The 72,089-nt window shown below is 35.5% G+C and overlaps 2 protein-coding genes and 1 long non-coding RNA gene across 3 annotated transcripts; 1 reads left to right on the top strand and 2 right to left on the bottom strand.

Moving 5' to 3' along the window:
* Nucleotides 1–37,628: 37,628 nt before the first annotated feature.
* LOC144997691 (uncharacterized) lies at nucleotides 37,629–43,878 on the top strand. Its single transcript, XR_013659904.1, has 3 exons — nucleotides 37,629–37,802; nucleotides 38,383–38,801; nucleotides 43,628–43,878. It is a non-coding gene; the product is annotated as an uncharacterized LOC144997691 (long non-coding RNA).
* Nucleotides 43,879–66,039: 22,161 nt separating this feature from the next.
* On the bottom strand, nucleotides 66,040–66,438 carry LOC145046039 (uncharacterized). Its single transcript, XM_078994312.1, has one exon. The coding sequence runs from the start codon at nucleotides 66,436–66,438 to the stop codon at nucleotides 66,040–66,042; it is 399 nt and encodes a 132-aa protein (XP_078850438.1).
* Nucleotides 66,439–69,347: 2,909 nt separating this feature from the next.
* On the bottom strand, nucleotides 69,348–70,071 carry LOC144997592 (uncharacterized). Its single transcript, XM_078957487.1, has one exon. The coding sequence runs from the start codon at nucleotides 69,995–69,997 to the stop codon at nucleotides 69,488–69,490; it is 510 nt and encodes a 169-aa protein (XP_078813613.1). The 5' UTR covers nucleotides 69,998–70,071; the 3' UTR covers nucleotides 69,348–69,487.
* Nucleotides 70,072–72,089: the final 2,018 nt, after the last annotated feature.

Here is a 72,089-nt window from a genome sequence, read left to right as displayed (position 1 = left end):
GTCCCGAACCAGGTCCTTATCCCCCTGCTCCATGACGTGTGACCACCATTCTGAAAATAACAATGCAATTGTCAGGATCACATATACCCCCGAAGGGTCTCACACCCTCTCCAAGTTTCCAGGTTCCATCTCAGCCCTCCTTGAATCAAGTACGGATCCTCTGCTTTCAGTAGTACGGGCCCATACTACCTTCCACATCTATCCATACTTTCCCCAAGGATTTCCTCGACTTCACTAGGTCCCTTTCACCGATGCTCTTTCCACTAATCACATCCTAGACTTCCCTAGGGCACTCCCAGACCTAATCCTCGCCTTCAGTTGCACTAGGAGTCCTTACCGCATCCCCCTAACTAGCTTGCGGACACCGTTACATATCCGTTCACTAATTAGTCGAAGTTGGCCAGAACCCCTTATAGCGCAAAGCAAGCATCATTCATGTGTTGAGTAACCAAACCAGGCATAACCTACACAGGCCATCCTACTGACTAAACAATCCTAGCATACAGCTCATACAACAGGCACACAAGGCATCCTCCTAGATCCTTAGTCTTATTCTAGCATGCAATTTCTGAATCAAAACCATACAACATAACATAAGAAGTATGAGTATCTTGGGGAAAACTTACTTGAGCCCGGCTGGTCGCACACATCACACACTTTGTCTTTCTTAAAACTTCCCATTTTAGATTTTATAAAACCATTTTCCTTAAAAATCTTTTAGTCCCTCGGTTTGAGTCCAGACACCCCTGAGGGTGTAACCGAATCCCTCAAACCAGGGCTCTGATACCAACTTGTAACATCCCAAATTTCGAGGCCAAAAATTTCTTTTTTAGAACTTAACGTGTAATAAAGCGTATTACCAAAACATTGTCAAAGTTACATTAATTATAAAACATAAGGTCATATCTCAAAACGATATCATCGGAAACAACAAAAATCAGAGTACAATCCTGAAAATCCAGTGCGGAAATCATGTGTGTGATGCGCTGCTACGCCGCCGGCTCTTTCCCCTTGGATAAAGAGGTACCTGAAACCATAATTTAAACTGTAAGCACGAAGCTTAGTGAGTTCCCCCAACATACCACATATCATACAATACCATCGGTATCTTTCAACCGGTAATCATCATCGGTATCTTACAACCGATATTCATCATCGATATCTTTCAACCGGTAACTGGGGTCTATTCCACCCCCTACTACAAGCATACAACGACAAGGTATAAGCATACAATCAGGCATATCCGAGTACTGACCTACCCTTCAGTCCTAAAGACCAATGTCAGGGGAAAACTATCCCTATCATACACGTAACATATCATACAGATATATCTGATAACTAAACACGTATTCATACCAAGATAATTATCACAAAGACAATCATCTTCTAAATACTCCTACTTGGTGGGTCGGCATTGTGGCCTTAGACCCACCCTTACTGGAAGGTAACTCACCTCAAAAGGCTGACTGCTGAAAAGCTGATCTGCAAATGTATGACAGCTGCTCCGGTGATCCCCCGACTATATTCCCATAGAACACTTAATCAAACATTGATAATAATCCTAGGGTAAAATGACTATTTTACCCCTGACCGATTCCAAACCAAAGTCAAGTCAAAGTCAACTTCCAGTTGACCCGAGCCGCCGAGTTGGCTTGCCAACTCGTCGAGTCCATATCCAGTCGATTGTCCTTATTCCCGACTCTACTCGTCGAGTTAGGCATTAAATCGACGAGTTCACTTCCTAACTCAATACTCAATGGTCCTTCATCTGACTCGCCGAGTTGTATGAACAACTCGTCGAGTGAAGCGTCATCCGATGAACACGTTCTGTCCTCAACTCGCCGAGTTGATGAACAACTCGTCGAGTTCTATAAAGATTACATAGGACCCTCCGAGTCGGGGCATTGACTCGCCGAGTCCCTCCATTAACGAGTCCGGCTTCCGACTCACTGAGTCCACCTATGGCTCACTGCTCTACTTGCATACTCGAAAAGGGGAAAAACCGGGGACTCGCGACTATACTCGCCGAGTCCAAAGAACAACTCGCCGAGTCGCATACATGCAATCTCTCTACACTCGATTCTGCTTGAATCCAATGCATTCCATTCATAGATTTGGGTTCCTAGGGCTCGATTAACACGTAAAGTTTCCAACTTTACTTGTATATAATCATCAATGGGGATTCTATGGCTCAAAACACACTAAAATGGGTACATCTAGGACTTTCATGCAATATGGCCCCATAAAGGTATTAGATCTTGGCTTTTGGAACTCGAACATAGCCAGATCTAGCAGCTATTCAACCCATTATGATCCATATACTACTAACAAGCTTGGAAATGGTCCAAAGATAGCTTTATGGTGTTCTAATGGGGATTTGAGCATAAAAATAGAATAGATCCAAATTGTACCTCAATGAACTCTGAATTAGGTCCTAGATTCTTGCTCTTCACCTTCTCTTTTGGTCTTTCCTTCCTTTTCTTCTTCAATCTTCAAGGAACAAGCACAAGAACACTTCAAATCACAAGGAAAGGGGTTAGGGTTCGGTATATGATGCTCTGAGGGTGAAGGAGGCTAACTTGGGGCGCATAAGGGGGGTTTAAATAGGGTGCAAACCCCTGAGATTAGGGTTTCTTTCAGACTAATGGACTTGCCGAGTCGCCAACTTAAACGTGCTCAAAATCCCATCCCTACTCGGCGAGTCTAGCCTACAACTTGCCAAGTCCAAGGTTAAAAATGTAAAACACTCAGATAAATCTTACATATCAGGTTGCCAGGTGCTACACATTTCCAAATTGTTCAAATATACCTAGATGGTAATTCCCAAGAGTGATATATCTCCATAGATCCTTATCGATCCCATTAAGGTAATCCTCCATATGATATGTCCATTGCTCACAGTACTCTGGAATAAGCATTGTAATCTTAGTAGAAGATCCAAGCTAATGAGACAAGCCATACATTGTGTTCATGTTGAAATACGACATTTTTGTACGGACTGAAATGACGAAAAGATTTAGAAAAGGAGATCTAACGGAAGAATCTTTCAGAAATTGTTCAGAAAACACTCGATCAATCAAACGATTGCAGAATCATAAAAAATCGATCAAATAAAACTAGTTTTCTTAATCAAAAGTGCGGAAATCTCTTGAATCGGAAAGAATGATTCAGAACTTTTGAAAAATATGAGAAAACCATAAATGAATTATTGTATCCTGCTATGATACCAAATGAAGTTTGTTTGAATCGAGTATTAAGAACGAAATCGAGAATAAAATGCTTTCTGTTTGGCACAATTATCACGTCTAAACAAGTACTAGAACACCAGAGAGTAAAAGCACAAAAGCTCAAAAGCTTACTCTCGACTCTTATACTTGCCCTATTTATAAGGTGATACAGACGTGTGCAAAAAATACATAAGGAATATACGTTTGAGCTTTGCCCTCTAAAAATTCCTTACGTAATACATACATTCGAAATACAAGACTTCGACATCAACATTACCTAGGGCTAAATGTACTTCGACACCTCACTACATATTTTGAACCTTACAAAAAGGTAGAGGAAAGCAATTGAGTTTTAGCCGAAACAAAATATAGGAGAGTCATAGTACTCCTCGATACAAAATCGATGAGATAAAGAACGTCGGAAACGGAGTTCATATGATACAATTATGATTTTTGAAAAATCATTTAGGGTACACCTCTTATAAAAATAAGAGCTAAAAATAGAATTCGAATTAGCTAACACAATCTAAAGGAAAGTTGTAGTACTCGTCGATACGAATGTGTGGATATAAAGAACGTCGAAAAAAAAACTTGTATGCAAAATATATGATTTTTTAAAAATATGAGATTTTACCCGGTGGAGGTGATGCAACACGTTCGGAACGCACAACGTGGCCTCCTGACGAACGAGATTCGAGCAGATTCAAAGATGTGGACAAGCAAGAGAGAGAGAGAGAGAGAGAGAGAGAGAGAGAGAGAGAGAGAGAGATGTGGCAACACCTGGATGGATCCAACATGATTAAGTATCCTTCATTTCTCACACCAAACCTAATTCTCTCTCTCTCTCTCTCTCTCTCTCTCTCTCGAATTTTCTGAAGGTTCCCTCACCTCGAACTCGAGTCATCCCGAGCTTCTGACAACTTTTTGAAAGGAACTAGTCTCGATAAACCACGCTACAAGGGTGAGTTTCACGGTCCATTTTTCCAACTTTTACCAATTTTAGAGGGGGGGGGGGGGGGGAGGGGAGGGAATGCATATTAATTTATCATTATGTCAGTTTTTGTTATATTTACAAAAACATATTTATGTAGTTACTCTGTCCGCATAAATAGATAATTAGTTTACTATGTTGTTTCTCTGCCTGTTTAAAATGTTTTTTTTTTTTTTTTTTTTTTTTTTGTATATTATGTCATTACGCTGCCCGTTTAAAATGAATTATTTTTATACTAGGCCATTACTCTGCCCGTTTAAAATGGGTTATTTTTATACTACACCATTACTCTGCCCATTTAAAATGGATCATTATACTATGTCGTCACTGTGCTCGTTTAATTTTTTCAAAGATAATTAAATTCTATAATTATATATCAATATAATTATGCAATGCAACATTCGTCTAATAACTTAAAACTATAAGTTAAGACTACAAATATTATGTCTATTCATGTAGTGGTTAAATGAGACATATTCGTCTTCAAGTTTAATACTTAGCCTAGACCCCTACCTATAATCGTTAATCCTAAATGAATGAGAGATTTATGTATAGATCTATATGGGTTGACACCCCCACTTGTGGTTGCTAGTTACAACCTTGATGGAAGAGTCACTTCGGGTAATAACTGTTCTAAACACTACGACGTCCGAGGGAACGTCACAAGGGGAAATTAAACTCATCAACATCTCGATTATGAGGAATTTATTGTAACCTTAATATTCACGCCTTAAGCAAAAAAATAGATAAGTTGAAACAAGCTTATATGTAATAAAACAACCTATTGGATAAATTACACTCTCAGTAAACATACTCTTGGATGAAAGTACACTTTCAGTAAACATACTTTTGGTATAAAAGTACACTCTTAGTGAACATACTTTTGGTATAAATGTACACTCTCGGTAAACATACTCTTGGATAAAAGTACACTCTTAGTAAACATACTTTTGGTATAAAGGTTTACTCTTAGTAAACATACTCTTTCATACAAGTACACTCTCAGTGAACTTACTCCTGGTATAAAAGTACACTCTCAATAAGCATACTTTTGGTATAAAAGTAAATTCTCAGTAAACATACTCTTGACATAAAAGTACATATTCAGTAAACATACTTTCGATACAACCTCTATAAACCTATGAACTCACCAACATTATGTTGAAGTTTTCAAAATCACATGTATTCCTAGGAAATCAAGAGATGGAAGCTACACACATGGAAGTCAAGATGTGAAGTCAACACTACCTATAGAATAATGATGTAGTTTTTAGCCTATTGTTTAAGACATCGAATTATTGTAAACTTTAAATATCATTGTAATATATTTTTTAGTAGTAATACATTCACTATTTATGCTATATTTTTGTATTATTCAGTGTATTTTCAATAAATGTGTTCCACGACCATATCGCATAACCCGACATTTCCGCCGCCGGTAGAGGGTGTGACAAGGGGTCACGTGTTTTTGCATGCTTGGTTCACCATCTTATTTGGGAGACCTCGACATCCCAGGAAAAAAATAGAGGATGTTCATATATGAGATTAACATTCCATTATATAGTTTTAATGAATCTCAAAAGATTTAGGAGTTTCATGGAGATTGAAACTGACAAAGTGCATTGCCTACCTAAATAACTTCATGGTAAGTTGATGATGTCCCTCTACACATTGAAAAGCCAAAGATGGATCCTATCCATAGTAAGTAATATATTAGGGTTGAAAAACATATTTAAAGGATTAATAAAATAAACAATAATGGAATTAATATTGAATGATGTCAGCAAGATAATCCACTAAAATGTATTGTTATAAGACCTCTCAAAAGGATTAGCTGGAAAGGTGATCTATCTAATCCAACTTTATAATTTGAGAATAGTTCTCATTTACGCATAAAAAGATCATTCCTTAGATAAAGCTCTTATTGAGATTCTTCTAAACCACTGCATTCCAAAAAACCTGTTAAGAACAACTATCACATAAACATATTGAAGTGAAATAGAATTTCATTTAGTTAAGAATTGACAATGATTATCAGCTAGATAACATGTACATATAATCAATTTGTTCTGATTTTGATATGATCAAATTGGAAATGTCCATAGAGGAGTTGCATGACATGTAGAGATCCTTTAAGACCAACATGGCCGATCATAGAAACTCCAACTTGAAATGCTCCCATATTCATTATCATGAATATAAGTGTCAAAAAGAAGAAAGCCAATTTACCATGCGATTAGAGGTGATATACCTAATTTGCCCCCCTCCCCCCCAAGGGCAAGGGACAATAGCATGGCTTATTCTGATACTTGTTGTGATAAACTATCGTTTCCAAAATAAGAAAAGCACTTATAAAGTATTCATGCTTAAATATATCCGATGGATAAGAATGAAACATATAGAATATAACTTGATCATGTATTACAAACCCACGCTACTATCCATATGATCAAATGATAACTCGTTCTTGTGAATGTTTAGTCTACAATCAAATATGAAAATTCATAATGCCATTGGAACGTTACATCTAATCCTTGAGTATTGTACTAAGGATAAGGTACTGACATTCGTAGGAATATGGAGTGACTGTAAAGGAGTAAAAGGACTAAAACAAGAAGAAGCAGATTTGATCATGAATATCGGGCTCATGCTATTATTCATAGGACCAAAAGACATCTAGTTCTGTCAAATGTTTAATCTATGGTCTTATGATTCAAAAACTGTTTATACACATGTCATGAAATTGTTCTAACACATTTAAATGTAGAACTTTTCATATGTTTTGTATTTAAGATAAAAGTCATGAAATCTATGAAACTGGTATGTTAACAATAGTTCAAAAGGTTGATTCAAATTTTGAATGAGATGTAATATTTATGGAATCATATTCTTGAAAACTGGAATTGCAATGCCAAATTGCCAGTTGGATAGGATTTTGGAATTCATTAACTACGATTCTTATGATGAATGCAAGTCCTATTTGTTAAGACATATGATAAAAGCAGTATATGATAATGTGAATATTTATTGGAATTAGTTTTGACTAATGGTCCATGTAGATTATCCACAATACATAATAATTCAAATACATCCAAAAGTTTGGATAAAATGTATTTTTGGAATCATTGTATTGAACATGTAAACATGAAATTCATTCCTAAGTATCCAGTTGGATTGGATATTGGATATCATTAAATAACGAGTCCTATGGTAAATGCAAATCATGTTTATCAAGATTGATGATTAATACATTACTTGGTAATGTAAATATATGTTAGAATTAGTTCACACTAATGGAGCGTTAAAGTAAACCATGATACATAGTAAGACTGACTTCATGAGAAGATTTATCTGAATAAATATGGAGACTGGAACCTTCTAGGTGTTCAAACCTTTCATAAAACGAAATTGAGAATCAACTGGGCAAAAGGATAAGATACTCAGATCTAATAAGAATGATGAGTATCTTAGTTAAAACCATATTAACCATATAAGTAATTATGAAAAGGTTTCATAATTTGTCTCTGCCTAGAACACTATCACAAGGAGTGTTGTTGGAAAAGAGAAATAAAGCATGGTTTGATTTGGTACTTGGTTAGTTGAATTATACTTAATAGAACAGTTCATGGATTGTACCATGAATAGTGTTTAAAGAGTCCTTGGTCTTATACCAACTAAGAAGGTTTCTGAGACACTCTCTGAAAATGTGGAGTAAAGGTTCATTCCCCACTAGCACATACAAAAGTCTTCGATTTTGAGGCTTACATTATTTATGAAGCGCTCGACAATCTAGGACTTAGCTTAGAGATGTGTTGTATCGTTAGACATCACAACAAGTGTTTTGGATAATTGTTTTACAAACCTTATAAGAACAAAATGTTTGTTGGTTGAAGGGCATTTTTCCAAGAGATGGAGCTTATATCTAAAAGATTTAGTGGAAGTCACATTAATCTTGATAGGATTCAAGAGTTAACCAACAAAGAATTTAAAGTTGGTCCTAGCATTCAATTTGATATTAAAAGAGATATTGAGGAAAATGACATACCTCCAACTCTTCCTATTAGAATTGATAGAGGACGTCATATACTTAGAAGTAAAGATTTTATATTAAAAAGGTAATATAAGTCACTGGAAGGAAATAATTAGAGTATGCCAACTATTAGACGCTATGGATGTTTATGGACGTTTGAAAACTTGTTTGATCAAACACTTCACCTTAAAAATGTAAGTATTAGTGAATCTTCAAAATGATGATAAACATGGATGGGAACTAACATAGTCAAGCCAATATAGGCTGTCAAGAATGTGTAAGCTTATGAAGTTCATTTATGAAATAAACGAGCATCTTGCAAGATGAAATATTTACTTCAATAAAAAAATTCAAGGAGTTTAAATTACAAGAAACGAAGATGGACCATAAGGTATGTTGAAGACAGTGGGAGTAATTGAGATCTTTGTTTCAATGAGAAATTTCAACGAGTTTGAATGTTGAGAAACAAAGAAAGCCATATATATATATATATATATATATATATATATATATATATATATATATATATATATATATATATATATTGTAAGACCTCATTCACTAAAATTACCATAAAGCCAAACATGCTACATGCATATTCATAATTATAATTCACACTAGTGGTCTAAATACAAAAGCATGGATACAAACCAACTAAAAGGGTTTTTACAAAGTTTCATAACTAGTTGTATAAATACATAACTACCCAGGAATTTATAATCCATATACATATATGTATACCAAGTAAAAACGTAGTAGTGTCAACTACTCTAAGTCCTCCAACAAAGCCTGTTTACTCTGGATGCTTATCACCTGAAATAGTTAAACACTAAAAGGGATAAGTGGGCGTCACTTAGTGAGTTCAAAAATAGATACAATATAACACTATGCCATATACATAACAATATGACAGGAACAAAAAGAAACAAAGGACAACAAAGGCTTATATGTGTATCAAATGAAGGGCTTTCCAAATCAATAAACGGTTAGATTCAAGGGATTACAATAATTAAGACACAATAATTTAGGATCATAAGCATCATAAATTCCAGCCCAAGAGGCACATAAAACACAATCCCTTTTAATCATGTTGCTATAATATACAGGCTTTCAGCCCTACCTAGCCCGAAGCCAATACCAAAGTGATACGAATCATGCTCTACATGGTCAAAGGCACAAAGCCAATACCAAAGTGATACGAGTCATGCTCTACATGGCCAAAGGCATCAAAATCAATATCAAGTAATAACCACTTAGATCAATAACACAAGAAAGCACATTGCACATATAACACATAACATTAAATTGTCCCTATATTGAACTCACTGTGCTGTAACCGAATGTTGCGATAAAATTCCTCTTTTTCTGATGAAACTACACCACCCTCAGGCCTCTAAAACCTTCAATTATACCCCTAGAGTTCATATTTCAAATTTCATAAGCAATTACTCAACTACTCTCTAGTTATGTTGTTTTCAATTTAGAAATTTTAGTTTTTGTTCTTCGTATAGCTGTCACTTGCAGATCTGTTTTACCATTATTAAATGTCAAAATAACTAATAAATTATACATATTAACAAAATAGACTCTTATATCTTTCTAATGCCACTGACCTCACATTTTTATGATTTTTCTATAATTTACTATGAATTTTACAAAACAGCATCCTAAAGCTGTCAAAATGTTCCAAAGCTGTCAAAATTCAGCCTTACTGCACTGAACATATAGCTGTTTTCACCCATTTTAAGTCCGGAATTAGATTTTGGTTTTAAAACAAAAATCAAAGTAGACATTCTCATCTTTACAGGGATATATAGCACATCTCCATACAATTTTTCTATAATTTTTGGTGATTTTTACAAAAACAGGACAATTATACCCTTTATAATTTCATTTTACCCTTTACATGATCAAACCTCATGATCAATATCACCAAGTTCTTCTTTTACAATGATAACACTGAATATTTTAGTAATCCATTCTAATTCAAGTATAAACCATGGGTTTCATTATTAATTTTCACTAATTACTCTTAAACCATATGATTAATTCTCAAGTTTACATGTAGTTACTTGATTTCCATTTAAGATTCTAGGTTAATAACATAAACTCATGCCTAATTTCATTAAATCAGTGGTAAACCCACTTTGATCAAACCCTAATCTTGATCAAGATTGATCATGTATGTGAAAATCTCCCATAGGGATGGTGACGAACTGAAAATGTCAGGAAAATGACTCAAAATTGTGTTTCAATGGGTAAAAACCCGATTTGGGTCGGGTTTGACCCGGTTTGGGTACCCGTTTTACCCCTAAACACTAAAAATTGCATAACTTTTCGCTCGAAACTCCGTTTTCGATGAGGTTTTCGCCTGTACGTTTCTAACGAGATAATTTACAACTTCCAATAAAAATATCCCAGAAAATATCTTCCAATAAAATCAGATTTAATTATTTTCAACTTAGACGTTATACTTTCGTTAATTACGATAGTTGACTTTTTGATCGGAATCACATAAGACTTCCCTATCACCTCTAATACATTCCAAATGATTCTAAACTTAGTTTAACTTCAAATATTATAAACCTATTTCGTTATAAATCAACGCTTAAAACCATACCGAAAATAATATATATATTTTTTAAACGCTTACAATTCTATTTTACTATAACTACCTACTTTAAATGTTTAAAACAACATAATATATAATAATATTCATTTTTAAACTAACAATCATATGAAACATGATAATTAAACAAGGTTACTAAAGTGTATGTTACACACACACACATACACACACACACACACACACACATATATATATATATATATATATATATATATATATATATATATATATATATATATATATATATATATATATATATATGGGATGGTTCTATGAAAATGCATGTTTAGGGCAAAACATGCTGGAACCAATAAAAGCATGATAACACATTACTTTAGAGTAAACTACATAAATAACTTCTACAATAAATTACTTATGAATAAAGAAATTGACATGTGTCACTTGATCATTGTTTCCAACGTATGGTGCCCTGGTTATACATTTTCTATTAAACCTATTTCTCTCTCTCTCTCTCTCTCTATATATATATATATATATGTGTGTGTGTGTGTGTGTGTGTATGTATGTGTGTGTTAATGCTTGTGGGAGTATTGTTGTCGCCATTGTAATATATTTGCAGAATATACAATTCATAGGACATAATGTTACAATATAGCAAGTGTAAAAGCTTGACTTTGTTTGAGAATATTACTTCTCCTTAAGACACATGGGAGAAAAAACACATGTTAGGGTGCAAAGTCACTCTTGGATGTAGTGTTTTAGTCTTACCCTCTTGTATGTGTAAATGGGTTAAGTCTTTCCTATAAATAGGAAGTGAGTGACTTCCATTATGTAAGAATGATAATTTTGGAGTGTTAGAATAGAGAGAGTAATTTGTACAAACCCATTTGTATATCCTTTCTAGATCTAATATAAGCTTACACATATTTATTTACTCCTTGTGTTCTTTAGTTTACATGATGATTCACTAGATCTTTTCTAATTCCGCACATGCCATCATAATCAACACCACTACAATTGGTACCAGAGCGGGTGTTCTTGATTTGATCAAGAATTGATCCTTGATGGCAATCTTTATTTAGTGATTCTTCATGTTATTGATCTTCGTGTTTTAACAGTGTTTTGTGTTCTAGAAATTGAATTTTCCTTGATTTGATCCATAATTTGATTTTTTCTCTCTAGAATACTTGTTTGTACCACTTTCTCTCACTAGAATTTGGTTCATATTCACTTTCTCGCTCTAGAGATCTCCTTGATTTTCACTTTCTCTCTCTAGAAAACTCATTCAAAATCACTTTCTCTCTCTAGAAATCTTCAAGTTTTTGTGATCATGGTGCATTTGGAGTATGATTATTGGGTTGTGATTGTTAAAGATTTGAAATACAAAGTCAACCAATATAAATTTTATAGATTGGTGTTAAGTGGGTTGATTTCGCAAGAAACTTTGATTTCTTATGGATGTTTGAAGGATGATCATGGAATATTGATATTTCAACCACTTTTGAAGATTGAATGTTTGTATGATCTTTTCATTATGAAGTTAGTTGCAAGCGATAACTGAAAAGAAGGAGAAGAAAGAGATTTTTATAACTAAAGATACATTTCTCTTGTTGAAAACCCAAGTGATCTTCAAGCTCTTATGTTTGTTGAAGATGTTCTTGATGATCATCATAATATTGATGTTCTTAATGTTCAAGAAAAAGGAGTTCAAGTTGATTCTCATGATGAAAAAGTTTTTTGCTTGATTGGAGTTCAAACCGATGATATTTTGTGTTCTTGTGATTCGTTTGAAGGAATGATTCCTTATCGGAAGCTGGTGTCCAAGAAAATCACAAGTATCAAACTCCAAAAGATTTGATTCAAACTCACAAATTTGAAGTTGTGGAAAGTGGGTTTGTTCATGGAGTCAAGTCTTCGAGATGAAAAAAGATGAGAAAGAAAAAGAAGAAGATCAATCGCAAAAACAAGCGGGTTTACTCAAAAAAATCGTCAAATGTTGTAAAGCCAAAATCCGTGAAACAGATTTGGGTTCCAGAGCAACAATCTCCAAAGGTTGCATTGAATTTGAAGTCAAAACCCAAAAGTATTGGTGTTTCTTTTGAATATGTTCTTAGATCGTTGAAGAACACAAAGAACACGAAGAACGAGTTGTACATATCGCATAATGGGTAGTACAATGTTCAAATTGGAGATTTCTCGTTCCAACAAAAGAACCAAGATCTTCTAAATTTGATTCGTTCGTTGAAAACGTAAATCGATTCATCAAAAAGGTATCTCAAATTCTCAAATGGATTCCCAAACGTCTATGATTTCGATTCGTATTTTTCATTTTTCATTTTTGATCAATTTGCCTCATTGGATCTAATCCGTTTCAACACAATTGTTGATCCAATTATTTTTTATTAGATCAAGCCCAATACAAACATGCTTTTTGTATTGATTAAATTGTGAGCCCCAAATCCAACTTGTTACTGTTCATATGATCTATTTTTTTCAATCGATATAGATCTCGTTACTGTTCACTGGATACAATTTGAATCCAGTGTTATTATTCACTATTCATGTTTTGTATCACTTAGCCCAAGTCACTCTAGTTGAATATTCCAATTCATGATTTTTGATTTCACCATCTCAATTTTCTTTCATTGATTCCGATTGTTGATTTTCACTATCAATATCATTATAATCGATTGATATTTGGATAAAATGAACATCTAAGTGGAGACCATGTAGAATCGATTTGATATTTACCGTGCTCAACGAAAAGAAAAGTCAAAATTAAACGTTCTACACTGAGATGCGAACTGGAATCTAAATTGATTTGAAAATTGCTTTGTTCAATTATTGGATACTGAATTGAGATCGAATGGTGGATTTTTGTTGTGTTGGTTGATGTCAATGTTGATTTTAATCTATGGTACTCAGATCGATAGCGAAAGCTTGTTGTGTGATGTTCTAAGGATATTCGATTTGGGCTGACTGTAATTCTTTTGATTTCGTTTGGTTTAATAGTCGAATTTGTTTTGGATTGATGATGTGGAATCGAGAGTCGATGATTATTGTAAGATCGTTCCTGAACATCGAAACTTGGGAGTAAAAATTGTGTTTTAATGTTCAATGGCTGGTTTGATTTGGAAGTAAGAAGTTGGTTTGTATGTCGATTATATTTGGAATCGATGGCTGAAAACGAAATGTGGAATCAGTCGATGTTCGTTATCATGATTTCGAAGGCTTGGTGTTATCACTGTAATGAATTGTTGGGTTAATTTGATTTGGAATCGATAGTCTAATGTCTATGGGTCTAAGTTGATAACAAGAATGAACGATAGATGAAGGGTGAGTCTTGGAGGTTAATTGACAACGAAAGGGAAGATGTTAGCAGTTGAATTTCAAAGGATTTCTTATTGATTTGGGATTCGATGTTGGAGTTAATAATTGTGATGGTGTTGTGATTTTGGGGTTCCTGTTGCTTAAAAGCGAAGCCTCGCTTTTGGCATAAGATTTTTCAACTTGGGAATGGCTGATTGGTCGAATGGGATTACCTCAATTTTGATTTTGTTGTCCTGTTCGAAGGATTCAAATTGATGTCGATGATTATTCACTGATACTCTGATAGCGAAGGTTTGCCGTTGATGTGTTTGGAGTGAATGAAAATGGAAGGGCGAACCTTTTTTGGTCAATGGTCGAGTTACGATGGTTTGATGGATGAATGGTTGGACTGGGAAGTCAACTATGCTAGAAATGGTGATTGACTATTGTTGAATGAAACATCGAATGTATGGTTGTTTGTTAATTAGTGAAGATTTAATTTGGGAATTCGCTTAGAAGGATAAAAACGAATACTTGGTTTTGTTGATCAAAGATTTCAGTGATTAATAACAAAGACTTTGCTTTGGAATGAAAACCAAATAGCGAAATGTGTTATGTATCGAAGATTTCGATGGTTGAAAATTTGGATTTTGTGAATCAAGTAGATTTTGGAGTCTAAGATGAAGATTGTGATGTTCGATGTTATTAGTTCCTAGTTGCTGTGTTCTGTCGATAGATTGATAACGAAGTACTGTAGGTTGATAGTTAACGAATGGATGGATTCAATAGTTGATTTTGGTTGAGTGACTGTGTAACATCTCAAGTACAAAAGCAAGAAGTTGAAGGGTGCAATATGAAAATAAAGGAAGGGACTTGGCGAGTAGGTATCTTGACTCGCCGAGTCGAAGCGAGTACTGGGCACGTGATTTGGTGACCTGACTCGACGAGTCAGTGTTGTATGAGGAAAATCCCTAATCTTCGGGTTTGCACCATATTTAAAGGACTTAATGTCCTCCCATCAGCCCCCTTAACCCCCTTTGAGATCCAGAAACCCTAACTCGTTTGTGAGAAGCCTTTGAAGCAAATTGGAGTGAGTTGTGAAGAGATCCTGAAGATCAAGAAGCTTGGATCAAGGAGACTTGAGGATATCCAGATTATTCTTCAGTTGGAGCATATATTGGAGGTAATAATCTGTTGCTTGGGCTCTTTTGTATCTAGATCTTTTATCATTTAAGATTTGGGGCATTTTTGGTATGATTGAGAACTATTTCGAGTTAGAGGCTTAGATCTGAGGTTGCTACTTCAGATCTAGGCTTGTGATGGTCCAAAATGTCATAATGCTTCTATCTAAGAGTTATTGGTGAAGCACATTTGTCTTAAACCCAAGCCCTAGTATGTTTTGGGACTATATCTCCTTGGTTTCACGTAAAGTTTGCAACTTTATGTGAGGGTTAGACTATAGAAGAAAGGATCTACGGATTGGAGCCCCTGCATGGCTCGAAAATCCACTATATGGGTTAAGAACTGGAGAGACCTGGCGAGTAACATGGGTATAATTGACGAGTTGTATGAACATAACATGGACTCGGCGAGTTGGAAGAACAACTCGACGAGTCAGTTGAAGATTGCCTTGGACTCGGCGATTCTATTCTTGGACTCGGCGAGTCTGGTCGTAGAACCCAACCTCTTTTGGTTAAAGCTTTGGATTGGTGAGTCGGTTGGCGACTCAGTGAGTTAGACAAAATGGAATTACGAGATCGTTGGACTCGACGAGTCTTGGAGAGAATCGGCGAGTTGAGTCGTGTTATGGGAGTTTCTGAGTATAGGGACTCGACGAGTCGGCGGGTTGACTCCGCGAGTAGAATCAACCAGGAAGGTTGACTTTGACTGAGGACCTTGACTTTGACCAATAGTTGACCAGTTTGACTTCCAAGGGTATTTTGGTAATTTTGGTATTTATGGAATTGGTTCTTTGGTAGTGTTCTGTGGTGAAGTTCGTGTCGGTGGTCGGAGCAACTCGGTCTTATCTCTTCAGTTGACAATTGCAGGTGAGTTATCCTCACTATATCAATAGGGTATAAGGCACCAACGCTGGCCCTTTTAGTTGTCATCATGGTTACAGTATGCTACATGTGGTTATGATATGTTAGATCGGTATCCTGATAAACAGTATGTTGTCATGCTTTTATGATCCATTAGGATTGGTAAGTTAGTGACATGGTTAGGTCGGTGTTTTGGTTATGAGAGATTACCATGATCGATGATTCGTGAGATAGTTATATATGATATATGTACATGTACTATTTGATATGCTTATTGATATGTTTAGATCGGTGTCCTGGTAATTAGGACAATATTATGTTAGTGACCTGGTTTAGGTCGGTATCCCGGTATATAGGATGATGCTATGTTAGTGGCCGGTTAGGTCGGTATCCTGGTTAGGATGTTGCTATGTTTTATGATCTGCTAGATCGATTTGTTTGTCTATGGATTGTTATGTGATTGCCTGTTATATTTGTACATGGTTATTTGCTTGATGTTTGGGTTGAGGCGGTCCTGCTTTGTGCTGAAGGCCAACATACCCTACGAGCGGTCTGGATAGATTGTAGGCCCGTATGGCGGTCCAGTCATACCGAAGGCTCGGGATAGATCCAGGTGGATTGAAGGCTCGGTGTGGACGGACTAATCACACTGTAGAATCGATGTACATGGCTAGACTCGGAGGGTGGACCAAGTGGACTGAAGGCCCAGTGCGGGCAGACCGGTCACACAGTAGACCCGACGTGCATGGTTATTCTATTTGCGATATGTTATGAGTATGTTTGTGTGTGGTTGGTATTTTGGGGGTAACTCACTAAGCTTTCAGGCTTACAGTTCGGTGTTTTGTTTTAGGTACTTCAGGAGATCGTGGCAAGGCGAAGGCGTGATCGTACTGCTCCTCCTGTTTTATGATTTATGTGATATGGTCCTGGGGAAATACTCTGATGTTTAAACTATTTTAAAAACAAATGTATGAGCTTAATGGTTTTTGAATGAATTAAAATGTTTTAATTTGGCTTGAATTTTATGGGTGTTATAAGTTGGTATCAGAGCCCTGGTTTGAGTGAATTGGCGGAACATTTGTGTGACTCCAGTTTCAAATCAAGGGAAGGTTTTCAAAATGAATTCTAAAATGGTTTTCAAAATAAGAAAAAGAGGATGTGAAGTGTACGATCAGCCGGAGCCAGTAAGTAGACCCTAAAATACCATACTGCTATTTGATATTGTGATATGTTAGAACAACATGCTAGTACTAGGCTAGGGATCTTCAGGAATTTCATGATAGAATTACCTGATTTCATGATGCCTATTAGCCTAGGGTTTTCCTTATATGAGATTAACATCCTTACTGTAGTTGTTTAGTATAGGCATGGCGGCTCTGCATAATCAAGATCTTATAGCCTGAGCATGTTTGATTCGACCTTAGGGTAGAATTGGATATTCGAAAGTCTATCGGGTCCAACGTTATGTGCGGCTAGTATACACTAATGTTGCAGGGTTGGTGGAAGTTTCATGGATTGGGTGGGTAGTGAGAGGCTGGGAGGCCAGTTATGAGATGTTTAGGATTCCTCTAAGAGTGAGGATTTAAGCACTCGCTATATTTATGTATTTAGTTAAGGCGTTGTGATGATACTTGAGAAAAATATGGGTAGGTGTGGAAGGTAGTATGGGCCCGTACTACTGAAAGTACAGTACCCATACGCGTAGCAAGGAAGTTACAACCCATATGGTTGGGTTTTGGAGTTGTTTCCCTGTCATTATAAAGGTTATTAGAGATCTTTTGGTGTATTGCAAGAATGGTGGTCATGAGACATCTTGTAACCGAATCCAGGTTAGGATCAGGAGTTGGCAGCCAGGATAGGCCGGCATTATCAGAGGATAGTGTCAGGGAGATCCTCTGGGAGGAGACGATCGAGATTGTTCGGGGATAAATTCCAAAGATGATTGGGTCTTTCAAGACCGCTATGGTTGAGTATCTTGTCGAGCATCATGCAGACATTGCTGAAACGATTGCCGTGGCAGCTTTGGCAGCTGTAACAACGACAGGGAGAGGATATGGATGAACTTTCCAGGACCAGGACTTGTTATTGGTGCATAATCTGATAAGCTGAAGGATACAGTTATCTGGGAGCAGGAAGATGACCTCTACTCGTTATATTTCCGCGGGTTGAGCGGGAGATTCTAGCTTGTGGGTTTATAGATTTGAGGCTTGGGGGTTTGCTCGAGGCCGGGTTATGGGTCGTGGGAACTCTGGAAAGGAATGATGATTATGCTCAGCTGGGGTTTTGTAGTTGGAAGTGAAATGGTTGATTGATGAATTGGACCGTCGTTTTGTAGGGCAAGGATTGCACCCTCTTAGTTTCCGAGCTCGAAGGAGTGAGCAGGCTTGTGACCCCAGGATCAGGTGTATTCCAGCTCGGGGTCAGTTGGTTACAGGAATATGCAACATTATTTCAACGTCGATGAGCTCAGGACGGTCGGCGTGGCATAGGTGTTTGTGAGGTCCGATTTTCCTTGGATCTTTTGTATCGGATGGAAAGGATTGATTGTGCGATCTATTGCATTTTTGGGACTGTAGACTGTGTCTTGGGAGTGGTTTGTAGCCCGGTTAAGGGCAGAGGTTGTTTCAGCTGCTGTCGTTCAGCTGTGGGCGTTTGAGCTGGTGAGTGAGTCAGGGTGTGTGTGACAACCCGATACTTATGCACTGAGCAACCGATCCATATATCTATAATTCACTTGAATTTAGCATCTTTTAGTAGTATATTGAGTCCGTGCTAGTGTCATAGGCTTACTATATCATAGATATAGACCTTAGGAAGGATTAGGAAGGGTGTTGCATCACAAAATCCAACCAAACACATCAAGAGAGGTGTGTGCGGTCAAGCCAACCGCACACCCCTCCAGACTCACACTCAACCCTATATAAAGTGGAGAACCCCCCTTCCATTCACTTTTGGCGGCATCCTTTCTCTCTCTATACTTTCTCTCTCAAGAAAACCACCCAAGAACATCTAGAAGGCCTCCAAAACGTGAAGAACACCATCATTTAGCTTGTCATAGAGGTAAAACACTTGAATCCAAGCCTCAAACTCATAATTTTCTTCATGTTCTTCATCCTATGAAGGAGTGCGGCCGCACACCTTCATCAGGTGGCCGCACACACTCATAATACCCTCCAAAGTGAGAGTAAGGCCACAAAATCGACACATGGGACTCAAGCAAGGAGTGTACGGCCGCACACCCCTGATTACGGCTGCACACACATCATGTACGGCCGCACACTCTAGTGTGCAGCCTCACACACAAGTCTGGCCGCATACCCCTGTCACACACTCACCTTTATGGCTATACACATACCCTAATACTCATTTCTGGCCTTAAACTTGCATAGATCATTGGGTATAGAACATGGGACACTTAGTCTTAGTAATTTCAATCCCTTAGGGTGATTTCTCATCATGTTTAGTCATGAAACACCCTAGCTCTAACTTATACATGTGTCACCATATGATTAATTGGGGCTACTTGCATACAGAGCATCCGTTGACACTCGACACTCATACGAATTGCACACTCGAACCCTACATTAAACTGTGAGTTCATACCCCTTAATGAACCTTTTAGATGTTTTAGGGGGGGGGGGGGGGGGAATACAAGTACAATGCTACAAGTTTTCGTTATCAAATCATATGTGATTTACAATTTACCGTCACAAGGAGATTTCTCTACACTTTTAGATGCTTATCAATAAAACTGTTTTAACTGATTATCTAATGCGTTTTAAGGTTAAACTGTTGTTAAACTATTTTCATAACCATGTTTAAACTTCTTTTCTTTTAAAATATATCTACATTAATATATTTATATAAGTAAGACTTGAAGGACTTAGGACCGATAGCCCGCCTTATTTCCTGTTCTTGTTTAATGTGGTCTTAGGGTATTGGTTGTCCGTCCGACTGTCGTTGATTTCTTAGTTATATGTCATATATATTTGTGTTAGATACGAAAGTTTTCATCTTATTCAATACATTTGCTGATCAAAGGACGAAGATCCGCACACTCTAGTTAACTATAATAGGTATAGTTAAGGCTACTGCTCGTTACCTCTACTACTACTACACTCGCTCTAAATGTTAATATTCCAAGCTAATACCAGTATAAGAGAACACTCTTACTACTAAACTCAAGGTCAACCATACTAAAGCATAAGAGAACACACTAATACAAAGTAAAATACCCTATCCCTCTATAAGGAACTCTATCGCGCTTACACCATGTGACAAGGGCTTTCCGGAAGGAAAGCAACACTACATGTATAGATCTATACGGGGCTGACGCTATTACATCCTGACTGTTAACAACAGTCCGAGCCTATTAGGCTCAGGGATGGCACTACTACACTATGGATGACCGGGAAGGTCATTGGGCACTCTACTACTATATAGTTAGTCACATGAGGGGTGGCATTTATACCCAAATAAATATATTAAGACTTAAAGTCTAAGCCAATATCCTGAAGTAATTAAATACCTATCACTAACTAAAGTTACATCACTACTACTGTTAACAGGCATAATATTCTTCAATTATGTCACTCATATGAGATTTATCACTATACTCTTACAACTGAGGTTTCAAAGAAAATACTTTTACACACTCAAAGGATTTGACTTACAATTGTACATTTCTGGAAAATATAGGATTTTCTAGGGATTTCTACTACTCATTAACATAAGTTTCAGTTTCTACATCATGTTCATAAAACTCTTTTACATAAACAACGACACTAAAATCTTATGAACTCACCAGCTTTACGCTGATACTCGTTTTCAAAATACATTGTATCCTCAGGTCCAAGATAGATAGGTACTGGTGCAGTTCTTGGAGAAGATGAGCCATACAAGACCCATTCTCTTATTTTGTTATACTTTTGGTGTCTATTAAACTATACAGAACAAATTTGTAATTATTATCACTATATCAATGAAATGGTTGTTGTTTCTTGTGTTTACTATTATGAAATTGGAATGATACTGTACATGACGTCCTCCACCCCAAAACGTATTCCGCCGTTCTCGGTTTTGGGGTGTGACAGTGTGAATCCTGAAGAGAATGATTTATAAAGACCGAAAGCGGGAAGCTTGTTTGGAACACCTTTGGAAAAGGGGTTTTATGTGGGAGGCCTGCGGATGGGGTCCCACAAAAAGGGTTATTCATCATTTTCAGGATTCAGTGGTTAGCAACCATTAGTAATTGACAGACTAAAAGCACCAAGAGAAGTAACTCATTGCCGAGGTATTAGTTAGAGCATCTATATGGTGGTCTTTCGGAAGTTAGTGTCGAGTCATTCACGTATTATTGGCTGTCGGTTTCACCGGGATTCAAGAGGTGATCATCTGGTTCTTATAAGTGTCTGATGATCCGGGTCTAGCTAGCAATGAAACAATAGTGGGAGAGAATTGGTTGTCATTGGATAAATCATTGGGAAGTGAGGAGGATTGAGAATCCTCCAATTTTCATGTATTATGAAGGCTTAGTTGAATCTAAGTGGGGGAGTGTTACCCCGAGATGCTGAAGTGGGAAAGGTTTTGAAACAGGGATAAGTTTCACAACCCGATAGGGAGAACAGAGGCCTCATTGGATGCTTAGTTCAAGGGTTGTGTTGTTTGGGGGTTCGACAAAACTTTCCAACATAAGAACAAGTCTTGTGGATGCTTGATAGCAGAAGTTAGGGAACCAGGTTGGGGTCCTAGTCAAGAATCAAGTTCAGTTCGAGTTTCGGTCGAGGATGTGCTCGACTCTTAGGGTTTTGGATTGATAGATTGAGGGTTTTGTTAGATACCAAGGCTCAACAGTGCATTCAGCACGGGAGTGCGGTTTTTTTAGCATGTATGGTAGACACGCGGGCCATGGAACAGACCTCGGATTTCCGGGAAGGTGGACGATCGACTGAAGGCCTGGTAGGGCGGTCCAGTTATGCTAAAGACTCTTTTATGCTTGTAGATCTATGTTCGGGTATTGAGTAGGCTGCTACACTTTAGCACTCAATAGGCCTGTTGCACGTATTGAGCATGCTGCTAGAGTAGGCCGAGGACTTCGGTGTATCTTGGTTGATCAGAAGATTTTTATTAGTGGTCAGACAGAGTTCAAAGGATCTTGGTGGTCTCATCAACTTGGAGTGTCTCTGAGGTTTCATCTTCGTGGATCGGGTAATACCCCAATTAGGGACAGAGAGTGGATCCGAATGGGTGTTTTAATTAAAATGTTGGAACCAACAGTGTTTTAGCCGAGAATATGGTAATAGACATGTGGGGCAGGGAACATACCATGATTTTGAGAGAAAGTGATTGATTGTTGTGAGGCCTAGGGTTAGGCCAGAATCTGAGTATACGGAATGGAGCTGGAGTTCGGAGCCCCAAGAGGGCGAGAACAGCATGCATGGGAGAGATTCCTAGAAAGGAATTGTTCAGGGTGATGTACGAAAATTTTGAGCGGTCCGGATAGACTGAAGGACGATGGGCGTACCAGTCAGGCTGAAGGCTCAAAGAACGGTCCAGACAGGCTGAAGGCCCAAAAAGGGCGGTCCACACATGCTGAAGGTTATGAGGATGGTCCAGATAGGCTAAAGGCCTGGTAAGGCGGTCCATTAATGCTGAAGACCCTGTGTGTGTTAGTCAATCGGTATGTGGAGAATGAGTGAGTATGTCGCCATGCGATAGAAATCGATAAGGTCTGGCCCCAAGTATTGATTCGGATGATGAAGTTAGCTAAAGGCCGTGTGTGGGCCTTGTTAGTTGTGATCATATTCAGAGCATATGGGAGTTAGAGAGTAGCAGTTTCTCTAGAAGGGTTTTGTAGAGGGGAATTTTAGCTCTATGGCACTTGTTGGTGTGGTAAGGGTTGTCGAGTAGACTTCCTTGAAGAATGGAGGAGAAAGGTATGTAGCTTCGCGAAGGAGTGTTGGTCATCTGAAAGGAAAGCAGTAGTGTAAATGGATGAGCGAAAGTATTTCAGTTATTGATAGTGAGATTGTACCAGTTATGTGGAAGCACATCCGGGTGGGATGTCCGTGGTGGTTGTGGAATGGTTAGCGCTGATGCTGAATCAGAAGAGCTCGGAAGTGATGCAAGGGTAAATCCTTGGCTTCCAATTTATGGTTGTGGTCATGTGTTATGTATGTGGTGGTTCTCCATCCTAGGGATGGCTAGATATGTCATTGGCGTGTCTGGTTTCTAGCATGAGGTTGATTGGGACAGGTACGATGTGTATACGCGTTATAGATGGGTATTCATGAGAGTTGCTTAGAAGTTGTGGAATGTCTATCATGTCAGCGTGGTAAGTGATTTGATCTAGGGAGGAAACCAGATGAGTTTCCATCAGTATATTTTGATAGAAGTAGCGCTAGTCGGGCAAGGGATAACAAGTTAACACTGGGTTAGGACCCGACGGTTCATAATTGTATCTAGTTTTCGGAAGCGAGGAATGAATGCATAAGACGAGAATATGGTAGTGTCATCAGGTGGCACTTAGTTAATAAATGTTATCATCAGAGAAAAGAAGCTGATGGCCGGCTCGAAGCAGTTATCAAGACCTTGAAGGGGAAGGGATGGATTATATAGGGATTCGATAGTAGAGTTTGAAGGAATCTGGACCGATGTGAGATCAGTAGATGCATTGTGGGAGTGTCATCCGGAAATGTGTGCTGCAGCAAGCTTTGAGGACGAAGCCTAATTTAAGTGGGGGAGAATTGTAACATCCCAAGTACAGAAGCAAGAAGTTGAAGGGTGCTATATGAAAATAAAGGAAGGGACTCGGCGAGTAGGTCTCTTGACTCGCCGAGTCGATGCGGGTACTGGGCACGTGATTAAGTGGCCTGACTCGCCGAGTTGGCGGCTGGACTCGACAAGTCAGTGCTGGATGAGGAAAAACCCTAATCTTCGGGTTTGCACCCTATTTATAGGATTTAATGTCCTCTCCTCAGCCCCCTTAGCCCCCTTTGAGATCCAGAAACCCTAACTCATTTTGAGAAGCCTTGGAAGCAAATTGGAGTGAGTTGTGAAGAGATCTTGAAGATCAAGAAGCTTGGATCAAGGAGACTTGAGGATATCCAGATTATTCTTCAGTGGGAACATATATTGGAGGTAATAATATGTTGCTTGGGCTCTTTTGTATCTAGATCTTTTATCATTTAAGATTTGGGGCATTTTTGGTATGATTGAGAACTATTTCGAGTTAGAGGCTTAGATCTGAGGTTGCTACTTCAGATCTAGGCTTGTGATGATCCAAAATGTCATAATGCTTCTATCTAAGAGTTATTTGTGAAGCCCATTTGTCTTAAACCCAAGCCCTAGTATGTTTTGGGCCTATATCTCCTTGGTTTCACATAAAGTTTGCAACTTTATTTGAGGGTTAGACTATAGAAGAAAGGATCTACGGATTGGAGCCCCTGCATGGCCCGAAAATCCACTATATGGGTTAAGAACTGGAGAGACTTGGCATGTCACATGGATATACTCGACGAGTTGTATGAACATAACATGGACTCGACGAGTTGGAAGAACAACTCGACGATTCAGTTGAAGATTGCCTTGGACTCGGCGAGTTTGGTCGTAGAACCCAACCTCTTTTGGTTAAAGCTTTGGATTGGTGAGTCGGTTGGCGACTCAGTGAGTTAGACAAGATGGAATTCCGAGATCGTTGGACTCGACGAGTCTTGGAGAGACTCAACGAGTTGAGTCGTGTTATGGGAGTTTCTGAGTATAGGGTCTCGACGAGTCGGCGGGTTGACTCGGCGAGTAGAATCAACCAGGAAGGTTGACTTTGACTGAGGACCTTGAATTTGACCAAGAGTTGACTAGTTTGACTTCCAAGGGTATTTTGGTAATTTTGGTATTTATGGAATTGGTTCTTTGGTAGTGTTCTGTGGTGAAGTTCGTGTCGGTGGTCGGAGCAGCTTGGTCTTATCTCTTCAGTCGACAATTGCAGGTGAGTTATCCTCACTATATCAATAGGGTCTAAGGCACCAAGGCCGACCCTTTTAGTTGTCATCATGGTTATAGTATGCTACATGTGGTTATGATATGTTAGATCGGTATCCTGATAGACAGTATGTTGTCATGCTCTTATGATCCATTAGGATTGGTAAGTTAGTGACATGGTTAGGTCGGTGGTTTGGTTATGAGAGATTACCATGATTGATGATCCGTGAGGTAGTTATGTCTGATATATGTACATGTACTGTTTGATATGCTTATTGATATGTTTAGATCGGTGTCCTGGTAATTAGGACAATATTATGTTAGTGACCTGGTTTAGGTCGGTATCCTGGTATATAGGATGATGCTATGTTAGTGGCCGGTTAGGTCGGTGTCCTGGTTAGGATGTTGCTATGTTTTATGATCTGCTAGATCGATTTGTTTGTCTATGGACTGTTATGTGATTACCTGTTATATGTGTACATTGTTATTTGCTTGATGTTTGGGTTGAGGCAGTCCTGCTTTGTGCTGAAGGCAAACATACCCTACGAGCGGTCCGGATAGATTGTAGGCCCATATGGCAGTCCAGTCATACCGAAGGCTCGTGATAGATCCAGGTGGATTGAAGGCTCGATGTGGGCAGACCAATCACACTGTTGACTCGATGTACATGGCTAGACTCCGAGGGTGGACTAGGTGGACTGAAGGCCCAGTGCAATATGTTATGAGTATGTTTGTTTGTGGTTGGTATTTTGTGGGTAACTCACTAAGCTTTTGGGTTTACAGTTCGGTGTTTTGTTTCAGGTACTTCAGGAGATCGTGGCAAGGCGAAGGTGTGATCGTACCGCTCCTCATGTTTTATGATTTATGTGATATGGTCCTGGGGAAATATTCTGATGTTTAAACTATTTTGAAAACAAATGTATGAACTTAATGGTTTTTGAATGAATTAAAATGTTTTAATTTGGCTCGAATTTTATGGGTGTTACAGACTGAATTCGATTGTGGTGAATGAAAAGAAAAGGTCGAATTCGTTTAATCAATTAATGAAGGGTGTGGATTTCACGAAGGGTGTGGATTAACGAAGGGTATGGATTAACGAAGGGTGTGTTTGTTATCTTAATATAAAGCGAAGAGTGAGACGAGAATCGTGACTTCGTTCTCGAATTAACGAAGTGAAGAAGAAGGATAACTACATGTTTCGGATTTTATCCCTCAACATTTAACGAAGTGGAAAAATTAGCCCTGTTTCGCAAGTTTGAAGAAAGTACAGAATTTTCGATATTTGGCTATTTTTGGCGCAATAGGTCCCTGCAGAATTCAGAAAGTGACACTTTTTACCCGAATTTTGGAAAATCTTGCAGCTTTCACCCAAAAAGTAAAATAATATTCAGAAATTGGAAATTTTTTGAGGCTTTTTTGTGATTGTTTTTCAGTGCAAGATTTTTGGTGATCATTTTTGGTACACATCAAGGGGGAGTATTGTAAAGTTTATTCCTCGGGTGCTTCTTACCCTTAATGGGTTTTATAATCATTTTTTGATTCTAAAAGGGGGAGAATGATGGGAATTCAAAGCGGGTTTTTTGGATATTCATTTGCGGGTTTGAAGACCAGTGTTACTTCGAGGGGGAGTTTGGTATTGATCGCGCTAGTTCATTGGAGACTAAAGTTGGGACATCCAATCCTAACTTTGAGTGGGAGAATATTAGGGTGTGTGACATCCCCATTTTCTCGACCAAAAAAGACCAATTTTGTTTATGCTTTATAAAATCATAGTACCCCTTTTAATAAAAATGTTGTGGAATTTGTTCCCAGTAAAACATGATAAATACGTTATCAAAGCATTTCCGAAGAAAAATATTTTTATACATTTTAAAACATTTGGGATGTCATTGTCATTTCAGGAGCATAAGCATAAACAAAACTTACATTATTTGTCACTAGTGATTTATATCTCCTTAATTTCTCAGTGTAATGTAACTTCATACCGACACTTGTGATATAAATAAACTGAGTGGGTCAGGTTGGGAAACATGGTGAGTACATAGGGTTTTCAACCCACAATAATATAATTAAACAATCAATCAATCAACCCAATTACCCATCCCTATTATCTTCTTTATTCTTAAGAATCTACCCTAAGAATCAGATATTTCTCGTTCATTCATTCCTAAGGATCATCCTAAGGAATCGACACGAAGTCCAATGTTGCCATGGTTTAGACATCAAGTCTGCATGATCGCCAAGGTTTAGGCACTAAGTCTACATGGCCGCCAAGGTTTAGAGTACACTAGGTGAACACATCGTTCACAACACCTACAGGTTACGAGCCTGCTAGTGTTCCACTGGACTATCTTGAATACTCCGTGGTTGTCATCCATACACTGCTGAATGAGGGGGCCATCATTTAGGGAAAGGCTTCTCACATCGTCCACCTCTCTTCCTCACCTCGTGGTTTATAACACCTCTCAACTCATCATCCAACTCATATTCCATATATTACATCTACCCATGTTTTACCCCAACATTATCGTAGATATAAAATACATATATAGTTCAAATCATTTAAAACATGTATAAAATCGTTCATCCAGCATAGACATCAAGTATTCAAATAATATGCACACATAGCATGTCATTTATATAAAATACTTCATATCTATGTGTAAGATGAAAGTAACTATGCACTCACCTGATTAGGTGGTGACTTGGCACTTGAACAACACTTCGTTATCTCAAAACAATTTTTCCTCGACCAAAACCTAGTATAAATACCACTAGGGTTTAGTTTTAACGTTAACTGCGACTAATTAATAGTCTAGCTATTATTATTAATATATAAGCGTTAAATAACACTCAATATAACTCATAATAATAGGCCAAATAATTATTTTAAGGACCTAATAACATTACTATAATTATTTAAAAGTTATATTAAAAATTGCGTAGGTGTAGCTCACCTACAACGAATTTTAAAGAAAACATGGCTTTGCTCGCAGCAGCATTTCTGAACCGAAAGACCCTTTTTCTCGGGACTCCAGGAGCGTCGGGGCTTCCTTTAGTTGCTAGGGATTTTTCCTAGGGCTTAGGGGTGGTTTGGGGAGCTAGAGAGAGAAAGAAACTAGAGAGTGAATTAGAATTGGTGTAAAAAATTCGGAAACCCTCACCCCCTTTTATAGCCTGCGAGTCCTCTCGGAACGCTGGGCGTTCAGAAGCTACGCGGGGCGTAGCTTTGGATAAGACGGACAGATGGTGAAGCCTCGGTGGTGCGACGTGGATCTCCTCGAACCGCAGAATGAGTACGCGCAGCGTTCCCTTCGGACACGAGGTCTTCCTTGGACATGCTATGTTGTTATGGTACACACTACGCTTTGCGAGCTAGGTATCCGAATTTGAAGGCTGATCCGTGATCAACAAGCGACAGCCCCGATGCTGCCACGTCATCAACTTCTCATTAGACTTCGCAATTTCGAGTGATATCTTTAAAAAGTCATAACTTTTGCGTACGAGCTCCGTTTTTGACATTCTTTATATCCATGCGTGGAACGTACTCTACAACTTTTGTTTAGACTCCGTCGGCTAATTTTGAATTTATTTTAAAAGTTATATTTTTTAACAGGCCGGGACATGATTGATCCGTTAAAAATCCATAACTTCTTCATCCGATGTCTGTTTTCATCTGTCCTTTTATCTTTATGATACTAATAACAAGATCTTCGATTATTGTTTAGGTTGTGTCGGCTAAAAACCGCTCGATCTAATATTCGAACTTCGGACTGTACACTGCTAAGCCGGAACTTCGAAAAATCATAACTTCCTCATACGAAGTCAGATTTAGGCGTTCTTTTTATGGATGCTCTCGGTTTAATGTATTCTATGACTTTCGTTTAGATCGCTAAGGCTAAAACTCGCTCTATCGTAAATTCACTATTTACGCTTCCCGGTGCCGTGGTGGTTTTGCCGTAAAACTTCAACGAGTCATAAATTCTTCGTTATAACTCGGATTTCGTCGTTGTTTATATGTATGGAAACCTTGAGAAATATCATACAACTTGGTTAAGATTATTTATTCTAAATAATCTTTTGTCGAAAAGTCGTTTTCGACCCCTATTATCTCTAAATTGACTAGCCCGGATCTAGAGGCGTTACAATTATCTCCCCCTTAGGATGGTTACGTCCCAGAATCATCAACGAAATAGGGCTCACATGATGACTCCATACATTATCTCTTCATCCTAACTCATAACTTTGATGTTTCTTGGAACGAGTATTTAACTCTTAGACTCCTTGACTACAGGCGGTGCTCGATCTTGCATCCGCTCTCTACCTCATGTTAGACTTCCAATCATGATCTTCATGTCACAATCTCGATCTTTATTGGAGACTCCTTATTTAACAAACTTGAGATAAGTTTCTTCCTTCGATTATCATAATAGACTGATGGGTCATGTTTTAATAACCTCTCATCGTATGATGCAACGTTTAGACTCAGGTCTCTTAGTGTCAAATTCCATAACAGACTATACCTTCCTTCATGTTCTTATGTGATTTAATCACATCGTAGTACTTCTAACTACAAGTTTCTCACTTTAACAACAATCACAATTGCTTTGACTATCTTCAATCTTCTGGCTTAAGTTGGATGCTACATCAAACTTGGTTCTCTGAACCACATAACATACTCAGCGTTGTCGGACTCAATTTGATATGAACACTATGGTCGGAATAACAATCATTTTCTTAGTCATTACCGAAATGATGGTAACGACGTATTTGAATAAAACGAAATGAATTACTAGATCCTTGGTAACATTGTGACTTTCCCTGATCCAAGCGTGAGTCCTGTGCTTCCGGTAGTATATGCATCTACTACCTTTCACACCTACTCATACTCGTCCCAAGTATTGTCTCGCAGTTTTCCAAGTTACCATACCATAAAATTGATGGGTTTTGAGCATAACATCAATCCTATGGTGTTCATGCAACCCTAATTGCTTGGATCTAGTTTTACTACTTTGAACATGCAATAAACTTCCACGACTTACAAACCCTAGATCTAGCATACTAGTAATCAAATTAACATATGAATTAGGGTTTAGATCTTACCTTGATTGTTATGTAGCAATAACAATCAATTCCTTAGCTTTAGAAAGCTTAGTGCCTCAAGTGTTGCACCTCTAATGGAGTCACAAACACCACTAAGCAACTTAGATGAAAAGAGAAGAGATGAGAGCACCAAAAATCGTCCAGGAAACCCTAAGGGTTCAGTCACCACGTTTTTGGGGCTTAGGGGCTCCTTAAATAGGTAGGCAATTAGGGTTATTTAACAAGGAAACCCTAATTTGACTGCTTAATCCCTAAGCAGCCCATGGACCCTTTCTGAAACATGCCTTCGACGATTTCTAATGGGTTTCCCCATAGAATTCGTCCAACCTATTATTACAAGATGACCCATAGTCCAATTTTAATTATCTTATAATTACAATTCCAGTCCCCTAAGTTTAATAAATCTCTTTTAGCCACAAAATTAATTCTTGACTAATATTAAGTAAACATTATGATTTCTCCTTTAATATATTATTCTTATAATATATTAATAAATCATAATTAAATCTTTCTCTCCTTAATTCATCCTACATATTGCTATGGTGAAGGCAACCCAAAAGGACCATGCTCATAATCGGGTCAAGTACATACCAAAATAATTATGGACTTAGACACTAATCCAACAAAAATACATATCAGTTTAACACACCAGATAACAAAATGAAGACTTTATTATTTCTTGAAACTATTACGTAGATGTTCAAGTTCATCCTGGACTATGCCTCTAATAGGCTACATTATATGGTTCTATCTCTTTAGCTACCTCATAACTCGATCTTCGGGTATGAATTCCTCATGCTTGGTTCCTCTCGTTGTTTTCTGCTTCGTCAAGGATCATGTGGAATGCCCTTGGCCTTGGTGGCGTGTTTGGCCTTGCTGCCTCGTTTTTCTTTGGACAATCCCTAGATATATGCCCTTATTTGTTACATCTATAGCACACCTTCTTGTTAGACGCACACTTGTTGGCGTAATGCCCTGCCTTCCCATATTTGTTGCAATTCACCTCCTCGCTACATTTCCCGAAGTGCTTCTTTGAACACTTCTCGCACCACTTGGATTCACCTCCTCCTCCTTCTTTAGTCTTTGAGAATTTCCTTTCTTTGTTGGATTTTGAAGATTCTTCATGCTTCCTTTTCTCGCTAACTTTAGCTCTCTCCAGAAACTTTTCCCTAATCCGGGTCTCAGCATTCCTGGCTGCCCAGATGGTGGCTTTCAAAGTGGTTGCTTGCTTGACCATTGGACCAAATTCTGCTGGTAATCCATGGGCAAACTTGTTAACCTTGGAGAGTTCGGTTGGGACTAGGTAAGGAACCAGCTTCATATTTTCCGTAAAGCTTGCTGCGTATTCTATAACGCTCATTCTTCCCTTCTTCAGATTATGGAACTCATTGTTGATTTCCAGAAGATCTTGCTCAGAGCAGTATTGTATCTTCAGTTGCACCAGAAAATCCTCCCAAGACATCTTACTAGTTTCTCCCTTAGGCATTGAATAAGCTAGTAGCTTCCACCAGCTCAGTACTCTAGATTTTAACAGAAGAACCGCAAGAGTGGTCTTCTGTCTGTTGCTACACTCGCAACTCTCAAAAATTGTCTCCATCTCAGAGATCCACTCCATAACTTCCACCAATGTTGGGCTTCCAGAAAGACATGGTGGTTTGGATGCCATGAAATCCTTGTACGTGCATCCACGTCCGTCATTTCCTCCATCCTGATTGTTTTGTCTAACTACCGGTGGGTTGGATTGGCCAACCGTCCCATAGTAGTTTCTTCCTTCTGACTTCCCATCATTCAGCTCGGGTTGTTCAATTGGTACCGTAAGTTCTTCTTGGTTCTGTTGAAGCAAATGCCTTGTTTCCTCCATTTGGCGATCCAACATCATCTGGATCATCGCTTGCACTCCGGCCATCGTTATTGGCTCAGGTGCCACTTCTTCGACAACAAGTATTTGTTGTATCACTGGAGGTTGAGGGGGTTGGTTCCTATTTCCATTTGCATTTACGTTTTTGCTACAGGTCCTTGCCATCCTGATCTATACACCGAATCAGGTGAATCTAGATCTTTATTTAGGATAGACGTTTAAATCATCCTTATCACTCTGAAACGTTTACATGGTAGTTCTAATATTATAGTCGTACGTTTAGAATCCTAAACACATAAGGTTTCCAGATCCGGTCGGCAACAGACCATAGATCCGAATAAATAACAACATATAAAGCACAAAGCATTTAGCACATAAAAGCATTTTATGCATAATTCCTAAAATAAGCTAGTGCTTACACCTCACAATCATCACTGATCATTCTAAGTTTAAGTCTAGAAATCCTACAAATTCCTAGTTCGGTTAAACTAATGCTCTGATACCAACTGTGACATCCCCATTTTAATGGCCAGAAAAGACCGATTTTGTTTATGGTTTATAAAATAATAGTACCCCTTTTAATAAAAATGTTGCGAAATTTGTTCCCAATAAAAATGATAAATACGTTACCAAAGCATTTCCGAAGAAAAGTATTTTTATTCATTTTAAAACATTTGGGATGTCATCGTCAATACAGAAACATAAGCATAAACAGAACTTACATTCATTATCACTAGTGATTTATATCTCCTTAATATCTTAGTGTAATGTTACTTCATACCAACACCAGTGATATAAATAAACTGAGTGGGTCAGGTTGGGAAACCTGGTGAGTACATAGGGTTTTCAACCCACAATAATATAATTATTAAGTTTAAACAATCAAGCATTCAACCTAATTACCCATCCCCATTATCTTCTTTATTCTTAAGAATCTACCCTAAGAATCAACTATTTCTCATTCGTTCATTCCTAAGGATCATCCTAAGGAATCGGTACAAAGTCCATCGTTGCCATGGTTTACACAACGGGCACTAAGTCTACATAATCGCCAGGGTTTAGGCATCAAGTTTGCATGATCGCCAAGGTTTAGGCACCAAATCTACATGGTCGCCAAGGTTTAGAGTACACCGGGTGAGTACATTGTTCACAACACCTACAGGTTGCGAGCCTGCTAGTGTTCCACTGGACTGTCTAGAATAGTCCGTGGTTGTCATCCATACTCTGCTGAATGACGGGGCCATCATTTAGGGAAAGGCTTCTAACATCGTCCACCTCTCTTCCTCACCTCGTGGTTTATAACACCTCTCAACTCATCATCCAACTCATATTCCATATATTACATCTACCCATGTTTTACCCCAACATTATCGTAGATATAAAATACATATACAGTTTAAATCATTTAAATGATGTATAAAATCGTTCATCCAGCATAGACATCAAGTATTCAAATAATATGCACACATAGCATGTAATTTATATAAAATACTCCATATCTATGTGTAAGATTAAAGTAACTATGCACTCACCTGATTAGGTGGTGACTTGGCACTTGAACAACACTTCGTTATCTCAAAACAATTTTTCCTCGACCAAAACCTAGTATAAATACCACTAGGGTTTAGTTTTAACGTTAACCGCGACTAATTAATAGTCTAGCTATTATTATTATTATATAAGCATTAAATAACACTCAATATAACTCATAATAATAGGCCAAATAATTATTTTAAGGACCTAATAACATTACTATAATTATTTAAAAGTTATATTAAAAATTGCGTAGGCGTAGCTCACTTACAATGAATTTTAAAGAAAACCGGGCTTTGCTGGGAGCAGCATTTCCGAACCGAAAGACCCTTTTTCTCGGGACTCTAGGAGCGGCGGGGCTTCCTTTAGGTGCTAGGGATTTTCCTAGGGCTTAGGGGTGGTTTGGGGAGCTAAAGAGAGAAAGAAACTAGAGAGAAAATGAGAATTTGTGTAAAAAATCCGGAAAACCTCGCCTCCTTTTATAGTCTGCGAGCCCTCTCGGAACGCTGGGCGTTCAGAAGCTACGCGGGGCATAGCTTTGGATAAGACAGATAGATGGCTAAGCCTCGGTGGTGCGACATGGACCTCCTCGGACCGTAGAATGAGTACGCGCAACGTTCCCTTCGGACGCGAGGTGTTCCTCGGACACACTGCGTTCTTCTGGTACACGCTGCGCTTTGCGAGCCAGGTGTCCAAATTCGAAGGCTGAGCCGTGATCAGCAAGTGATGGCCTAAATGCTGCCACGTCATCAGCTTTTCACTAGACTTCGAAATTTCGAGTGAAATCTTTAAAAATTCGTAACTTTTACGTACGAGCTTCGTTTTAGACGTTCTTTATATCCACGCGTTAGCGGGAACATAGTCTACAACTTTCGTTTAAACTCCATCGACTAATTTTTAATTTATTTTAAAATTTATATTTTTTAACAAGCCGGGACATGATTGATCCGTTAAAAATTCATAACTTCTTCAACCGACGTCTGTTTTCGTCTGTCTTTTTATCGTTATGCTACTAATAATGAGATCTTCGATTCTCTTTTAGGTTGTGTTGGCTAAAAACCATTTGATCTAATATTCGAACTTCGGGTTGTACGCTGCTAAGCCGAAACTTCGAAAAATCATAACTTCCTCATACGAAGTCAGATTTGGGCGTTCTTTTTATGAACGCTCTTGGTTTAACGTATTCTACAACTTTCATTTAGATTGATAAGGCTAAAACTTGCTCTTTCGTAAATTCACTATTTACGCTTCCCGGTGCCGTGCCGGTTTTGCCGTAAAACTTCGACGGGTCATAACTTCTTCGTTATAACTCGGATTTCGGCCTTCTTTATATGTATGGAAACCTTGAGACATATTCTACAACTTGGTTAAGATTATTTATTCTAACTAATCCTTTGTTGAAAAGTCATTTTCGACCCCTATTATCTCTAAATTGACTAGCCCGGATCTACGGGCGTTATAGTGTGCAAACTCACTCTTGGATGTAGTGTTTTAGGCTTACCCTCTTGTATGTGTAAATGGGTTGAGTCTTTCCTATAAATAGGAAGTGAGTGACTTCCATTATGTAAGAATGATCATTTTGGAGTGTTAGACTGGAGAGAGAAATTTGTATATCCTTTCTAGATCTAATATGAGCTTACACAAATTTATTTACTCCTTGTGTTCTTTAGTTTACATGATGATTCACTAGATTTTTTCTAATTCCGCACATGCCGTCATAATCAACACCACTACAACACACATACTAATGTGTTAATATATGGAGATAGATCTAGGTAATTTGCTAGGATAAGCCAAAGTACATGAAATCTTGAAGAAACTCAAAATAGTTCATATTGTGTGGCATGACATTGAGCATCGATAATGTCCTAGTATTGAGCTAGACGAAATGAATCGTGTCCCATATGCTTTTGCTTATAGGATCGATCATGTATGCCATAACACATACCAGATCTGATAACTCATATTCCTCGAGCATGATGTATCATATCATATCGACTTGGCAAGAACCAATGAATCAAAATCAAGAATGTTCCTCAGTGTCCTAGGAGGACAAAGGGTATGATCTTAGTATGGAAGATATCAATGTAAATGTTACATTGATGCTGAGTTCCACAATAAATAAAGACAATTCTATTCGTAATCAGAATTTGTGCATTTACTAAATGGTGAAGTATTAGCATGGAAGAGTACCGTGTTATGCACCATAGTGGATTTGACAATAAACTTAGAGTATATTGAAACCGACTAGATTGAAAAGGAAGCTATGTGACTAAAAAGATTTATTATGGACATCATTTTTCAAACATTAATGATCCTTTTGAAGGTTCTTGTGATTACAAGGGTGAAATTACTTTGAGTATGGATGCCAAAGTCACGCAGGCTCACAATGCATATACTCGGTAAGTACCATCATATTTGATAGGTATTCATGTGTGAAGATGTAATATTCAATTGAATCATATCAAAATATAATCTTATCGATCCATTCAATAAGTCAACAAGTCTGACAGTGAGACTTGGTCATGAGGCATTTTTTTTTGTAAATGATTTAACTTAAAACCACTTGGAATAGTTTGTTTTAAATTTGAGAACTTAAGAAGTATAAAGTCTTAATATGATTTGGCGATTATTAAGTAGATATGTTAATATATAGCAGAGATTAGTCATTTCAATTAGTTTATCACCGTGTTCTCATTTTGCACATTTTGAACCTATTTCTTGGATATTAATTTATTCAAAACTCCACAATTGATCACAATCTTGGGATTGAGTATAGGAACTAAGACAATCATGAGATTGATGGATTTTCCATTGATACTTGACATACAATGGAGATTGCACTAACACTCATAAGTACTTTAAATGGAGATTTAAGTATTGGAACAACTCACACTCTAAGAAATTACTTCATGGATTCTATCATGGGCTATTATTCTATGATAATATCATTTATAAAGATATTACTTCATGGATTCTATCACAGGTAAATCTGATATGATAATATGTTTTATTCTTAAAACAGAGAAGCATTTAGTTCTTTGGATACAATTTGGTTGTGCCTTGGTCTTTCTCTAAAGCTATCCATATCCGGTGGTCATAATGAGTAAGTCCATGTATGATTTGACAAGTAGACAAAAACTATGTAGTTAAAGTTTATATGTTCTTTCTACCTTGATAGGAGAAGCGATATTCTTAGTCCCCTCGATGATTTCGTGCTAATATCTAATATGCTTGGCCAGGTCTGGACTAAATTGATGTGTTCAACTAGTAGTCTGATTTTATCATCAGAAATCTGAAATCTAGAAACATAATGTTGAAATGTTAGGTTGATTCATAATACATAACTCATATCATAATGATATCTTTTAAAAACAGAGGAACAATTGATCACATATCTAAAGAGCTATTACTTGATTACATTAGAGTTCAACAATTAATGTGGAAGGCATTCTTTTTCTATTATTCGAAGATTATTCGACCAATAGTAATTGATGACTTATCCAAATGAGAGATTGTTGGAAATAGGTGTCCAATGCCATAACTAATTGGTATAACTTTGGGAATAATAACAAAGTCCTTTTAGGGTTGCCCTTAAGAGCTAAAATAGTTAGAATATGATTTAAGAGAGTGAGATAAATAGTTTATTAATTTATCATATAAATTAATTAGAAACTTGTTAAAATTAATTTAGAATTAATTGGAATTATCTAAAGGTACAAGGACTGAATGTTAATTGTTCAATAGTTGAGCATGAAGAACATTATGGAATCCTTTCAAAGGATGAACGGTTTTGAACAGATAATTCCCTTATGAAATTTCATCCTTAGTTGATATATGTAAAGGATTTGACTTATGATTAAATTTGAGTATTCAATTAATTCAAATTTTCTTTCTTTGCAAGTTTGCTCAACTATAAATAGACCCATTGAGCCTTCATAATTTTAGTTCCTTCTCTTCCATGCACTTAGAGAATCCAATTTTCTCAAGTTTCCTCTCCTCCCTCCTCAATTTTCTAGTGTTTAGACTTTTAGGTGTGAGCCATTAGAGGCATTCCTATTTTGGGTGCTAGATCCTTCCAAAAACAACCAAGACTTCAAGATCTTCAAGGGAATCAAAAGTAAATACGATTTTACTTTAAAGGTTAGTAATCATATCTCTCTTGGTAGTTTAAGTTCAAAGTTTTGAAAGTAGGTTGCTATAATAGTAAAACCTAGATCTATGATGCATGTACACTTAGGGTTATTATTAATCGTTTCTGTTGTCTAATTTTAGTGTATAGGTGCATAGAAAACCCAATGGTCTTTGGATTCAAAGTAATGTTAGTGGTTGTTTTTGAAAATGTTGTTAAAAAGACTTTTGCTTCTGTTTCCTGTTAAATGAATGTTAAAATAAAGAAAAAACTTACAGTGAAAATCATGGCGTTACAAATTTTCATCAGATCCATGATTTAAGTGAACTGAGTATGAAAGACAGTGTTTAGCCTCACAATGTAGATTGGCTCAATTATGTTAATTTAGTTTCTTAAAGGGAGAAGGTGTGTGCTGAAAGATTTTTGGTTAGATGCTTTAAAATATATAGGACTCTATCTTCCTAATTGCTTATAGTAATTAAAATTATTCCTACATCTAAGAAAATGTCTCAAATGCCTGAGAACAATGGTTCGAGAGGAGTTGGTGGAAACTAGAATGATCATGATGAGCGGGTTCCGTTTATCTTTCAGATACCACCAACTATTCGTCTTTCGTGAACTCAACTTATATAGAGTATACACAGTTAGTCAACCCTGAGTACACGTAACATCATGAGCATAACTCGTATCGTAAAGTTGGAGGACCAGTTAAGAGAGTGAAACATCCTGTATATACAGATGCAACAGGCTATAAGATTTGTTGGTTTACTTCCACTAGAGAGGCGAGATTGATGTTGGAGATGAGTCACTTGATGATGAGGTAGAAAGTCGTTTTGTGGCAAGGCAACCGATCGTTAGAGCCGTCAGACGCCGAGGAAGTTCATTTTATACCTTCATAGATTTCAAGTCGCCTACCTACAATGGGAGGAAAGGATGCCCTGGGATGCCTTCGTTGGATTAGGAAGATGGACCAAACCTTCCGATCTGGTGATTTTACTGAAGATCAAAAGGTAAACTATACTGTGAGGATGTTTGATATATTTATATTACATAATGGTTTCTATTAGCAATCCATTTAATGCACATCTACCACCACATGTACCATCTCATTTGATTCTTACCTACGACCAACCCACTTAATGCCCACCTACCATTATACCAACCGTTTCACATACCACAATTATAAACTTCTATATAAAAATTGTAAACACATAACCAATATATACCAAACCTTGTAACTCATCTAAAACAATATATTTTATTTCATGAAAAAAATGTCTTCATTGTCTTCTCCACCACGAGACTTCTTGAATATATACCACAAGTTTAAAGCCTTGCCACTTAGGCCTATAATGATAACCTTGGTGGTTATAGGGTGAGTGATGAGACAAAGGAGGCCTATAATTCTACAACTATTTTTTTACTTACAACATCATACATGTATTCAAAAATTTTAGAAATTCTTGCTAATTTCTAAGAGAAATTAAATATCTTTCTAACATTTGTTATTACTTTTCCTCCTAACGTGGATTAAATGATTATTAATTTCATTAAATGTGTAATTAAAAGTGACACATGTCAGCATTTGATATGATAGGAGAAAAACTAGGAACAAATGGTAGGAGAATATTTAATTTCTCAATTTTAAAATGATCTTCAACCTCATCTGATGATACAGTTAAATACAAGTACACAAAGATAGCCAAAATCACAAAATACATAGTTGATAGACGAGAGAAGGAGATAAAAAACATATGAGAAAATAAGATGATTTTACGATAATAGAGAAGCGGTCATCCATGAAATGGAAGAGAAGCATAAATGGATAGAAGATAAGATGAAAGAGAATGAGTCACATGTCGATAAAGCAGTAAGAGACGTAGAATTCTCGTTGAGCTATATAAAAGAACTTTTCTTTATAAATTCGACGGGTTCATACGCTATACAAAGAAAAATATATTTTATAAACAGAAATAGATTGATGGTGATAAATCAAAATTTCCTAATGACGAGTAGTTACATTTTATGTAATGTCGTTATAAATTAAATGGCTTAACACTTTTTTTTCTTTGCTTGAGGATGGTTCGAGTCCAGTTGTGTTTGAAGAATAAGTGTGTTTCATCCAAATGTTTTCGAACGTGGAACATGCCACATTTGATATTTCTTTTTGATTTTTCCTAGTTAAATATTTACCCGATTTTTGCAGACAACGTCATGTTTCCGCATATGGCTGTCAATTGCACAGTTTCTCTCCGTAAAATTGATGGCTATATAAGGTGATTTGACAAAAAAACAAAAAGGGATCGAAATGAAAATTTTGGGTTACATAAAAAACCTTTGAAAAAATAATAAACAAGATTAGTCATATTTATCTTTTATTAATTTAATATTGTGTTTTTTCCTATATCTTTTGTCAATTAAATTTCTATCGTTTAGATACAAATATACAATTAATCCATGTATTCATATTTTTATATCGTTTGAAAGTGTTCCACTTAACAACTATATTCAAGGTAAAAAAGTATTAATAATCTCTGGAAGTCTTAAGTCATGAAGAATTAGATACAAGTCGTTTTTGCCGGTGAAACACTCATGGATGAAAATGATGTTTTCCTTTTTTTAGCCAACTCTCATTAATTTGTACATGTTGTAAGAAAGGCTTTTTGTGGTGACATTAGAATACAGATATGTCACATTAATTTCTACATTGTTAGCCATTCTCCCAATTAAGCCAATGTTTCTCAAAAAGAGCTAATTCTGCCAAGTTTGTGTCTTCTCCTTCGCCGTTTCAATCTATTTTGATGAATAGATCATGTATATGTTCGTTTTTATTCAATGATCAAACGAATTATGTTTTTATGTGAGAATCTATCATTCATTTCATTATTGCATGTTAGAATAGAATACATAGGCTTCTATCATCGAAAATGACTACATCGACACAATGTGATTCAAAAACTACACACATAAGATCATCTTAAGGACGCTTATTACCCAACTTGTCAACATATTACATGTATTTTAGCTATAACTTCATATCAACTTTATTTATTTGTTAAAATCAAATTGTCTTGTTTTTTTGGGACTTGAACTTTCTTGCTTTTCTAAAATTTCGAGGATTCCGATTATGATCGTTTGCCAAGACTCGGCAATAAGTTGCAACCCATTTCGATTTTCAAAATTCAGTCTTTTATGTTTGAACTAAATCAACAATTGTTATTTAATAGTGGAATATGTCAATATTCTAAATCTAATAGTATTATAGATTTTGATTTTGTGTTAATGATGTAATCTTTAAAAATATTCCATATCAATTTTTGTTCATAACAAATTTGAAGTGTAGGCTTGAGCTTATATTTATTGAACGATAGAATATATAAGATCTAACGCATGTGCTAACAGTGTGATTATTATTTAATTGTTATGTTTAATCTTTCTCAAAATTTCATATGTCATAAATCAATATGTAATGTATCACTTGTGATCATTTTACAAGGTTTACGTTACATATTTCGTATATTGGTTAAGAATGAATAATAAATTTATGGTTAAATGATTCAAAGCAAAGTTCTCAAACAAAGGAACATGTTGATTTCAATGATAACCATATACGATTTATTCCAGGTATTATGTTGATTAGTTATCTTTTGGTATACATTTAGTAAAACATGCTTTCCATTTTAATATTCTATGTATTATTATTAATATAATATAAGTTCAAATGTTATAGTGTTGTTTAATTAGATGATACAGTACAAACATAATGATATATGTTTTTTATATCTAAATGTTCTTGACATGTTGATCTTGTGATAAATCAAAAATGATTCAGCTATAGGCAAAGTCTCAATGAAAAGATAACTGTAAGGCTCAAGGGATAAACTCGGTAATAAACAAGTTAGTTCTGTATTCTAAACATTTAGATTTTGTTAGAAACTATAGTTTTTTAAACCTTTTAATGAAGTAATGTGTAATAGTATGATATTATTCGATAAACTATGGAGTTTTGTGAAATATTCTAAAATTTCGTGTCATATTCTAATTTTAAACATTTTGATTTTGTTGCAAAAAACTTGCTTTTAAATTTTTTGTTATGTAATGTGTAATAAATGATATTTGTCATTCTAGTTTTGTTGGATACAACTTGCTTTGAACCTTTTTGTTAAGTAATGTGTAAGAAATAATTTTAGACATTCTAATTTTATTGGAAACATCTTGTTTTGAATCATTTTGTGAATTAATATGTAATATTCTGATAGTACTCGATAGCAATGAAGTAATGTGAAATATTCTGAAATTATATGTTATATATTTAAACAGAATATTACATAATTTATGTGAAAACACTAATGTAAGAATCAAAAAAAGAAAAAAAAAAAAAAAAAAAAATCAAAACTAAAGATTTTCAAGCCTATTATTTCTTATAAAATCCCTTAAGAAAAACTGTAAGAAACTAATTTTGAAAATTATTTTGATTCAAAAATAAAATACATCTCTTTTGAATTTTTACTTTTATCCATACCCCATTGTGTTCAATCTCTCATACAAAATCCTAAAAAATGTTTTAGAGTCTGATTTTGAAGATAGTGATTCTAGTTATCATTAAAAGTGGACAGTTCATCCAAATTTGGTAAAGCCAAACTAATGTATTTATTAGTTTGTTTTTTATTACATGATGCAATTGATTTGTTGATTTTATTTATAGATGATGATGATGTGTTGATTTTATTACAGAATATAGTTTAATTCTAGGTATTCTGATAGTTTAATTCTAGGTATTCTAATTTGATGGTTGAAATTATACTTGTCAAATATTCTGGTTTTATGCTTGTAGTTTCTAGATTTTATAGTTAATTGATTTATTACATGATAATGTGTTGAGTTTAACAACATAATATATTACTTGTTAAATATTCTAATGTGTAATGTATATTACTTTAGATTCTGATTTTGAAGCTAGTGATTCAGATTTTGATCATTAAAACTGGATAGTTCATTAAAGTCTACTAAGATCGAATTAATATAATTATTTGCTTTATAAACTAGCACCAATTTAAGAACTTTTATACTAAATGCTTTTGAATTATTTTTGATTTTGATTATATTTAATCCATGATTATGATTTATGATTTTTTGTGAAATTGTGTAATGTAGCAATTTACTTGTTTACTATACATATGGTTAGTCTTTGATCCAACTTTACTATAACCGATGTTAGAAATGAACTTTAGAATCTTCAATACTAAATGTTAAATCCAGAATTATGGTAGCCACAATTAGCAATGGACTTGTTTACTACTACTAGGTTATTTTTTTTTCTAAAACTTGTTTACTAGATCTAGGTTTATTTTGATTGTTGGGCTACTTTTTTGAATAATTGATGATTGTCGTCAGTTTAAAATGATTTCTAAGAGATTGATGTTTGAACATATAATATATTACTCTATATTATAATAAAATAGTTGATGATGTTCTAAATGATTGATGTTTGTTGTTTTGAACTTGTTTAATATAATTTGTGATAGGATCCATTAGTTATATACAACATAATATACTACTTGATCATAGGTTTTGATGTTTGTATTTATACATAGAATATTAATAAAATATGTTAATTTGTTGATTAATGACATAATCTAGTAGTACATTAGTAAAATATGGTTTTGATGTTACAATTCATATTTAATTTGATTACATGTTTCATCTATATGAATAACTTTTCTTGTAATGTTAAAAACTTTTTTAATTTTTGTATTAACTGAATGTAATTTGTATATTCTTGATATTTTGTTTTGATAAATATTTGTTAACATTGCTTTTACTTTTCATGATACAGCCAAATTGAATTGTAACCTAGTTATAAACTAATTGAAGAAGCCAATGAGTATACAAAATATGGTCGAGCAAAACATCTTAACGTGGTGTAGAAAGGGATGTAATGGAACGAGGATTGTTAATCAAATAAACATATTTACAAGAGTTTAATTGTTATTTGGAGTATTCTTCTCCTTGAATATTGGCTATATTTTATGTATTTTGAATAATATGTATGGTTGAGTGCTTGGTAAATAATAGTTATGGTTTGAAGGTTTGAAGATTCATGTTTAATAAAACATAATTGTGGTTGAGCAATAATTATGCTTTAAAGAATAATACATGCATTGTTATAATTTATATTGTGTAAGGATAGTAATATCTCTCACATGTTAGATGAGTTTAAATTTAAAGGTTGTACTTATAATATTCTACTATAACAATATTTTATGTTTTCTGTTATCACTAGTATATGTATAATGTTCTATTAGAATAATGTTTTATGTTTTTGTTGTAATGAGTATATGTATAATATTCTAATAGAATAATCTTATATTTTGTTGTCATATATTGATGTTTACGTCTTGTTTAGAATTTAAGTCATAATTCAAGCTAAATTCCATAAATATAGTGTATGATGTTTAAAATCATTAGTCTTGTACTTTATGATGTGTGATGTTTTTAATATAATAAATAATATTCTAGGCTTTTGGTTAAATAAGTTCATTTATTTATATGAAAATAATATGTATATATAGAATATTATAATAGAATAATATTATATATTTGCATATTTTTGTAACATCCCGATGATGAGGTATTTTTATTTTTGGCCCTATGATTTATTTATGTTACAATTTAGACCTTACGTAAATGAAAGAGTGAAATAAGGGTCCTAGTGGCATTTCCGTAACTTTAGGTTCTAGAGAGTACGCCATGTGTACGTGTGTACGCTGAGCGTACTAGGACATGCCCTAGTACGCTAGGCGTACATGTGTACGCAGGGCGTATGTTCCAGTCATGCAAACCCTAATTTTTAGGGTTTGACTCATATTTCAACCCTACTATTGCCTCATTTCCCCTCACCTCATCAACCTCCATCCTCTTAGAATGTTCTCGCAACCCTAATCCATCTTGTGAAGCATTTCTAAGCTTGAGTACGGGTGTTTTGTGCCTTTAAATGAGTGGAGGCCATCTTGGAGGAGTGAAGCTCTTTAGATCCAAAATCTCACCACCTTTTGGTATCATTTGGAGGTATAAAGTTCTAAGCTTAGTGAAGTTTCGTTTAGATCTTGTGTTGGGTTGATTTTTTATTCCAATTTGTCCCAAATGTGGTGATTCATGAACATAGTATGTTCTTGACCCATTAAGGTGTCCTTTCTGACCTTAGGAGGGGTCTTAGGTCATAAAAATGGGATCTAACTGGTTGGTTTTTCTCCATGCATCATTTAGAGGGTCAATTGATTAAGATGTTGAGTTATGCTCTTAATGGACATGCAACGTCATAAAGTTGGAAACTTTATGACTCTAGAGGGTATTATAGCATTGGATCTGAAAGTTGGATATAAGGGCTTATGGAATTAAGCACTTCATGAAGTTTAGGAGATCTGGGCGTATGCCCTGCGTAATTTGAGTATGCAAAGCGTACGTCGTCAAGGCCTGCGATGGCGGTCAATGATGGAGTACGCCCTGCATACCCTGGGAGTACGCCCCGTGTACTTCTTCTATGTCAACTCGACTGAGTTGACCCGGTTGCGTTGACTCGGTTGACTTATGGATTTTTGATCAGTTTGACCTTAGACCTTGACTTTTTTTTTGACTCCGTTGACTTTTTCGCAAAGTTTGATGTTAGGTCAAACTTGAGGGTTTGGATTAGTGATTAAGATTTTATATGGTTCTAAAGTTAGGGGATCCATGGTAGCAAGTAGTGTAGTAGGGAACAAATCGCGGTATTCTCGGGCTTCTTCATTTCAGATGAGTTTCGCCTCATGGTTACACATTTTATAGAGGTTAGTTGGTAGTGGAACTGTGTTGTGAAAGGACAGTAGGCGGAAGTGATTTGTATGATTGCTATTTTCCTGTTTTATATGGCTTCTTGATCCTTGTTTGTTATATGTCGATATATGGTTGTGGTTGGTTGAGGCAGTCTTGCTTTGTGCTATAGGCCAAGATACCCTGTGCAGGCCGGTTGTAAGCCGAAGGCACGGAGGCTCGGGCAGAATGGTTGGGTTGAGGCGGTAGGCCAACAAACCCTGGTATTTCAACCCAGATAGACTGAAGGCCTGCAAGGCGGTTCAGTCAGGCCGAAGGCCGATGAACGGTAGGTATGCATGCTTGTATGTTGATCGTATCAAGTGTTTTGGGGGAAGCTCACTAAGCTTTATGTTTACCCAGTTGTTTATTGTTTCAGGTATCATCGGTGGTTGCGGGAAGGCGAAGGCAGAACTATACACATATATCAGCAACATTGAAGATTTCACATTTTCTATGATACTCTGATTTTAATATATGTAAATTGGAATAAATGGTTTTCTTTAATGATGGTTTAATAAATTGGAAAGTTTTACCTTAATAAAAATGAAAAAATTTGGTTGTGAAAATGGGACGTTACAAGTTGGTGTCAGAACCCTGGTTTGCGTGAATTGGAGGAACATTTGTGTGAATCCAGTCTCAAAGTAGGATCCAAGATTTTTTGTAAAATGTTTTGAAAGAAATTATTTGTAATAAAAGGATTGGGGTAAGGATATGGGCTCGGTCTCTTGTCATGTTCTTTTTTGATTGTTGGCTTGGGATTGGGAATGTGGGTCTTGCCTTAACTTTGTGTTTTTCAAGAGGATGCGGTGTGTATAGTCAGCCAGAGCACAAACAGGAGTGTAACATCCAGATTCCCAGGTATATTATGTTATTCTTTTATATTGAATTTTTGAGAGAAAATCGGCGAGTAGGAGCCCCGACTCGCCGAGTTTGATCGCGATTGGAATGGTCTGATTAATGAGGGACTCAACGAGTCCATGAGTGGACTCGGCGAGTCCATGCTGTTTAATGAAACCCTAATTTCTCGGGTTTGCGCCCTATTTAAAGTCCCTTATGGACGTCATTTGTGGCCACCAGTCCATTGGGAGAAACCCTAGAGTGCTAGAGCGTTTTGAGGGAGAAAGGAAGCCATTCTTGACCTTTGTGGTGTTGTTTAGCAAGAAGAAGGAGGTTCTAGTCAAGGGAAAGCAAAGGAGGTTGCTAATCTGAGGATTTGAAGCTAATACCATTTCATTTGAGGTATTACTTCGACTCTTCTTCTATTTTGGGAAGGATTTATGGTTGTAGGGTTTCTTGTGCTTTTGTCTATGTTGATTGGAGGTCCAAATAGTCCCTTATGGTGATGAGACTTTAGATCTGGATCTGTAGAGGTCCAGCGAGCCTTATTCTTCAAGCTTTATGAAGAACAATGGAGGTCATGACCTTGTGTTAAGGAATATGGGGCTAAATCATCATATATGGTCATATGGTTGTTGTATGTGCATCAAGATTGAGACTTTACGTGATTATAGTGCTTGGAAAGGCCAGATCTATGGATTAGAGGAACAGATCTGACCTCAGAAGGTTGTTTGAGTGAGTGCATGGGAGGACTCGACGAGTTGAGTCGGGTTGCCCCGTGACTCGCGATCTGTGTCGACTCGTGGAATGTAGGGTTGACTCAGTGAGTCAAGGGAGAACCAGGGGCGAAGAGGATAGGCGTGTACTCACCGAGTCACCTTAGTCCACTCGGCGAGTAGGGTCAGCTGAGATTGTTGAATTTCGTTGACTTTTAGGATTTCAGTCAACAGTTGGACTTTTGAGTCAAGGAGGGATAAAATGGTCTTTTACCCTTCTAAAGGATCATAGAAAGGGGTTTAATCTAGCATTTGAGAGCCATTACTTATTGAGGATATTTTTTATTTGATTAGGCGGGGGCTAGACCAGTAGATTCGTGTGTGAGATCATCCGAGATACCCGAGGTGAGTCTTCTCACTATACTGTACCTGGAAGGGTACCTATGTGTGACCGGAAGGTCTGGTATGCTATAAGATATATGCATTGTATGCGAGTTGCTTGTTTTGTATGAGTTATGTATGCTATGCTTGATATGGGCCGGCAGACAATATGTTATGGGCCGGAAGGCATCATGATGTAGACCGAAAGGTCAGGGAGTTATGGACCGGAAGGTCGACACGGGTGGGACCGGAAGGTTTACCGGGTCGGGATGGAAGACCCCTGAGACACATGGATCGGAAGGTCATGGCCTGGAAGGGAGTATGTGTGTAACTGATATTTTGGGGAACTCACTAAGCATTTATGCTTACAGTTGTTGTGTTATGTGTTTCAGGTACTAGCGAGGACCGTGGGAAGACGCCGGCATGAATCGTACACACACGCGCGCAGACGGATTTGGATATGATTGATCTTGGGATTTAATATGTTTTGTACTATGATTATGACACTTTGGATTTTTATGGTTAGATTTGGATGAATTTATGTTTTTAAGAAATGAAAAATTGTTTTGAAAAATTACGTTGTTAGAAGGAGAGTGGTTCCAAAAATACCCATAGTGGTTATATTTGTTGAGTTTTTATTTTTCTGATATATATGAATTGTTAGAAAAGCATGCTAGTGGATAAGGTTCTCTTAGAAATTGTTGTATAGAAATGTCTGATTTCTGTGTTGCCTTATGATATAGGTAGTTGCTTGTTTGATGTATATTAGTTGATTTGTGATTGTTGCATGTATGTTTATTAGTTGTATATGGTCGGATTGAGTAGCCCTAGAATGGTCAAATTGGTCTTTCTTCCAATTCCTAGTTTGGCTGTGGACTTAGGGTAGATTCGATTATTCGACAGTATATCTGATCTCGTGTTGTGTACAACAAGCATGCATAAAATCAACCGGTGTTGCGAGAGCATGGGTAATCCTAGGAAGAATGCCTAGGAAGTCAGTTGTAGCTTGTAGCGGAAGTGGTATTAGCATATATAGGAGTGGTCTAGTGCGATGACTTAGGACCTTGGGAGGAATTCTGAATCGACTACGGATAGGTGTGGAAGGTAGTATAGGCCCACACAACTGAAAGCACAGGATCTGTATGAGATTTAGGAGGAATTTCGAGGCTGTTAAGTGAGTAATAGGAGTAGGGAATGGCGTGTTGAGCTCTGTATTTTGCTATCTAATTTTTTCTTGGTATGTTTCAGTGTGGCAGCTATTGGAGGTTTAGGATCAGGAGCCGAAGCAGGTGGCCTTGATTGACTGAGGACCAGGTCAAGGAGATCATTCATGCTTAGGTTGTTTATTTTGTCCGGGAGTAGATGTCAGAGCTGGTTGGATCTGTCAAGGCCGCTATGATGGAAAACTTCGATGAATGATATGCTTCCGTTTCAGAGTTTATTGTTGCTGCAGCTACCAAGATTGTTGTTGCTATTAGGGTTCGTGGAGAAAGAGCTTTCCAATATCGGAACGTCGATGATACAAAGTCACCGGTGTTTGACGGAGTTCAGCATCCAATCATTTCCATAAGGTAGCTGTCAGATGTGGAAGGATGTTTCTTCACCTGCTCTTGCCTAGCTGACCAGAAGGTCAAGTGCATCCTGAACCTTCTTCGGTCTGGAATGAGGGATTGATGGAGGTTGGTTACTATTTCATACACCATAGATCAGCGAGCGGCAGTATCATGGGAACAGTTCTGTGGGATGTTCCGGTCCAGATATGTTCCATTGGTGGAGCGGGAGAGGCTGGCCTATAAGTATTTAGATTTGAGACATGGGACTGAGTTGGTGATAGAGATCACCAAGATGTTCACATAGAGAGATATGTTCTACCCTGAGTTTGCTACTTGTTAACAAGCTTAGATGACCTGGTATTTAGGCATGCTAAAGACGGATATTCGACAGTTCGTGTCTACTCAACGCTATGGTTTGCTGGTGGACTTGCAGATGACCTGAGTTTGCTACTTGTTAACAAGCTTAGAGGCAAGTCCCATTACAGTCGCAGCCGGTGGAGAAGCGGTTCAATCTCGCCGACCAGAGTTCATGATTGATTAAAAGGAGGCACAAATCTCTTGTATGTCGCAGGTGTGGCGAGGAGGGCCATTTTGATAGAGATTGCAGGCAGGGTTCATGAGTTTGTTTCCATTGCATCCAGGAGGGCCACTTCAGAGCTAGTTGTCCTTTTCTTGCGTTCGGTAAGGTGTTGGATCCTACACCCCTAGCTTGGCAGCTGCCTGACAGTCGTCATGGGACAACTGGAGGGGCCGAGAGTTGAGTTGGAAATTTTTATTTTTAGCATTTGGGGTGGTATTGGTATTCATCTGTAATTACCGTTTATGTTTTTAAAGTTCAGTTGTAATCTTGGGTGATCAGTTAAATAAAAGAATCTTAGTTGGTCTTAGTTAATTAAGTTTCTTATGTGAATGAGTTAATTGTCCTTGGCATCAAATGGTATGTGTATTAGGTTTATGAATTTCGTGCAGGTTCAGATTCTTCATGTATTTGGATACTAGTGGTTGGGATCGATTTTTCAGGTTCTAGCATATTTCAAGTGGGGGAGTGGAACCTAGCAGTAGGAAGACCCTGTGGAAAGGTTCGGTTCCCAGTCAGATTTCTCCAAGTTCAAGGTTTTCACGCAACTACTGAATTTTTCGGGTTCGCGTCAAGGTCATTGTTAGTTATTGTAATTCCAAAAAATCCTTGAGTTTAAGACAACTTCATGGTGGTTGATTGGTGGTTTGGAGATGACCAAGATTTATTATTTCTTCTATCAGGGGTTCATACAGGGTTGGTGCATGATTGGAAGTCGGATGACTCATAAATCAGCTGGTGTGGATAAAGTGAGCGGTTAAGGGTTGATGGGGGTATCGGTCCTCGAAATTGGATTATGAAATCTAGATTGTAACGCCCGTGTTTCTTGGCTAAGCATTAATTTAATGGTGTAATAGTTAGGGTCAACACTTATAACCTACTTTGAAATTATAAATAGGAATTATTGGAATATTATGTGATTTTATGTGCCTTATATTTAATTATAAGATATAACAAGTTACGAATAAAAATAAGCGTCAAAAATAAAATAATAGATAGGTCCACTATCTATGAAGAAAGTTGTAGTGGTCGGGACAAGGATTCCGGAGATATAAAGAACGCCAAAATCCGAGTTATAACGAAGAAGATATGACCTGTCGAAGTTTCGCGTCAAAACCGGTACGACAATGGGAAACATAAAAAGTTAGTTTATGATAAACTACTTTTTATCCTTAGGAGTCTAAGGTGGTGTTTGCTTTTTCTCCGCAGATCTGCATGGGCTCTTTTGTCTGCGCGGTGCAGACCACGCGTAGACTTAAAGGTTTGCAGTGTGTTTGTTTTTCTGAAGTGCGCAGACATAAAAACGTCTGCGCGAGGTCTTCACCACACAGACTTGGGCCAACATCTTCTAACGTCTGCGAGTGTTTTAAACCTAAAAAAAAACGCGTCTTCTATTTTATCCGCCTCCATCGTCAAACCTTCCGACGGTTCACAGAACCATCCATCTTCAATCCATCGACCATCGAAGGCATCCCCATCGCCGATTAGCCCCCTCATCGCTGATTAGCACCCTCGTAGCCGCCTGCTCTCCGATCGAAGGCATCAGGCGCGCATTTGACTTGTACAACGATCGATTTAGGCGACCAGCATCGACCATCGAGGCATCCCCGTCGCCGATTAGCACCCCCGTTGCCGATTACCACCCTCGTTGCTGCCTGCTCTCCGATCGAAGGCATCAGGCTCATCTCGAATTGTATCGCGATCGATTCAGCGACCAGCGAAGCGAACAGGTATCTTCCTTGCGTTTTTATTTATTTATTTATTATTATTATTTTTTTTAGTTCCAACTGAAATTAACATGAAATTGATGATTAATTGGGTTTTCTTGTTATCCCTCCGCCAGTGGTTCTCAATCAAACACCCTTCCAGCTTTCTTCAAGCACTTCTCTATTTGGAATTTCCGCTCCAACTTTTGGCATTTGTGCTTCAAAGGGCAAATCCGGTAATTCCACTATCTAGGTACACCTCCACCACTAGCATATTCTTGTTAATTGTTATTACAATAGATGTATATCTGATCCTTCACAATATGCTATTAGAATACATGTATGATACATGATCACATTAGGTTTTTGCATACAAAAATAATGGAACCAAAGTCATGTATCATGTTTGATTGATATTTTGGAAAATAATATAAATATATAGAGCCTATTTTGCTGAAAATTAAGAAAATTAAAGAATATCTTGCCTTTTCTTTTCATGTTTATGTATCATAAGTAGTGCTGAATCAGAAGAGTAGAAAGTGTTGCAGTGAAATAATGATGAAAATTAAGAAAATTAAAGAAAGTCTTGCTGTGAAATAATGCTGTCAATTGTGAATTGTTTATTGCTGTGAAACAATGTTGTCAATTGTGAATTATTTAATGTTGTGAAATAATGCTGGGAAAATTTGTGCTGAAAATGTGAAATAATGTTTTCAACTAAGGATATCTAACAAGTCACGTGAAAATCACACTTTAGTTGTTGATTGTTTATTGTTATTTGGTTTTGAAAATACTCTTGATTGTTTCAAATCATTATTTTTTTTTGTAATGTGTATGATATGCAATACTTTATGGAATCATATTTGTCAATTTGTGAATGCTACAATACCTTATGAAATTATTATTGTCTATGATATATTGCTTATTAGAAATGGGAGAAAAACAACAATGGACCAATGAGCATTTAAAATGCTTATTGGATACTTGTATTGAAGAAGTAGAGAGTGTCGGTATAAAAGGATTGAGTTTGCAGAAAGACTCATGGATAAGGCTTGGAAGAGTTCTTAAGGAGAAATTTGGGTTTGAGTTGAGTCAAAAACAAATGAAAAACGCATATGACAATTTGAAAGCCAAATACACAGGATGGGTGTATTTAAAAAACAAAACCGGTAATATATACAACTCTCAAACAAACACTTTTAACTTAACAACCGAGGAGTGGGATGATTTTAAGAAGGTATATACACACACACACACACACACACACACATATATATATATATATATTAAACATTTATGTTTGACGTCGCCAAATATTCTTATACTATTTTTTTGTTACATTTGGGTTTAGGGGCATCCAAAGGCTGCTTCATTGAGAACAATTCCACTGTCTTTTCCAGATCTTTGTGCACGTATTTTTGATGGAAATAGTGCTACTGGTAATTTTAGGAGTTACTCAACCCAATCATCATCAGTAGCTGGAGCATCCTCTTATCGTCTTCCACCACTTCAGATTACCGCTACCCCTTTTCATGCAATAGATGATGATGGTGAACACACTTCCCACCATGAGCCACCACCTTCTGCTGCTTCACCTTCTGCCGCTCCACCTTCTGTAGCTTCACCTTCTGCTGCTTCACCATATACTGCTTCACCATCTGGTAACCCCAACAAAAGGGCTAAACCCTTAACTCCTATACCTCCTAGTGCCTCACCGTCTGCTTCTTCACCTGATGGAACTTCTATTACTGGCGATGATTTAGCATTTGAAATGAAAAAAGCTTTACAAAGTTTGACTAAAGGGTATACAATCCCTCAATGTTTAGAGAAGTTAGAGGTGCTTCAGTTAGGCCTCACCGATCCTTTGTGCTTTGTTGCATATCATATTTTTGGAGGAACCATGAACATGAGAGAGATGTAAATGCATTTGCCCGATGTTCCTGAGATATTACGAGGATGGCTTGAGATGACGGGTACAAGTTTAGGAGTTTTGAAGGATGGAAAGATTGTCCGATGATTGTTCTAGTGTTGAAACTATTTGTTAGGTCTTTTTGCCTTTGTTGGAACTATTTTGTTAGGTCTTTTTCTTTTCTTGGAACTATTTTTTTGTTATGTTGCTACTTGGAATATGGTTTATCTAATGTTTTTTTGGTACTTGAAATATGATTAATGTAATGTGTATTTGCTACGTCAAATATAGTTTATGTATGTTTTTTTGCTACTTGAAATATGGTTTATGTAATGTTTTTTTTTTTGCTACTTGAAATATGATTAATGTAATGTTTTTTAAAGTTCTACTTTGTTGATTTTAGGTTCATAATGGATCACGATCAAAAGTTACTTCTCGTAATTCTTATGTACCTGTACATCCGTTTTTTTTGGAAGAGGGGTGTGAAACGATTGCGGGATAATGATTCGGAAATGACAGGACATGAATACTCATTGGAGTTGTTACATCGTAATCGTTTACAATGTGTTGAAGTACTACGCATGTCTCGTGACTCTTTTGTACGACTATGTGCTCATTTTAGAGAAAATTATTCGTTAAAGGACAGCAAACATGTATCGGTTGAGGAAAAGATGGCCATGTTTTTGATGATGATCGGCCATAATCAACGTTACGTGATTATCAAGCAGAGATTTCAACACTCGAAGCAAACAATTCATAAATTTTTTTATGAAGTGTTGGAAAAAATGATGCTTTTCGCACAAGATGTTATAGTACCAACTTCTTTTAATCCGAATCCAAACATTCCAGGACATAATAGGAGGCTACGACGGGTTTTCAAAGGGGCGGTCGGTGCACTTGATGGCAATTTTATACATGCTGTTGTCCCTGCTAAGAAACAAGACTTGTATAGAAGTAGGGGAAAGGGAGACTGCTACCAAAACGTATTGGCAATTTGTGACTTCAATATGATTTTCACATTTGTTGTGGCCGGGTGGGAAGGGGTAGCGCATGACTCTAGAATATTATCAGAAGCAATAACCGATCCACAATCATCATTCCCATTTCCACCACCCGGTAAGTTTTTGTTTTTCTTAAATACTATTATCTTAGTTTGAAAATTGATCAGTGTTTTGCATTTTTTATAGACAAATATTATCTTTGTGATGCCGCATATGCACACACTCGAGGATTTATGGCCCCTTATCGTAATGTGAGGTATTGGCTTGGAGATTTTCGTCAACGACGTGCATTGACCAATAAGGAAAAATTTAACCATGGACATGCAAAACTTCAGAATGTCATTGAGCGTGCTTTTGGTGTTTTGAAATCACGTTTTCCTATATTGAAGAGGATGGCACCATTCCCGTTCGTGACACAAAGAAACATTGCCATGGCATGTTTCGCGCTTCATAATTTTATAAGGAGAGAAGGAATGAGTGATGAGTATTTTGCACGATACGATGAACCCAATATCTCGTTTCGAACTAACAATGTGGGCGTTGATGATGATGACGAGATTCCAACACATGGTACTACAGCAGACCGTGAATATATGACTCAGTTACGGGATGAAATTGCTGATCAGTTGATGCACAATATAGATTGAATTGTTTTAAATGAAATTGTTATTGTAAAACTAATTTTTTTTTATTGTATGACTAATTTAGATGCATGAATTTTATTTTCAATGTTATAAGACTATTATTATTAAAATTTTGGTGTTGGAAAATCATTTTATGTTTGTAAAATCAATTTATTTCAGCAGTCTGCAGACGTTAAAAAATAAACAGTCTTCTTATTGCAGACTGCAGACGTTTGGTCCACCTCTTCTGCTGCAGAGGCTTGCAGATGTGGTCCGCAGACTGCAGACATTTTGGCTTCAGAAAAACAAACAGCACCTAAATGAAAGTTGTACAGTACGTATCCACCCACGTGTGGATATAAAGAACGTTGAAAACGAAGTTCGTATGCAAAAGTTATGGCCTTCCGAAGATGCAGCTGTCAGAAACCCTAATTTGACTGAACTCACGATGTGAGCATTAAAAATTCACGACGTGAGGAGTCAACAAACACTAATCGGAGCTAGAAAACACGCATTAAGGCTATGGGATGGCTCATGGAAGTTCACGATGTGAACCTATCATGTTCATGACGTGAATGGCCCCAGAACACCCTATAAATAGCGATCAAAGCTCATTCAATCCTTACACCAAATCTTCCTTCTCTCTCTCGTTTTCTGAAGCCGTTCTGCGTCCCGAGCCCGACGATCACGAGCCGTTGACTGTTTTTAGATTCTATCTACTCCCACTACTAAGGTGAGTGCATAGTTACTTTCATCTTACACATAGATATGAAGTATTTTATATATTACGTGATATGTGTGCATATTATTTGTGTACTTGCTATCTATGCTGGATGAATGCTTTTATACAAGTTTTAAATGATTTAAACTGTATATGTATTTTATATCTACAATAATGTTGGGGGTAAAACATGGGTAGATGTAATAGGACGATGTGTGATAAACTGATGAGAGGCCGCAATGTTGTTTTTTTCTTTTGTTATGTCATTGGGCTCTTCTGGAGCTTCATTAATATTTTCAAAAGATTATGTTTTCTCTTTTGGACCATCAATTATATTTGCTCCCTTTCGTTTTCGAGGATTTTTATCTTTGGAACCGGTTAGTCTTCCACGCTTCAGGCGTGCCTTTGATTCATTTGTAGTTGTATTTTTTTTTCCTTCTGGGATATCAATTCTAACTTGAGTAAGTATAGCTGGTACATGAAACTTTGTTACCCACTTAGGGTCAGTAAATGCTTCTGGCAATTGATTTGCTACATTTTGTAAATGAATTATCTTTTTTATTTCAAGTTCACATTGACTTGAACGAGGAACTAAAACTGAAAGTGACAATTCCTTTCAAGAGATTTTATTTTCCAGCTTCTTTATTTCCCCCCCTAATGTTGGAAAATATGATTAATCAAAATAATAATCATCAAATATAGCTGTAAATAAATCTCCAATTGATGATTTTAAATATTTTACTATAGATGGAGATTCATATCCAACATAAATTCTCATTCTTCTTGAGGACCCATTTTTGTGATGTGAGGTGGAGAAATGGGTACATAAATTATACATCCAAACATCCTTGGATGGTAAATAATTGGTTACTGACTGCAAACCAGTTGAATAGGGGAGAACTCATGATAACTAGTTGTCATTATGCATATAAGTGATGTTGCATGTAAAATTGCATGTCCCCATGTCGATGTAGGAAGTTTAGAATGCATTAATAATGGTCTTGCAATTAATTGAAGGCATTTGATTAATGACTCAGCTAAACCATTTTGTGTATAAACATATGCAACATGATGTTCAATAGTTGTCCTAATCGACATGGAATAATCATTAAAGGCTTATGATGTAAATTCTCCAACATTGTCAAGTCAAATTTCCATAATTGGGTAATCGAGAAAATGTGCCCTTAGGCGGATTATTTGTGCTAGTAATCTTGCGAAAGCGAGATTATGGCTAGATAACAAGCACACATGTGACCATATAGTTGACGCGTCAATTAAGACCATAAAATATCTAAATGGTCCTCATGATGGATGAATTGGTCCACATATATCCCCTTGAATTCTTTCTAAAAATCTAGGACTTTCATACCCAACTTTATTCAATGATAGACGGGAAATTAATTTTCCTTGAGAACATGCAACACAAGACAATTCATTAGCTTGAAAAATCTTCTGGTTTTTCAAGGAATGTTCACTTGAACTTTCAATTATTTTGCGCATCATAACTGATCCGGGATGGCCCAACCGGTCATGCCACACTTTGTAGATGTTATCATACCTTTTATTTTCAATATCATGAGATTCAATCATTCTAATATTTGTATAATACAATCCGGAGGACAATACATGTAATTTTTCCAAAAAACTTTTCTTATCCGATATCATTTTTGTAATGTTGAGATAATTTTTATTACCATCATTAGTTGTTTCAATAGGATATTTGTTAGACCGAATATCCTTAAAACTTAATAAATTTCTTGGTGATTTTAATAAAAATAATGCATCACCAATTGTAATTATTTCCACTTGTGGTAATACTATATTCGCTCTTCTGGAGCCTTCAATCTTGGTGATTTAGACGAAAATAATGCATCACTAATTTGTAATTAGTGTCCCTTGTTGTAATATTATATTCGCTCTTCCGGAGCCTTCAATCATTTTTGCATTACCTGTTATTATATTAACATTTGTTTCTCTAACTGATAAGTAAGCAAAATACTTTTCATTATTAAAAATGCTATGTGTTATTGCATTGTCTGCAAGATATGTATCTTTACTATTTCTTTTGCGAATATCCATGTTTCTTTTCAATAAATAAATAAAACATAAGAAACATTCGACTTAAAGAAATAAATTCATATTTTATTAATTTGGGAAGATTGTGACGACATCATTTCTCATGAAACGAATATGACATAAAAACATAATAAATGTCATGAAACAAAACTTTACATTATGCAGATCAATCACCATCCATATCACCACTTGTCCCTTCTGGGTAGACAAGAAAATCGGCAACATCTAAATGTGTCATTTCTGGTTGATCTTCATGAATATCACTTTGAATAAAATTTGTTTTGATATTTTTCTTTATATTTTAGAGAATCTTGATAAAGATCAACAAAATGCTTTGGTAAGCGGCATGTACAAAACTAATGATCGGTCATTCCACATTAGTGATAAACATTTTCATTTTTTTTGCCTTGACCATTTTTATCATTAGGATGTGGATTTTTGATGTTTTCCAACTACTGGTGGTTACTTGTAATCTTGTTATTTTTATGATAATTATGATAACCTCCACGACCTCGGTTAGACTCACGACTATTATGATTATATGAGTTGCATTCACTTCAGGGAATGTACTAGAACCGGTCAGAATTGATTGATAATTTTTCATCAATAACTCATTGTTGTGTTTAGCCACAAGAAGACATGAGATTAATTCATATTTATTTTAAACATTTATCATGATATTGCTACTGCAGGAGCATGTTAGTAGTATGAAAACTAGAGAAAGTTTTCTCTAGCATTGTTTTCCATAATGAAAATAGAAATCAAAATAAAGACTTGTAATGTAAGGAATTGTTAGTTAAGAAATTCTATAAAATAAGTTGTAAGCATTGTACATGTAAAATTATAAAAAAAAAATACATACCTGAAAATGACAAGAACAATAAGGAGTTAGATCTCGATGGTAGAGTCGTGTTGATAACGTGTTATAAAATATGATCAAATAACAATATAAATTATAAAGTAAAGAAAGAAATAAGAGTAGAGAGAACTTTTATTCCAATACTTGTGATGAAATCATCAAGTGCCTAATACATATGGCTCACTATTTATACTATCCAAATAAGATGAAAGATGAGCTATAATATGAATGCACATTATGATGGTGTATTATTACATTCATAAAACACATTGAAATGGTTGTTACTAATGCTAAATAATGATGGGGAGTTACGGGAGAAATGGAGAATCCAATGGTCATTCACAAACTAATATTTCATAACAAATATATCGTTTGTTTATCTTATATACAGTTCATCAAATTCAATCACATCCATATTAAGCTTAATATATTGTTAGTTTAACATAATCATTGAAAAAGTTCTCACAAAAAATTTGTAAATTTATTAGCTTTGATTAAAAAACTTTAAATGAAAAAACTCCTACTATAAAGAAGAAACTTTTTTCATGTTATTTTTTCAAAATGATTTTTTTTTCTTTCAAAAATCTCCTATTAGATGCTCTAAAAGTGTAAAGGTATATGATCAAAATATCATTATCTTTGGTTATAATATAGGAAGAATACATTATAGAAAGAAATCCGATAACAAAAACTCATACTTCTACTAAACATGAATCAGTAGATCTTTCATTATTGATAAGATGATACATCATAAAGTGAAATTCATAAAAAAGGATTACTTGCGTGCTATATATATAATGTAAACTTCATTATATTTAATTATTATTGTGCAAAACACTTACTCAAACCTCCTTGACATGGGTTTCCTTAGCCACATCCCCTTCAACTACTTTAGCATCCTTTGCCGCACCCATGTCTTTCTTCACATCCTCAACTTGAAAAGCCGAAACTGGAAAAGTTCTGTAAGCTAGAAGTGGCCTGGAAACTGATCTTATCAGGGTTGGATTCATTAACAGTTATATCACTAAGTGTGATCACTAAGTGTGATCCACATCATAAGCTCCTTATTCATAACACCCGTAGGTTTCCTGATCTTGCCCTTCTCTATGCTCGCCGTTACTTGTGTTCCATATGATACAAGCTTCCTGATTTTTTCAAACTTGTGTTTCTTCTCTTTCTTTTTTTTAAGCCACACAAGCCGGTGTCTTTCCAATAACCACATTCCTCAATGTCTTCTAAAGGCAAGAGACCATTGGGAAGTGACATTTCTGTGAGCAGAGACTTAGATTTTTCTTGACAAATTCCATCCCCATGGCAGACTTCTGAAGCAGATGCTCTAATTTCATCTGTCACTAGAGACATTTTTGGTTTAATTTGGATTGGGAATTTGGTTTTATAGATCTTTGTTTGTTCTTGCGGTGTGGAATGAATGTATGGAACGAGGTTATGTGTCTTATATAATTTGATCAGTGTATTTCGTCAAGGTCCATGTCGTAATTACGAATATGCCATTTTTAAGTTCTTTTCTAGATACGCTTAAAAAAATAACAAAAAAATACAGATAGATGTAAGTATGTAACACACTAAAACGACATCGCAGAAGGGTTTTTATCTTTTTGATAGAATTGACTTTTCTATTGTAATCATATATTTTAACTTTTCAGGTTATTAACAAACTCCATGTTTATAACATGTTACCAAAACAATGACTTTTAAAGCCAAAGATAAAATTATAAAAATATTTCTAATTTCAAGTAAAAGCCTCAATTTATTGGAAAACCTATATCATCATCGTTTTGTCACGCCCCGCGCCTAATAACAAGTCATGAGACTTTTCCACTACAAGAAATTAGAGTATTACCGGCGATGGGCGTCGCCGCTAAAGAGGTGTTAGTAACCATTAAAGTTGAAAAGGTAAGATATAATTTAAGAATATTATATAAAGTATAAATTGTGGATTTGTTATATTTATTTCTATGAAAAACATGTTGTTTGATTACTAGGTTATATATCTGGGTATTTCTTTGTAATTTGATTTTGATAAGTATGATCTAAATTTAATAATTGAAGCATGTATGAAAGATATGTGCTAACGATTTTGAATTTCTATTGCCCTCTAGAAACCAGTTGTAGCATCATAGACCATTCCTTCATATCTTGGTAGGTCTTAGCATTTCCCCAAATTTGGCTACAAGAAGTCATGGATGCACTTCTTGAATCAATCCTTAAACTGAATTTCATTTTTTAGTTGGATGCAGTGACAAAATGCAAGATTTGTGAAAATTCATTATTATTTATTAGTGTTAACCTTTGGCAAATTATGAAATTAATATTATATTTTTGTTCATAACATGTTTTTTTTTTCTTGTAATAATTTCTTTGATCAGAAGATAGGTATATGTGATTGGGTGTAGCCTGAAAAATCATATTTTAATTTTTATAAGGAAAAAATAATTTATAAATTTACCAAATTAAAATATTTGAATTTTATGTTTATGGTTATGACAATGCACTTAAAATGTAATATTTATCGAATTCCTTTGCATAATTTAATGTTGCTGGTATATATAACAACTTATTGTTGTTTTTGGTTTTATAAGGTCAATATGAAAAGAGCCATGTGAGCCTCCATGGAGGTTGCTACACCAAACAAAGTCAAATCATAAAGCTACTACACAACATGTTTTAATCAAGAAGTCGCATCATGTTGTGATAAAACAAAGATCACGTGGATCATTTATGTTAAAAATTACTATATTAAAAAACCAAATTGCTCTAATATAAATATTAAATGTTTTTATTTACTAAGTTTTGTTCAAAAAGTCTAAAAATGAATCTAACTAACATTTTTTATTAAAATTTCTCCTAAGACAATGCCACCTACTAATGTAATATGTATTTAATTTATGTTCCCCACATTTAACGCGAGTTATAATCTAGTTTAACCCCGTATTGCCATGGTTGTATGAAATCGTGTGTGTGAGTGTTATTGATCATGTTTCTCTTTTTAGAAATAATGTTGAGAAAAAGTCAGAAAATCAAAACAAAAATAAATTATAGCAAATTTATAAAAATTAGGAATCAATGTGGCAAATAATATTTTTTAAACTTATCTTGCTAAGTCATTAATATTTAAATTAAAAAAATAAAAATTTAGAGGCTGTTTAATAGTGTTTTTTTAACCGGTAAACTACCATACTCCTAAAACCACTTATCTCTTTTAACGAGACTTCAACCCATCACTTCTCATTTGAGAGTGTTACTTACCGCTATTGAGTTACAGAGTCAAGACATAATTGAGTTAGAGACAATGTTTACTGACCTGTAAAAGCCACACTAAAGGCTACATGAACGAGTTGGAACTAAATAATTGTGGTATCGAAGTCAAAAACCAGACTCCAATAAAAAAACATATCAAACAATCTTTATATACGGTTTATTCTATTAAATCGCATCCATATCAAGGTTACTATATCGTTTGTTTATCTTATATATAGTTCATCAAATTCAATCACATCCATATTAAGCTTACTATATTGTTAGTTTAACATAATCATTGAAAAAGTTCTCACAAAAAACTTGTAAATTTATTAACTTTGACGAAAAAAGTTTAAATGAAAAAACTCCTATTATAAAGAAGAAAATTTTTTCATGTTATTTTTTCAAAATGATTTTTTTTTCTTTCAAAAATCTCCTATTAGATGCTCAAAAAGTGTATAGGTATACGATCAAAATATCATTATCTTTGGTTATAATATAGAAAGAATACAATATAGAAAGATCTTTCATTATTGATAAGATGATACATCATAAAGTGAAATTCATAAAAAAGGATTACTTGTTATATATATATATATATATATATATATATATATATATATATATATATATATATATATAATGTAAACATCATTATATTTAATTACTATTGTGCAAAACACTAACTCAAACCTCCTTGACTTGGGTTTCCTTAGCCACATCCCCTTCAACTACTTTAGCATCCTTTGCCACACCCACATCTTTCTTCACATCCTCAACCTGAAAAGCCGAAAATGGAAAAGTTATGTATAAGCCAGAAGTGTCCTGGAAACTGATCTTATCAGGGTTGGATTCATTAACAGTTATATCACTAAGTGTGATCCACAGCATAAGCTCCTTAGTCTTAACACCCGTAAGTTTCTTGATCTTGACCTTCTCTATGGTCGCTGTTACTTCTGTTCCATATGATACAAGCTTCCTGATTTTTTCAAACTTGTGTTTCTTCTCTTTCTTTTGTTTAAGCCACACAAAGCCGGTGTCTTTCACATAACCACATTCCTCAATGTCTTCTAAAGGCAAGAGACCATTGGGAAGTGCCATTTCAGTGAGTAGAAACTTAGATTTTTCTTAACAAATTGCATCCCCATGGTAGACTTCTGAAGCAGATGTTCTAATTTCGTCTGTCACTAGAGACATTTTTGGTTTAATTTGGATTGGGAATTTGGTTTTATAGATCTTTGTTTGTTCTTGCGGTGTGGGATGAATGTATGGAAAGGGGTTATGCTTCTTATATAATTCGATCCGTGTATAATTGGTCAAGGTCCATGTCGTAATTACGAATATGCAATTTTTAAATTCTTTTCTAGATACGCTTAAAAAAAATAATAAAAAAATACAGATAGATGTAAGTATGTAACAAACTAAAACGTCATCGCAGAAGGGCTTTTGTCTTTTTCATAAAATTGACTTTTCAATTGTAATCATATATTTTAAGTTTTTAGGTTCTTAACAAACTCCATGTTTATAACATGTTACCAAAACAATGACTTTTAAAGCCAAAGATAGAACTATAAAAATATTTCTAATTTCAAGTAAAAGCCTCAATTTTATTGGAAAAACTATATCATCATCGTTTTGTCACGCCCCACGTCTAATAGCAAAGTCATGAGGCTTTTCCACCACAAGAAATTAGAGTATTACCGGCGACGGGCGTCGCTGCTAAAGGTCGAAAATGTCGCTGCTAATACCTTTAGCGGCGACACGTCACCACTAAAGGGTCGTTGATATTGGTTCGTCGCTAATGCTTCTTTGGTCGCCGCTATTTCCTTAATCAAAACTGTTACTTTAAATAGTGCGTTCTCATAGAAGTCATACCGGTTGTCACTATAGAGATCTTCTAGCGGTCTATATACGAATCCTAGCGGCTCTATGAATAATTTTGTTGCGTTTTCAATGAAGGATCACTTTATTAACATTCGTTCTCTAAAGTTTTTTCTCTTATTTTTGATATACATGTGTGTCACAACAATAAGGCAGAAAGAGGTGTTAGTAACCATTAAAGTTGAAAAGGTAAGATATAATTTACGAATATTATATAAAGTATAAATTGTGGATTTGTTATATTTATTTCTATGAAAAATATGTTGTTTAATTACTAGGTTATATATCTGGGTATTTTTTTTGTAATTTGATTTTGACAAGTTTGATCTAAATTTAATAATTGAAGCATGTAGGAAAGATATGTGCTAACGATTTTGAATTTCTATTGCCCTCCAGAAACCAGTTGTAGCATCATAGACTGTTCCTTCATATCTTGGTAGGTCTTAGCAATTACCCAAATTTAGCTACAAGAAGTCATGGATGCACTTCTTGAATCAATCCTTAAACTGAATTTCATTTTTTAGTTGGATGTAGTGACAAAATGCAAGATTTGTGAAAATTCATTATTATTTATTAGTGTTAACCTTTGGCAAATTATGAAATTAATATTATATTTTTGTTCATAACATGTTTTTTTCTTGTAAAAATTTCTTTGATCAGAAGATATGTATATGTGATTGGGTGTAGCCTGAAAAATCATATTTTAATTTTTATAAGGAAAAAATAATTTATAAATTTACCAAATTAAAATATATGAATTTGATGTTTATGGTTATGACAATACACTTAAAATGTAATATTTATCGAATTTCTTTGCATAATTTAATGTTGATGGTATATATAACAACTTATTGTTGTTTTGGGTTTTACAGGGTCAATATTAAAAGAGTCATGTGAGCCTCCCTGGAGGTTGCTACACCGGACAAAGTCAAATCATAAAGCTACTACACAACATGTTTTAATAAATAAGTCGCATCATGTTGTGATAAAACAAAGATCACGTTGATCATTTATGTTAAAAATTTACTATATTAAAAAATCAAATTCCTCTAATATAAATATTAAATACTTTTATTTACCAAGTTTTGTTCAAAAAGTCTAAAAATGAATCTAACTAACATTTTTTATTAAAATTTCACTTAAGACAATGCCACCTACTAATGTAATATGTATTTAATTTATGTTCCCCACATTTAACGCGAGTTATAATCTAGTTTAATTAAAATGTCGAGTTTGGTAGGGATTCTTAACTCATTTAAAATCTTAAACCATATCGACTTGTGAACCCCGTATTTCCATGGTTGTACTAAATCGTGTGTGTGAGTGTTATTGATCATGTTTCTCTTTTTAGAAATAATGTTGAGAAAAAGTCAGAAAATTAAAACAAAAATAAATTATAGCAAATTTATAAAAATTAGGAATCAATGTGGCAAATAATATTTTCTAAACTTATCTTGCTAAGTCATTAATATTTAAATTAAAAAAATAAAAATTTAGAGGCTGTTTAAAAGTGTTTTTTAACCGGTAAACTACCATACTCCTAAAACCACCTATCTCTTTTAACGAGCCTTCAACCCATCACTTCTCATTTGAGAGTGTTACTTACCGCTATTGAGTTACGGAGTCAAGACCTAATTGAGTTAGAGACAATGTTTAATGACCTGTAAAAGGCACACTAAAGGCTACATGAACGAGTTGGAACTAAATAATTGTGGAATCGAAGTCAAAAACCAGACTCCAATAAAAAACATATCAAACAATCTTTATATATGGTTTATTCTATTAAATCGCATCCATATCAAGGTTACTATATCGTTTGTTTATCTTATATATAGTTCATCAAATTCAATCACATCCATATTAAGCTTACTATATTGTTAGTTTAACATAATCATTGAAAAAGTTCTCACAAAAAATTTGTAAATTTATTAGCTTTGATGAAAAAACTTTAAATGAAAAAAATCCTATTATAAAAAAGAAAATTTTTTCATGTTATTTTTTCAAAATGGTTTTTTCTCTTTCAAAAATCTCCTATTAGATGCTCTAAAAGTGTATAGGTATACGATCAAAATATTATTATCTTTGGTTATAATATAGGAAGAATACATTATAGAAAGAAATCCGATAACAAAAACTCATACTTCTACTAAACAAGAACCAGTAGATCTTTCATTATTGATAAGATGATACATCATAAAGTGAAATTCATAAAAAAAAGGATTACTTGCATGCTATGTATATAATGTAAACTTCATTATATTTAATTATTATTGTGCGAAGCACTTACTCAAACCTCCTTGACTTAGGTTTCCTTAGCCACATCCCCTTCAAATACTGTAGCATCCTTTGCCACACCCACATCTTTCTTCACATCCTCAACTTGAAAAGCCGAAACTGGAAAAGTTCTGTATAAGCTAGAAGTGGCCTGGAAACTGATCTTATCAGGGTTGGATTCATTAACAGTTATATCACTAAGTGTGATCCACAGTATAAGCTCCTTAGTCTTAACACCCGTAAGTTTCTTGATCTTGTCCTTCTCTATGGTCGTCGTTACTTCTGTTCCATATGATACAAGCTTCCCGATTTTTTCAAACTTGTGTTTCTTCTCTTTCTTTTGTTTAAGCCACACAAAGCCGATGTCTTTCACATAACCACATTCCTCAATGTCTTCTAAAGGCAAGAGACCATTGGGAAGTGACATTTCAGTGAGCAGAAACTTAGATTTTTCTTGAAAATTGCATCCCCATGGTAGACTTCTGAAGCAGATGTTCTAATTTCGTCTGTCACTATAGACATTTTTGGTTTAATTTGGATTGGGAATTTGGTTTTATAGATCTTTGTTTGTTCTTGCAGTGTGGGATGAATGTATGGAAAGGGGTTATGCTTCTTTTATAATTCGATCTGTGTATAATTGGTCAAGGTCCATCTCGTAATTACGAATATGCAAATTTTAAATTCTTTTCTAGATACGCTTCAAAAAAATAATAAAAAATACAGATAGATGTAAGTATGTAACACACTAAAACGACATCGCAGAAGGGTTTTTGTCTTTTTGATAGAATTGACTTTTCTATTGTAATCATATATTTTTACTTTTCAGGTTCTTAACAAACTCCATGTTTATAACATGTTACCAAAACAATGACTTTTAAAGCCAAAGATAAAATTATAAAAATATTTCTAATTTCAAGTAAAAGCCTCAATTTTATTGGAAAAACTATATCATCATCGTTTTGTCACGCCCCACGTCTAATAGCAATGTCATGAGAGTTTTCCACTACAAGAAATTAGAGTATTACCGGCGACGGGCGTCGCCGCTATAGGTCGAAAATGTCGCCGCTAATACCTTTAGCGGCGACACGTTGCCGCTAAAGGGTCGTTGCTATTGGTTCGTCGCTAATGCTTCTTTGGTCGCCGCTATTGCCTTAATCAAAACTGTTACTTTAAATAGTGCGTTCTCAAAAAGTCATACCGGTTGTCACTATAGAGATCTTCTAGCGGTCTATACAAGAATCCTAGCGGCTCTATGAATAATTTTGTTGCGTTTTCAATGAAGGATCACTTTATTAATATTCGTTCTCTAAAGTTCTTTCTCTTACTTTTGATATACATGTGTGTCACAATAATAAGGCAGAAAGACGTGTTAGTAACGATTAAAGTTTAAAAGGTAAGATATAATTTAAGAATATTATATAAAGTATAAATTGTGGATTTGTTATATTTATTTCTATGAAAAACATTTTGTTTGATTACTAGGTTATATATCTGGGTATTTTTTTTGTAATTTGATTTTGACAACTTTGATCTAAATTTAATAATTGAAGCATGTAGGAAAGATATGTGCTAACGATTTTGAATTTCTATTGCCCTCCAGAAACCAGTTGTAGCATCATAGACCGTTCCTTCATATCTTGGTAGGTCTTAGCATTTCCCCAAATTTGGCTACAAGAAGTCATGGATGCACTTCTTGAATCAATCCTTAAACTGAATTTCATTTTTTAGTTGGATGTAGTGACAAAATGCAAGATTTGTGAAAATTCATTATTATTTATTTTTGTTAACCTTTGGCAAATTATGAAACTAATATTATGTTTTAGTTCATAACATGTTTTTTTTTTCTTGTAATAATTTCTTTGATCAGAAGATATGTATATGTGATTGGGTGTAGCCTGAAAAATCATATTTTAATTTTTATAAAGAAAAAATAATTTATAAATTTACCAAATTAAAATATCTGAATTTTATGTTTATGGTTATGACAATACACTTAAAATGTAATATTTATCGAATTTCTTTGCAGAATTTAATGTTGCTGGTACATATAACAACTTATTGTTGTTTTTGGTTTTACAGGGTCAATATGAAATGAGTAATGTGAGCCTCCCTGGAGGTTGCTACACCGGACAAAGTCAAATCATAAAGCTACTACACAATATGTTTTAATAAAGAAGTCGCATCATGTTGTGATAAAACAAAAATCACGTGGATCATTTATGTTAAAAATTACTATATTAGAATATCAAATTGCACTAATATAAATATTAAAAATTTTTATTTACTAAGTTTTGTTCAAAAAGTCTAAAAATGAATCTAACTAACATTTTTTATTAAAATTTCACCGAAGACAATGTCAACTACTAATGTAATATGTATTTAATTTATGTTCCCCACATTTAACGCGAGTTATATTCTAATTTAATTAAAATGTCGAGTTTGGTAGGGATTCTTAAATCATTTAAAATCTTAAACCATATCGACTAGTGAACCCGTATTGCCATGGTTGTACTAAATCGTGTGTGTGAGTGTTATTGATCATGTTTCTCTTTTTAGAAATAATGTTGAGAAAAAATCAGAAAATTAAAACAAAAATAAATTATAGCAAATTTGTAAAAATTAGGAATCAATGTGACAAAAAATATTTTCTAAACTTATCTTGCTAAGTCATTTATATTTAAATTAAAAAAATAAAAATTTAGAGGCTGTTTAAAAGTGTTTTTTAACCGGTAAACTACCATACTCCTAAAACCACCTATCTCTTTTAACGAGACTTCAACCCATCACTTCTCATTTAAGAGTGTTACTTTACCGTTATTGAGTTACGGAGTCAAGACCTAATTGAGTTAGAGACAATGTTTACTGACCTGTAAAAGGCACACTAAAGGCTACATGAACGAGTTGGAACTAAATAATTGTGGTATCGAAGTCAAAAACCAGACTCCAATAAAAAACATATCAAACAATCTTTATATATGGTTTATTCTATTAAATCGCATCCATATCAAGGTTACTATATCGTTTGTTTATCTTATATATAGTTCATCAAATTAAATCACATCCATATTAAGCTTACTATATTGTTAGTTTAACATAATCATTGAAAAAGTTCTCACAAAAAATTTGTAAATTTATTAGCTATGATGAAAAAACTCCTATTATAAAGAAGAAAAAATTTTCATGTTTTTTTTTCAAAATGATTTTTTTTTCTTTCAAAAATCTCCTATTAGATGCTCTAAAAGTGTATAGGTATACGATCAAAATATCATTATCTTTGGTTATAATATAGGAAGAATACGTTATAGAAAGAAAGATAATAAAAACTCATACTTCTACTAAACATGAACGAGTAGATCTTTCATTATTGATAAGATGATACATCATAAAGTGAAATTCATAAAAAAAAGGATTACTTGCGTGCTATGTATATAATGTAAACTTCATTATATTTAATTATTATTGTGCAAAACACTTACTCAAACCTCCTTGACTTGGGTTTCCTTAGCCACATCCCCTTCAACTACTTTAGCATCGTTTGCCACACCCACATCTTTCTTCACATCCTCAACTTGAAAAGCCGAAACTGGAAAAGTTCTGTATAAGCCAGAAGTGGCCTGGAAACTTATCTTATCAGGGTTGGATTCATTAACAGTGATATCACTAAGTCTGATCCACAACATAAGCTCCTTAGTCTTAACACTCGTAAGTTTCTTGATCTTGCCCTTCTCTATGGTCGCCGTTACTTCTGTTCCATATGATACAAGGTTCCCGATTTTTTCAAACTTGTGTTTCTTCTCTTTATTTTGTTTAAGCCACACAAAGTCGGTGTCTTTCACATAACCAGATTCCTCAATGTCTTCTAAAGGCAAGAGACCATTGGGAAGTGACATTTCTGTGAGCAGAAACTTAGATTTTTCTTGACAAATTGTATCCCCGTGGTAGACTTCTGAAGCAGATGCTTTAATTTCATCTGTCACTAGAGACATTTTTGGTTTAATTTGATTGGGAATTTGGTTTTATAGATCTTTGTTTGTTCTTGCGGTGTGGGATGAATGTATGGAAAGGGGTTATGCTTCTTATATAATTCGATCCGTGTGTAATTAGTGAAGGTCCATGTCGTAATTATGAATATGCCATTTTTAAATTATTTTCTAGGTACGCTTAAAAAAATAATAAAAAATACAGAGAGATGTAAGTATGTAACACACTAAAACGACATCGCAGAAGGGTTTTTATCTTTTTAATAGAATTGACTTTTCTATTGTAATCATATATTTTAAGTTTTCAGGTTCTTAACAAACTCCATGTTTATAACATGTTACCAAAACAATGACTTTTAAACCCAAAGATAAAATTATAAAAATATTTCTAATTTCATGTAAAAGCCTCAATTTTATTGAAAAAACTATATCATCATTGTTTTGTCACGCCCCGCGCCTAATAGCAAAGTCATGAGGCTAATTTGTATTCGTATTGAAGTCGCGCATCATGTCATGACACGCGCCATAGCGTTTTTCAGAACATATATATATATATATATATATATATATATATATATATATATATATATATATATATATATATCATTACCTATATATTGAAGAATTTCATTTTGGTCTACGTTGATGTGCTACTTGGCTGCCAACTTCATCCACCGCCATCAGAAAAATGTTATATATTGCTTAGGTGTTTGGCTGCTTCCATTCTTGTCGCCGTCGCCTCAAGTAGCTGAGTGATCCATTACCTATGCGGTAGCTTCGGAGTTCATTGCCACCTCCTGCTTAGATTTCTTCTGCTTAGATTGAAGCGCCAATCTATGCGTTGTCACTCAGTTGATCTTATTTAAACCTATGCAATAAGAGAACTGCCTCAAGTTTAAGCCCAATGTTGAAGCTCCTCCATGTTCCTTACTTGTAACTTGAACTATGAAGTAGGAGAAACGCCTTAATCCTATGCTTTGATATGAGCGTCTTCCCCACCTTGAAGCTCCTTTAGGTTGCGTTGTCAAAACGCTTGCCATATTTTTGCTTAATCGATAAAGAAGATACGAGCTAACCTACTCTCTTGGCGGTGAACCCTTCACTCAATATTGTGCATGATCTTGAGCTGGCGACGGTCCAGAAGAGTTGTCATCCCTACATATTACCCCAAGAAGACATCGTTTCCCGGCATACATCTTACATCTTTGGTGGGAACATGGAAATATCACTTTCCTTTCTAATCCTTCCTCATCCCCATTGGAAATCGATTCCACATTTCTTATAATTTAAAATTGTTTCAAGTTCATTACTAGCTAGGCTGGCGAATCAAGTTCCAGTTTGTGGTTAATCGGTATCCAAAATCTATTTTCCTAATGTGAAGTCGGATTCATGGTTTTTCCATTCGTTTGTGTGTTGTGTGTTGTAGATGGCAGTCCTGACAGCTGAGTTGTCGATTGCCTCTTCCCTACTGTTTGCTACCTCCTTCTAATGAAAGGTAATTTCTTTGTACCCTTCTTTTTTCATAGTATTGAGGACATCAAGAATTTTGGGGTAATTCCATTTTAATTTTCGAAAATGGTCATTAGCCTTTAAGGAAATTTAAGTTCGATTATATATGTTCTAATGTTACCACCATGTTTATGCCCGATTTAATCAATCCCACTTATTTTTTCATGTTTAAACGGTAACGCTTGCTAATATTTACATATGATGAGTTTTTTTAATTACAAGCGTTGAGTTCTTATTTCATTTGGAAAGAAAACAATATGTATCCAGCCTCCATCTATTGCTGTTATATTGAGAAAGAATGATAAGCGGATAAAGGAGTGTCAAAAACTGAGATATTATCTTTTATAGAAGAAATTTTGATGGATATTTGGTCTGGTTAGCCCTCCTTGATGTATGTGTTTTAATCTGTTAAAATTAGTACGATAGTGCATACCCTGATTCACTAGCTCCAAGGAGAAACTCAAAATGACTTAATTGTATATTCGTCTTTTATCCTTGATAATTTTAGTCTCCTTTTGCTGGATACTCAAACTTTCAGATGTACGATTTGTTGGATACTCAAACTTTCGGATGCATACATGTAGTCTGT

This window comes from Lactuca saligna, chromosome 5 (genome assembly GCF_052625555.1).
Source record: "Lactuca saligna cultivar CGN05327 chromosome 5, ASM5262555v1, whole genome shotgun sequence".
Taxonomy (NCBI): domain Eukaryota; kingdom Viridiplantae; phylum Streptophyta; class Magnoliopsida; order Asterales; family Asteraceae; genus Lactuca; species Lactuca saligna.
The sequence above is the reverse complement of the archived record's forward strand: the minus strand, read 5'-3'. Positions and strand labels throughout refer to the sequence as shown.

What these genes read in the sequence shown, in the direction of transcription:
- LOC144997592 (XM_078957487.1), bottom strand. Translation starts at nt 69,997, where the DNA reads ATGTCTCTAGTGACAGATGAAATTAAAGCATCTGCTTCAGAAGTCTAC.
- LOC145046039 (XM_078994312.1), bottom strand. Translation starts at nt 66,438, where the DNA reads ATGTCACTTCCCAATGGTCTCTTGCCTTTAGAAGACATTGAGGAATGT.